At 47.3% G+C, this 70,105-nt stretch overlaps 10 protein-coding genes across 10 annotated transcripts; 6 read left to right on the top strand and 4 right to left on the bottom strand.

Annotated features, from left to right (window-relative positions):
* Nucleotides 1-20,630: 20,630 nt before the first annotated feature.
* Nucleotides 20,631-21,496, bottom strand: PtA15_18A215 (uncharacterized protein; the record flags this gene model as incomplete). The annotated part of the gene is made up of 5 exons (XM_053164732.1): nt 20,631-20,664; nt 20,787-20,983; nt 21,051-21,101; nt 21,188-21,315; nt 21,412-21,496. The coding sequence occupies 5 exons, from the start codon at nt 21,494-21,496 to the stop codon at nt 20,631-20,633; spliced, it is 495 nt and encodes a 164-aa protein (XP_053028712.1).
* A 1,716-nt stretch (nt 21,497-23,212) lies between these two features.
* On the top strand, nt 23,213-24,317 carry PtA15_18A214 (uncharacterized protein; the record flags this gene model as incomplete). The annotated part of the gene is made up of 6 exons (XM_053164731.1): nt 23,213-23,279; nt 23,354-23,490; nt 23,567-23,617; nt 23,689-23,894; nt 23,982-24,057; nt 24,132-24,317. 6 exons carry the CDS (start codon nt 23,213-23,215, stop codon nt 24,315-24,317), a joined length of 723 nt encoding a protein of 240 aa, XP_053028711.1.
* A 2,726-nt stretch (nt 24,318-27,043) lies between these two features.
* Nucleotides 27,044-28,373, top strand: PtA15_18A213 (uncharacterized protein; the record flags this gene model as incomplete). The annotated part of the gene is made up of 5 exons (XM_053164730.1): nt 27,044-27,122; nt 27,241-27,331; nt 27,438-27,501; nt 27,590-27,852; nt 27,938-28,373. The coding sequence occupies 5 exons, from the start codon at nt 27,044-27,046 to the stop codon at nt 28,371-28,373; spliced, it is 933 nt and encodes a 310-aa protein (XP_053028710.1).
* Nucleotides 28,374-29,689: 1,316 nt separating this feature from the next.
* Nucleotides 29,690-32,925, bottom strand: PtA15_18A212 (uncharacterized protein; the record flags this gene model as incomplete). Its single annotated transcript, XM_053164729.1, has 9 exons — nt 29,690-29,828; nt 29,902-29,997; nt 30,074-30,195; nt 30,283-30,667; nt 30,734-31,869; nt 31,939-32,009; nt 32,090-32,193; nt 32,295-32,487; nt 32,625-32,925. The coding sequence occupies 9 exons, from the start codon at nt 32,923-32,925 to the stop codon at nt 29,690-29,692; spliced, it is 2,547 nt and encodes an 848-aa protein (XP_053028709.1).
* Nucleotides 32,926-37,516: 4,591 nt separating this feature from the next.
* Nucleotides 37,517-38,620, bottom strand: PtA15_18A211 (uncharacterized protein; the record flags this gene model as incomplete). Its single annotated transcript, XM_053164728.1, has 2 exons — nt 37,517-38,107; nt 38,186-38,620. The coding sequence occupies 2 exons, from the start codon at nt 38,618-38,620 to the stop codon at nt 37,517-37,519; spliced, it is 1,026 nt and encodes a 341-aa protein (XP_053028708.1).
* A 1,290-nt stretch (nt 38,621-39,910) lies between these two features.
* PtA15_18A210 (uncharacterized protein) lies at nt 39,911-42,581 on the top strand (the record flags this gene model as incomplete). Its single annotated transcript, XM_053164727.1, has 9 exons — nt 39,911-40,512; nt 40,699-41,095; nt 41,167-41,358; nt 41,420-41,486; nt 41,555-41,658; nt 41,725-41,886; nt 41,953-42,082; nt 42,154-42,401; nt 42,471-42,581. The coding sequence occupies 9 exons, from the start codon at nt 39,911-39,913 to the stop codon at nt 42,579-42,581; spliced, it is 2,013 nt and encodes a 670-aa protein (XP_053028707.1).
* Nucleotides 42,582-43,036: 455 nt separating this feature from the next.
* On the top strand, nt 43,037-46,514 carry PtA15_18A209 (uncharacterized protein; the record flags this gene model as incomplete). The annotated part of the gene is made up of 10 exons (XM_053164725.1): nt 43,037-43,067; nt 43,577-43,941; nt 44,065-44,172; nt 44,240-44,372; nt 44,435-44,470; nt 44,556-45,063; nt 45,149-45,395; nt 45,995-46,240; nt 46,290-46,440; nt 46,501-46,514. 10 exons carry the CDS (start codon nt 43,037-43,039, stop codon nt 46,512-46,514), a joined length of 1,839 nt encoding a protein of 612 aa, XP_053028706.1.
* Nucleotides 46,515-55,669: 9,155 nt separating this feature from the next.
* Nucleotides 55,670-56,431, top strand: PtA15_18A208 (uncharacterized protein; the record flags this gene model as incomplete). The annotated part of the gene is made up of 3 exons (XM_053164724.1): nt 55,670-55,782; nt 55,850-56,043; nt 56,259-56,431. The coding sequence occupies 3 exons, from the start codon at nt 55,670-55,672 to the stop codon at nt 56,429-56,431; spliced, it is 480 nt and encodes a 159-aa protein (XP_053028705.1).
* Nucleotides 56,432-56,669: 238 nt separating this feature from the next.
* Nucleotides 56,670-58,808, top strand: PtA15_18A207 (uncharacterized protein; the record flags this gene model as incomplete). Its single annotated transcript, XM_053164723.1, has 6 exons — nt 56,670-56,681; nt 56,766-56,878; nt 56,958-58,197; nt 58,271-58,482; nt 58,549-58,688; nt 58,759-58,808. The coding sequence occupies 6 exons, from the start codon at nt 56,670-56,672 to the stop codon at nt 58,806-58,808; spliced, it is 1,767 nt and encodes a 588-aa protein (XP_053028704.1).
* Nucleotides 58,809-59,956: 1,148 nt separating this feature from the next.
* On the bottom strand, nt 59,957-60,500 carry PtA15_18A206 (uncharacterized protein; the record flags this gene model as incomplete). The annotated part of the gene is made up of 3 exons (XM_053164722.1): nt 59,957-60,028; nt 60,111-60,208; nt 60,299-60,500. 3 exons carry the CDS (start codon nt 60,498-60,500, stop codon nt 59,957-59,959), a joined length of 372 nt encoding a protein of 123 aa, XP_053028703.1.
* Nucleotides 60,501-70,105: the final 9,605 nt, after the last annotated feature.

Below are 70,105 nucleotides of genomic sequence, written 5' to 3'. Positions count from 1 at the left end.
CTCATGAGACCTAGTTACCAGGAACAATAACTTCTTGACCACTTTCGCCACCTCCACGGTCTCTGCCTCCGCTATCCCGTCTACTTCACAAGTAAACCCGCCCATTGTGCGGATTTTTATGTGAGTCTTCCGCAGCACCAAATCCGCCGGGAGAATGTTGATCATAGACCCTATGTCAATCGTAGCCCATTTCGTGACGTTTCCTACCCTCATACTCACGTATCCCAGTGGGCAGGACATGGCTGTAGATGGTAGAACGGGAATTGAATCCAGCGAGTGTCCGAACTCCGCACACTTAACTTCTGCAGTTTCTGCGTTAGTGGTGACAGCCGTCGCCGCTGGCTTCCTTTCACCTGACGCCTCTTTCAACACGCTGATCATCTCATCCGCCATCACCGGGGAAATTGCCGCCAGCTCCCTCAAGGTAAGGGCTACCGTGGTTTCCGCGCCCATTGCTCGCCGTGCAACTTCTGCCGCCTTTTTCTTGCTGCCCCCCGCCATCGGAGCTACCGGAAGCTGCTTGACCGGCTCCGGTCTGGCTTTAGGAGCGGGAATGGGATCCAAATCCATCTTCTCCAAATGCTCCCCCAAGAAGACTTCCCCTGTTTGCACGCACTTCACACTGCTGGCCACTGCCGGCGGCTTCCACACCATGCCCTTGACCATCCCAATATTCACTTTCCCTTTCGCCAAAGGTTGTCTGGCCCGCACCACGTCCCTCGGAATTGGGCCATCCACTGGTGTTTGATCCGGCCAGAAGAAAGCGCACCCCCACAAGGAAACTTTTCCCGCAGCCCGATCCGTTTCGAAGTACTCGCACTGATTCCGCATATGGCCAGTTTCCTTGCAGTAGTCACACACCGGAGGTCCTCGCCTCCATGGCGGCATTCCGCCAGCCTGCGGAGCGCCGTCCGCCTGAGGAGCCGCAGGAGCGGCTGCTGGAGCCACGGCCGCCTGTTGTTCCTTTGGTTGCTTGTGCGCCGCTTTCTGCATGAACAGCTTCAGTTCTTTCAGCGTATCCGCCAGGTCACTCACGTCTTTGACCGTCACCAGCGCCTGCGGAGCCGGTTCCGCCCTCACAACCGCATCTCCTTGGCTGTTGTTCATGAGCTCCAACACTTCGAGTTCTGCCTTGACAGCGGACCGCAACTCCTTCATGCTAGGCAACAATTTTGGTCCGCCAAGTCGTGGTTTAACCATCAGTCCCCGCTCGTTAATTCCTCGAAGCACCTTCTCAGTGAAGGTCCGGTCAAATCCCTTCAAGAAAATCCGCTTCGTCGTACCCATATTGGCCGTCACGATCTCATTCCGCTCCAGATACCGCAGAACCTGGTCGAAACTGGTAATGTAGGACACATACTCCACTTGTGTCCGAACACCACCCTTTTCCGCACACTCAAAAGCCACTTTCTCCAGGTCGCTCTCCCGATACCTGGGTCCACGGTCTTCCCACCTCTTGAGTATCTCCTCCTTGAGCTTGGTCCAGTCCTTACTCTCGAACCCTTTCATGTCCTCCACTTCCCGCAAGTCCTCGCCTTCCGGGAAGAAGTTGACCACCTGGTACGCTTTATCCGCATCCGTCAGACCTTCTTGCAGAGCCGCTCTTTCGAACCGGTCGATAAAACGCTCCACCTCCACCTCTTAAAACTTAAGGTGCGGATAATCCCTGGGCCGTATCTTCGCTCTGCTCGGCGCAGGAGCAGCAGGTTGTTTTCCACCTAGCGCTTCTTCCATGGTTTCGTCTTCTGTCTCCTCTGGTCAAACGCCGTAAGTTCCGCTTGTCGTTCCTCCCGTTGGCACCGCTGGTCGATCTTTTAGAGTGCTCCGCTGATACAACTGTCGCCTCCTCGCCGCGAGTGACTGATTAGGTGAAAACTGGTTCCGCACCGACGAAAAAGATGCCTGTCCTAGTCTCGGTCCTCCTGCTAATCCCAACCACAATTGTGTTTTGGCTGGTCTTGACAAAGAACCTTCTCCGTTTTCCGCAATTACTGTGTCTCCGCTGTCCGAGCCGCCTGATCCGATCTGATCTTCTTCGTCGCCTGGAGTAAAGAATTCACCTTCCAAAGGGTTCATTCAACGTTTCCGTGCAAGTCTAGTTCCCGAGTATCCGATAACGACACAAAGTTGGGTTCCCGGCCAGACCCCCACTTGTGAGAATGAAAGCTGGTTGCTCGGTGGAGAATGTCCGCTAACCGCCTCCTTCAAGAATATTGATGTCCGGGCTGTGTGATTGTCAGTAACTCGGCTCCGCACTGCTACTTTCCGCTAGCCTTCAGCGCTCCTCTACTGAGCCTGATCTATAGCGTAATAATCTGCAGGTGAATAAAGCTCCGCACTTTGTAGCACAAAATCCGCAAGTAACTCTCTAATAAGGATATGAACACCAATAATCTTCTTAATAACTGTAGTACGTCCGTTGTTGTAAGTACAAATGATGAGTAGTCCCTAAGATGATAGGATCATAGGATAAGATACCAGATGAAGAAAGTCCCTCCCCCTCTTGTCCTTCCCTCTGCGCACATCGCCGTTCCCACCCGATCCCGCACATCTGACACTTTCCCGCACTAGTCCGCCTGCTCTGCCCGCTATCCCGCTCGTCACTTTCCCAGACTCCGCTCCTCTCCGACGCTTGCCCTCCCACCATCCTCTGTCTAGCCCCCGTCAGTCGTTCTCTCGCCCCCGCCTTCACCCCGGTTCCACCCGCTGGTGGATCGCGCTCGGGCTGTCATGGCTCACCCGCTGACGCGCCGCTGCTACCAGTCCACGTGTGTAGTCCCGCCGTAGTCCAGCCCTGTCTTTTCTGCTCCAATCCAAATACCCGATCCGCAATCCGCGCGTGACTTTCCGTAAGCTTTCTTAGCGTGCTTTCCTGACCTCATCCTCAGTGCTTATGTCACCGGAATGCACTCTGCCTGAGCGGCTTTGTGCATTCCCCGCCCGCGCTATCCCCGCGTGGACATTCTACCGCGCTTGCCTATATAAATCACCACACCGCACCCGCACCTGGTACCCGTGGGCGGGTACCAGCCCACAGGTGCCGGGTACCTGCCGACAGGTACCCAGTGACATCTCTATAACACCATAAAATCATGAAATTCTGAGGTGAAAAAAAGTATATACACCCAAACACTCAAATTAGAGCAACATTTCTAAAATGGTACATATAAAATTATCATTTAAAAGGTTTATCACTGCAAAAAAAACTGTGTCAACTGTGAGCAGTTGACATGTGGTAACTCTGAGGAAGCTTGTGGTGTTACACCAGCCTTACCCAAGGTTTGACTCAACCAAAGCTTCAATGCACAGTCACTGTGCACCTTGCACAGTGACTGTGCCAACAAAGGCACTTGTGCATTCAGGTGGAGTTACAATGGTAGCTTGGCTTGAGTATCCTGCATGTCAACTGCAAGCAGTTGACCAAGTTTTTTTTGCAGTGTATGATTTTATGATTTTATGTAATGAAGATTTTATGATTTCATATTTGAACACCTTAAATGACACATGCCCCATGCCACAAAGCTGCAAAACCCAGAGTTTTCTTATTATTTTACAATTTTTATTTTTCCCAGATGAAACTCAGTTAAGAGGAGAATAGAAATAGAATCTGCTTGTCCTACTAATTCCAAAACCACAGCTCCCAATTTACACATGCAATAAGGATGCAAAATTTAAAGCTTCATCCAAGCATGGATGACTTCATGAAGTCCAACTTTTGAGTCAAAATTTCAATTAAGGAAAGAGTCACCACCAACACACACATCCACACAGCAGGCAACTGCTTGAACTCAACTAAGTACCTGTCCTGCCAGCAGTTGGCTGGAATAGACTTACAATGCAAGTACATTATAAAAGGGTGAGCTGTGAGCTCAAAACCAACCATCTTCATGGTTATGTTTTAGATAGCCTCACACCAAAATCTTCCTTCTAGCTGTAAAACTTATTAGACGGTATTCCATATTCATAGTCCAGTCCACATGTCATATTGCATATTCTATGATAGTTGCAGTACTTTTGTCCCGCGTTTCTTTTGAGTGGTAAACCTAGTTGATTAGTTTTTAGAACCGCTACTGTATTCTTTGTAACGGTTCTCTAACCAAATCAACATCTTCTCACCTCTCACTTCGCTAAGCTGATCACGTTCAACTACCATCTAGGTCTGTTTCCGTTTCCATCTTTTCTCTCCAATGTTTTCTTAGTCTCATCTCTACTGCTCACTCTCCAGGTTTGTCTTGTGCCTTTTCCACCGCTGTCCGCTTGTGTCTAACAGCACCCTCAAACCTCTTCAAAGGTGTCCTAGTAATCAACCAAATCAACATCTGCTCAACTCTCACTTCGCTAAGCTGATCACGTTCGACTACCGTCTAGGTTTGTCTTGTGCCGTTTCCACCGCTGTCTGCTTGTGTCTAACAGCACCCTCAAACCTCTTCAAAGGTTTGTCTTGTGCCGTTTCCACCGCTGTCCGCTTGTGTCTAACAGCACCCTCAAACCTCTTCAAAGAATTTTGTCTTATAAAACTTGTTTGCACCTACACGTCTCATGGTGCTCACAGGCTTTGAAAAGCTTGGCAACTGCTTGGACCGGCCAGAAGACTCCTCATACTGGGGAGTCAACTGTATGGACCAACCAGAAGACTGCTTGGTCATGGCAGGCAGCTGCTCAGACCAGCCAGCAGCTGCAAGGAGCAGGCAGGAAACTGCTTGAACCGACCAGAAGCTGAACAGATAGGGCAGGCAAACCCTGGGATTGGCCAGAAGACTGCTTGGACGGGGAAGACAACTGCTCTGCCCGACTTATGGGACCTGGCAGGCAATTGCTTGGGACACCCTCGGAACAGCCAGCAAGGAGTCTGCTTGCAACATCTCAGTCTCAGACCAGTGATTTAATCACTTGGGATAATGATGGGTCAAGGCTTGGAGGGTGGAGGTAGGCAAGCAAGATCTATGGGACCCCAAGGAGTAGGCTAGTCAGAGCGAAGAGAATATCGATTGGCGACGAGTCGCATTAGATGACGTTGGTTGATGGGTGCCAAAAAAAACCTTACCAGCTAACAGCAACTCAAACAATCGTGCGCGACAGTTTGGGATTTCCAACATCTTGCAGGGATTCTCAGTCCATGACTGGGCTCGCGTGCACGCGCGAGCTAACACTGGCTGGTTGGAGGTTACACAAGTCCCTCGCTGCTGCGGGCGTCTGGTCTTGCAAAGCAAGCCTCCGATAGCCCTTGGCAGGAGGGACTTGCGCGCTATCACCCCCTTTCGCAGCGAACTTAGCTAAGTCCCTCGATCGGAGGCGCGCGAGGCGACCCTCTGAAGGAGGGACTTATGCCCTACCTCGCAAAACAGTAGGCAGCAGAAATCACATTTGGCTGGGTAAAATTTTCAAAATTTTCAACTCTTTATATCTTGACTCAAGTAAAAGCCATTGAAAATCTGAGTAGACAGTATTTGTTGGGCCCCTTTTGGGGCCTAGCCTCTGACTCACTAGACACAAGTACTTAGCCCTCACACGGGCTGGTTTGCTCCTCTGCAATCAACATTGTCTCAAACCATCACAGGTTATGACCCCTTTTTCTCGCTTCATCAAAAAATCCACCCAGCGTAGGGTCTCAATTGTGATTATCTGATTCCTTTTCTTCTTCTTATCGTCTTCTATCCCAGCGTAGGGATCACTCTTTATCTTCTTTATCTTCTTAATTACCCAGCGTAGGGTTCCTATCTTCTACATCCGATATCATTGACCAAACGCTGAGCTTGAAAATAGCCGTTGTGAACTAAACTAGAGTCTAGCTATCTCGCACCCAATACCTTGGTACCTAGGGGGTTGAGATTTATAACGGTGAAGATAGAGCAAGGCGGGAGGCCAAACGGATCTTCATCCTCTGTGCTGTTCTATCCGAATCTCTACTCTGCTCAATACTCAAAGTTTTTCTCTCTCTATCTCGCCCTACACCATATTTTTTTTACTCTCTTCCTTCGAATCTACAATCTTCCTTTCTTTCTGATATCTCTCCGACTACACACAAAAAAAAAAAAAAAAAAACTCTTGTATTTTTTTTCTTTCTCTTCATCCTTCTCTCCTCCTCAAATCCTACTTCCGATCCCCATCCCTTTCTCTTTCCTTGAGGTCATGTCATACTCCCCTCGAAACACTCACTCACCTCCCTCGGCTAACAATCCTTGGCTTCCACCTGATCTAGGAGGCATTCGACCAGACGCCTTTGCAACAACCAATTGGCCAGCTTCCACGAATCACCACCGGTCCCGCAGTAGACACGCCTCAACTCCTTGGAATATCGGACCAGACATGCCTGGACTTGAAGATCAAGATGCTCATGGACCAGGCGACGCCGGTCCCGCAATATACAGGGAGGCTGATGTCGCCAGATTTCTTCAGCAGGCCCAGCAGAGCAGCAGGACGGTTGGTCAAAATGTTCGGGACACTATCGCTCGGTTGACTGATGCGGAGAAGCTGAAGGCGGACGGGTCAAACTTCACCATGTGGGACCTGTTCCTTTGTGAGCGTGCGCGGGAGCTTTTCGCGGACAGTCTATAGTTCACCAAGGCGAATCCACACTTGGCCAACGAACAATTGGGTCGATCTCTTCTCCTGGCGACTGTCAACACTGCACTTGTTTGGTTACTATTGAAGCAAAGCTCCGTTTATGGCATGTATGATCATCTCCGTTCCCGCTTCAATAACGTCACTTGAGCTGAACAACTACTCTGTTGGGAGAAACTAAAAAACTTCAAGATGTCGGACCATGGCAGCAGCTCGGAGGCGATGAGCTATCTGTTGGAATTGTTGGACGACTTCGGCACGCTCAACCTTGAGCTCACTCGCGAAACCGTTGGTGGACTTGCTATCCAGTCTTCACTTGAAGCGGGATCGGATCATCGACAGGAAGTGGATCGCCGGGTTGAACAAGACTTGGCGGGGGTTAGCAGGACTTTGGCGAAGAAGGCAGTCACAGCGGACCACATCTTGAAGCATATCAACGTTGTCAAACAACAGCTTGACATGAATCCCCAATCATCTTCTACGTTTGCGGCAGGTGTGCCGGACGTACACCCTGATCTTGTTTCTGATCCTTATGCGCAGTCGATGGAGCTCTACCACCCGGATTTCTGGCCGGGGCTCCCGCAACAAGTCGAAGGCCTTGCGATTCAGGGCTTTCAGTGTTGGAACTGCCGTTCTCCAGATCATCTTCTCAGTAAATGCCCGATTCCAAGGCGCTCCAATTTTGATCGACCACCGCTTAATCCACGTTTCACTCCACGACTGCAATTGGTTGGCGGTTTGCGACCCTTCATGGCGCCCGGAAACTTTCAAGCGTGGTATCCCATTGTCACACCGCCTGGGTTTGTCCCACAAACATTCCAACAGAACGGAGCGCTCCCGTCTCAATTCAACAACCAGTATGTCCCAACTGGTCAGGCCCAACGGGCAGACTCCTATCGACCGGACAATCGCCACCAACCACCATCGACCTCGCAACCCAGAGTTCAACCCAGACCGGCTGCTAATTTGACCACGGCGGCAAATGGCTCGCTCCCAAAATTTGATCCTTGCCAATTCCCTTTGAATCTACCATCTCAATACGGTTTGCCGGCTCCGCAAACTCATCAATCCGACGGATATCACCCTCCTGCCCAATTGGTACCGGCTGACCCTGTACACCCTCAGTCGGTGGCCAGAGTGCTTGAGATTGGCAACTTGGACCAAGAGTTGGAGGGAGGGCTCGAACCACGCTTCAGTCAGTTGTCCGTTGGGGGCGTTGATGACCCGGTGATTGACACGGGTGCAACACACCACTTGACTGGCAATCGGTATGTGCTGAGATCCTTTCGCAAATTTTCCTCCCCCATACCTCTTCGAGTAGCCACTAAGAGTGGTGGGTCCTTTATCACAGGGGCTGGGGACCTCTTGTTTCGGACCCAAACTGGGCAAACCGCAACTCTTAAGGGAGTGCTTTTCTGTGAGCATGCGACATCAACCCTCATATCCCTCGCAGCTCTCAGGAAAGCTGATTCTAGATTCCTATATGACCATGTGAAGGATGCCTTCGACATCTTTTCTTCCAACTGGCAGTTATTGTTCTCTTGTCCATTCAGGCGAGAGGCAAACAAATGGTGTTTCCCGCGGCCTATTCCTGTCGATTGCATTCCTTTAGATCCTCCATCTTCTGTTTCTTCTGTTTCTCTCAAGTCCGACGTGTCTTCCAGTGCTCTCATTTCTTTCCCTCTTCAAAAACCTGTCTCTTCTTTAAATAATCAATCCAACAAAGCTTATGATACGTTGAATGGCAATGATAAAACTGATCCTGTTTCTATCAGTCCACCTGATGAGTCTAAATCTTTAGCTTCTAAGTTATTTCCGGGGGACATTTTTGAATCACCTTTGGAGGTTTGCCCCAGTTTCACTTGGCGACCCAAAGATCTTACAAAGGATGAATCTAATCTGCTGTTTTGGCATTGAATTTTCGGACATGCAAGTTTGCGGGTGATTCGTCGGCTGATTCAGCAGAAGGGGGCCTTTGGACTCCCTGAGAAGATGCCAGCGGGACAGATTTGATGTCCAGTTTGTGCAACACACAAGAGCACCAGGACTAACTCTTTGGCGCGGTCAAATCGGTCAGTTTCACCAATGGAGATTCTCAATGTGGACTTGATGGGCCCCTTCCCAGTTGAGACGTACAACAAGGGCAAGTATGTGTTATGTATTAAAGATCTTGGGTCCGGCTACAATGAGATCAAGATAATGGCTAACAAGTCTGAAGCTAACAAACACATCATTGATACAGTTATACGCCTAGAGAGGCAAACGGAAAAGAAACTGAAAGTTCTGAGGAGTGACAACGGGGGCGAATTTGCTAACAAAGTTTTGGTTGATTTTCTGAAGGCCAGGGGCATTAGAGCAGAGCGCAGTCTACCCTACCGTCACTATCAGAACGGAGTTGTGGAACGGTTCAACAGAACAATTTCGGAGATGGGCAGGAGCGTTTTGGGTGACAGCCGACTTCCCCCGCGTTTTTGGGGCTTTGCGTTTGAGTGGGCATCTTGGATACTGAATAGGTTACCGAACAAGACCAGCGGACAACGGACTCCTTATGAAGTCCTCTTTGGCGACAAGCCGCAATTGGATTGGGCGCGGATCTTTGGCAGTGTGGCATATGTTCTTACACCCCCAGAAAAGAGGCACAAGCTGGCTGATCGAGCCTTTCGGGCTCATGTCATAGCTCATCTTGGCGAGAGCAAAGGTTGGATGTTTTGGGTCCCAGAAACTGACAAGTTAGTTTCATCAGCTTGGGCCACCTTCGAAGACTCATTGGGTTCGAGGATGGTTCAACCAGGACATTTAGACTCTAAAATTGAAGCTCCCTTGACAATTCATCCCACTACTAACGCTGTTTCTCTAGGAGATTTTTTGCATGAATTGGCGTTTGAGCAGGAGGAACGCATGGTTGACGAAATCATAGAAACTTGTGGTTTCTACATGGCAGGGATACCGCGGACATTTAAACAAGCTCAAAAATCGGCCGACTGGGAACAATGGAAGAAAGCTGTGGAAGAGGAACTAAGCAATCTTGATCGGAAGCATGTGTGGGAAGTCTGTGTCATGGACTCTCCCAAACATGAATTGGACGTTTGGTGGGTTTTTGCGATCAAGAAAGCAGCGGACGGAAGCGTCACTCGGTACAAGGCACACTATGTCGCGCGGGGGTTTGCGCAGGTTGAAGGAAAAGACTTCAAAAAGACCTTTGCGCCGACGGCAACATTTGCGTCGATGCGGATTGTGCTGACGCTGGCCATTGCCAATAAATGGCCGGTAAACTCTTTTGATTTTGTAGCTGCCTATCTGAATTCAGACATAGACAAAGAAATCTGGATCAAACCGCCGGAGGGAATGACAGTCAAGCCTGGTGAAGGCCTTCGTCTCAAGAAAGCTCTGTACGGGACGAGGCAGGCGGCGCGGTGCTGGTGGTTGCACCTGCGGGACATTCTCAAGGGTCTTGGATACACGGCGAGTCAATATGACACAAGTCTTTACGTGCTTCAAGACCCGGGCAAGACAGGAATCATTTGGGTCCATGTTGATGACGGCATCGTGACGGGCGATTCTGTCGACTCTTTGAAGGCATTAGAGAAAGCGCTGGCTGGGAAACTGGAAATCAAATGGGAAGCGGATCTGACTTCAATAGTTGGGGTTGATATTGTACGTACCAATGATTCCTTTGTCCTAAGTCAGCGTAAGCTGGTGAATGAGATCCTGGACGAGCATTGGGATGGAGTAACAACAGCAAAAACTCCTTTGCCGGCTAATGTTGACATTACTTTGGAACAAGGGGGTGATCCTGCCTCTTCGCGAGCTTACCTTTCTGTTGTGATGTCGCTTAGTTATGTGGCTGTCGGCACTAGACCAGATATCTCTTTTGCAGTGAATTTCTTAGCAAGGTTCTCCGCGGCTCCGGGTCCGTCGCATTGGAAAGGTGTCCGGCACCTGGTGAACTACTTGGCGCATTCGAGGGATCAGGTGTTGACTTTACGCCCTTCCACCCAAGGGCCGGTGTTATGTTGTTTTTGCGACGCATCTTGGGGTGGAGAACACTCCAAATCAACCTATGGAATTTTTCTGACATTCATGGGCTGCCCCATCATTTGGGCGTCGCGTAGGTTGGCGACTGTGGCGGCTTCGATGTGTGAAGCAGAATATATGGCACTTGGAATTGCAACAAGACAGGTCTTATGGATCAGGCATTTGCTGAAAGACATAGTACGTAAAGACTTCATAGGACACTTGTTTTGTGACAACCAATCCGCGGTTAAGATAAGCACAGAGGACTCATCCAAAAAAAGAGCAAGGCACACAGACAGGGAATTTCACATTACTAACCAAGCTCTCTACCTTAAGCAAACAGCTCTCACGTGGGTTCCAACGGGTGACCAATTGGCTGATATTCTCACTAAATCCTTGACGCGAGAACCTTTTGAGCGGCTGCGTAAACATTTGTTGGGATCTTAACTGTCACTCTTTATGTTTTCTTTATGCGCATTTGTTTTCTATATTTTTTTTCTTTTTCTACTGTTTTGTTTTCTAGTTTGGTGGCATGTATTTAGAGCGGAGGCGGGTCTCGTGTCTAGGTGAGGGGGGGGTGTTGGGCCCATTTTGGGGCCTAGCCTCTGACTCACTAGACACAAGTACTTAGCTCTCACACGGGCTGGTTTGCTCCTCTGCAATCAACATCGTCTCAAACCATCACAGTATTGTCCGCCTACATCTGCCCTTCCACTTGCCACCTTCCTGAGGTTGGATCCCTCCAAGAACTCTCTTGAATCCCAAATGAAACAAAAAGTAGTTCATGGGTTTTGGGAGGGCATTGTTCAAACAGGCCTCAGTCAAAGCCATACTTTTGACACCTGTCAAAACTTAGCAGCTCTTACATTTTTTTTAAAAAAAATCAAGTTCAAGTGTTACAGATAAAAGAAAAATACCAGCAGAGAGCCATGCTTCTTGGCTACCTCTTGGAGCAGTTGACTTGGCCCCAGCTGTCCTTGCGTAGCTTCTATGGAGGGACAAGCAAAAAAGGCTGAAAACAGACATCTGCTGCCTGCTGTTTTGCGAGGTAGGGCGTAAGTCCCTCCTTTGGAGGGTTGCTTTGCGACAGCGCTCGCGCGCCTCCAATTGAGGGACTTAGCTAAGTTTGCTTTTGCAGAGCCTAGAAACTCCATTTGGCTGGGTGGTTTTTTCAAACCATCACAGTTTCTTGCATTCATAACATTAAACCTTAATTATTTGCTTGGCCCAGAGCCTTGCTTCTTGCCTGTCATCTGATACAATCTTAGGCTCTGTTTGGAGCCGATATAATTGCGCGATATAATCTGGAATTTTGTGACATCTGATCCAGTTTTGGCGGACCTGATTAGATGTCACATAGGATGTCAGGCAAAAAAACTCATATATTGCCCGGATTATATTGGCTCCAAACGGGGCCTTAGTTATTTTACAAAACTCCTTTGAATAGATATAAATTTTCAAAGTTGACCAAACCTTGGAATTTACTGAAGTCAAGTAACAGAAGAGATCTGTGCTCAATGAAATATACATATTGTTTTTTTTTTTTTGACTTACAGTCCAGCCTCTGAGCCCTTGATCGCCAGCACAGACCCGCCATTGAGACCGTATAGCCCTCTGGATGACCGGTAAAGACCGGCCATCAAGGGGATATATACAACGCCCTGGATGACCGGTACAGACCGGTCATCAAAGGGATATGTACAACCTCTTGATGACCAGGATGTTCCGGTCATCAAGGGTATACAACCCTCTTGATGACCAGTCTGTGCCGGTCATCAAGGGGACTTGACACTTCTGATGACCGGTATCAACCGGTCATTGGGAGGACTCAACCCTCTCAATGACCGGTACTGTGCCGTTCATCAAGAGGGCTTTATCCTCTCGATGACCGGAACATACCAGTCATTGAGAGGGTTGAGTCCCCTTGATGACCGGTGTTGGAATATATGCTTCAAGCTCCATTTGAGGGGCCAAGCTATATGATCTCATATCCAAATATCACCAGTAAGACCAACTGTGTGTCACTGCGGGCATCTCGCTGTCGCTGCGGCCCGCAGCGACATCATGACGCTGCATATCAGAATGCAGCGTCAGCTGCAGCAACATCTGGCCGGCTGATTTGCCTTTGGACAGCCGGCCACCAATACATACATAACCTCTCGATGACCGGTCCTTGTGCCGGCCATTGAGAGGATTACACACTCCTCTCACTCCTCTTGGTGACCAGCTCATGGACCGGTCATCGGGAGGAGTTCACACTCCTCTTGATGCCAGCAAACACCGGCGTCAAGAGGAGTACAGACACCTCTCGATGGCCGGCACAACGACCGGTCACCGAGAGGAGTACGCACTCCTCTCAATGGCTGGCCCAAGGCCCGGTCATCGGGAGGAGTACATACACACTTCCCTCGATGGACGGCACAGACCGGGCATCAAGGTGCATGTACTCCGGCACAGACCGGGCATCGAGGTGCATGTACTCCTCTCGAAGCCGGCCTGTGTTGGCATTGAGAGGAGTATGGATTCCTCCTCTCAATGACCGGTCCTTGTGCTGGTCATCGAGAGGAGTGTGGACTCCTCCTCCCAATGACCAGTCGTTATGCTGGTCATCGAGAGGAGTCTGGACAACTCTCAACGGCCGGCACAAGGACTCCTCCTGATGGCCGGTCCTCGGGCCAGCCATCGAGAGGAGTGCGTACTCCTCTTGGTGACCGGTCGTTGTGCCGGCCATCGAGAGGTGCGTTGTGTGTACATACCCCGGTGGCCGGCTGATGGACAGCCGGCCAAGTGTTGCTGCAATACTTGCCGCGCGGGGTTCAAATCCCCACTGAATCGTCAGATGTCGCTGCGGACCGCAGCGACATCGAGATGCCCGCAGTGTGTTTAGCTCAGTGGTATAAGAGCAGCTCTCATGAATGTAGAAGGTTGTGGGTTCAAATCCCACAACACACAATTCTTTTCACCTGAGTAATTTCAACACATTATCAGTACGGATGCTCTCAGTGAATTGAATTAAAGTTGGCTAAACCCTGTGAATACTTGATATTCATGCTTCCATATGCATATGCAATATTCAATTTCCTAATTGTTATGCATTAATCATTATCTATGATGCATGACAAACATACATGATTTGCATATGCAATATTCATAGTTCGTTCATGGTGCATGAAGCAAGGGGGTGTGTTGGAATATATGCTTCAAGCTCCATTTGAGGGGCCAAGCTATATGATCTCATATCCAAATATCACCAGTTCGCTTCATCAGAGTTGAATCAAAAACTGTCTGTACTAGCCGTAACGTGACTTTTGATGAGTCAGTGTTTCCGTCTCTAGCGAACAAGAGTTTGGACAAATCCAGCTACTTCTTTAATCCTTTTGAGGTCATAGCGGATACAGACGACATTGACGTTGATCATTTTCAACCCTTTCCTCACCAAGAAATTCCGCAAGATTTTGTTGCCGCTGAACCAACACCTGATCGCGCTGCAAATGAAATTATTGGTGACGTATCTGCTGAGAACATATTGTCTCATCGTCGGAGGGGGGTACCAGAATCTTTCAATGCTTCAGCTTCTTCCGACGATAATACACTCTCGTATGATCAAGTCATGATGCGCGCCGATAAAGAAAAATGGACGTTGGCTCTCTACAAAGAGAAAACTAACATGGAGAGCTACGATGTCTGGGACATCATTGATAAGAGTCGAGATGACAAGCCCCTGAACTGCACCTGGGTCTTCAAGATTAAACCTGAATCTTCTAATCAGGCTGAAGAATACAAGGCCCGATTATGCGTTCAAGGATTCAAGGAAATTTTCGGCAAAGACTACCGTTTCACGTTTGCGCCAACCGGCAAACTAGTTTCTCTTCGGCTACTCATCACGTTTGCGCTACAAAATAATCTTCAATTTCATCAGATCGATGTCAAATGTGCATTCTTAAACGCGCCGATAAGAGAACGTATCACCTTGAATCCTCCGCCTGGTTTTGATGTGCCATCGGGCAAAGTTCTTCTCCTCAAAAAGGCACTCTATGGTCTTAAACAAGCACCAAAGGAGTGGCATTTGACTCTCTCCTCCTGGTTGCTGTCGGTCGGGTTTAATCGTAGCTACGCCGAACCGTGCGTTTTCTGGTCATCGAACACCTGGTTGTATGTTCATGTCGACGACATTGCTATCTTCAGCAAGGAACCAGAAGTGTTTAAAAACCTGATCCGAAAGCGGTTTAAGATTAAAGATCTAGGCAGCGCTATGCATCTTCTTGGGATGAAGGTTTCTCAATCCCCTGAGTCTGTACACCTAACACAGACCCACTACATCAAAGAAACCTTGATCAAATATAACTGCGATTCTCTAGTGCCGCTTGCTACTCCAATGAAGCCTGATTCACATCTCGTCAAAGCATCCCAACGCGAAATTGAAGAACTCAACAAGCTTAATGTTCGCTATTGAGGTCTAGTTGGAGCTCTTAACTACCTTAGCGTGACAACCAGACCCGACATTACATTCACCGTTGGATGTCTGTCCCAATTTCTAAAGAATCCAGGTATTCTTCACTGGAATGCTGCAGTACATTGTCTTCGATATCTTAAAGGCTCTAAGGATTTCAGCATTACTCTTCGAAAAACTCCAATTGATCAATCCGAATTCATTTCTTACGTCGATGCCAGTTGGGCAAGTTGCCCTATCACCAGTAAATCTACGACAGGATATTTAGTCCTCTGGAATGAAAACTTAATTTCCTGGCGCTCCAAGAAACAGTCCACCATTTCGCTATCATCGACAGAAGCAGAATACATAGCAATTACTGAAGTCACTAAGGAACTCCTCTGGCTGAAGATGGTCGTCAACTCTGCTCTAAAAATTCAAATTGATCTTCCATTCAAGATTTTTGAAGATAATCAGGGCGCCATTATGCTAGCAAATAATGAGTTGAATCACTCAGCATTCAAGACAAAACACATGAACTTACGTTTCCACTTCGTGCGAGCTGAAATAATAGCTGATACAATTTCACCAGTTTTCAAGAGGACGCATCTCATGCTGGCGGATTTTCTTACCAAGTCCATCGGAAGATCTTCAATATTCAAGGTCCTTCGAGTCTTACGAGCTGGTATGCCCCCTCCCTGACGGGCTTGGTGCACGGGGGCGTGTTGGATTCTAGTCTCTTCCTGCTGTCCTTTACGGTTTACGGTCACGGTGCGCCCGGGTGCGATGCGCAACAAGTGCGCAATGACGTCAAGAGAGCCGCGCGTGCTCATACTCCATTTTTAGAGCAGTTGACCGTCCTCTTAGGACCCTGTTGACCGTCCGGCAATCTTTCCCTTCCTCATCTCGACCATCACTCTTCAACCGCGACAACTCAACTTTTTCCATCGTCGTGTCCGCGGTCTGTTCGTCGAGGTCCTCAGTCTAGGCCAGCTGTTTACAGGTTCTTATTTCTTTATCTTTTCCATTTCTCTCTTGACCGTTGTATTCCAGAATCCTGATCACCTCTATTTTATTATTAGCCTGAAAGTCCTAGTTTATATTGTTGGTTCTGGTGTCTATTGTTCTCATCCTTGATCTTAGTTCCTGTTTTTATTAGGTAAAACCATTTCTATTGTATTTCTTTATTTCTTATTGTTTTTACTAAAAATAAAAAAAAATTATTAGCCAAATCTTCTCACATTATAAGACCAACTGTGTGTTTAGCTCAGTGGTATAAGAGCAGCTCTCATGAATGTAGAAGGTCGTGGGTTCAAATCCCACAACACACAATTCTTTTCACCTGAGTAATTTCAACAACCGGTTGATCCTGCTCATCCTCAAGCTAGCTGGGTGTCAAACAGGATATGTATTTACCAGAGAGTCCGTGCTCTCATTTCATAATTACTTTCTGCAAAGTTGGGCTATAGAGTTGGTAGCGGTCTTGAGGTTTATTTGCTGTGTGTAATTTCTAAGGACATACATGTATCAGTACATAAAAAAAATAGAAGCCTCAGCAGTAGCATGTTGAGCTGATCTGGAGCAAGAAAAAAAAAGTTTATCACAGAATGAGAGAGGTACAAGGGGAAAAGTGAAAAGTGGGGTAAAAATTGTATTCTCCGTGCGCCAGAAAGGGGAGGTGCGGTATAAGTCCCGCCCGCCAAGGGCTGTCAGAGGCTTGCTTTGCAAGTCACACGCCCGCAACAGCGAGGGACTTTGTTAAGTTCAATCAAAGTCCGCTGCCAACCAAGCCGTAGGTGCAGGGGGGGCTTATGACTAACAACAAGATTCTCATGTGAGACCGGGCTTATGACTAACAACAATATTCTCACGTGAGACCGGTTTTATGACTAACAACAAGATTCTTGTGTGAGAGAATCTCAAAAATACCCGTAGCATTTCATCTTTGTCACTTATAAAATATTCAAGCCACTTTCCGCAGTCCTTACTTTATCTCAGCTGAGCGCTAGCATCTTAGCTCCAACCCTACATAGGTGGCTTCCCCCAAGTTTTCTCATTTTTTTTCTGTCTCTTTTTGAAAATAGTGACTTCTTGAAGACTTGTGCAACTTTTACAGTTTTATCTCTCACTTAAATTAAATCTTTCTTAAAGCCACAACTCCCTTTCCCATGAGCAGCAAAGCATCTCAACTTTGGATATATTTTGGGGCGCAAGGGCAATTAATTCCCAAAATTCTGAATAAACAGTTTGTTTCAGAACAATAGAAGCTTCAAACCATCAAGACAAACAAACTATTCAAAAATTGAGTTCTGCAGGTGGTGATGACATTTTCTGCCACCAAACTTTTCAGATTCTCTCAGGCCAAATTTCCTGATTAGTCCCAAGTCCTCTTCCTGTGGGAGAGATCTCAATGCTATGTATCTCATTTTCAACCAGGCTGAATGGGTGCCCCCTTGGCCACAGCAAGGACAAGGAATTTGGTACATTTAGAACTTTGTGTGTATTGAATTTAACACAAGTCCTGTAGCATTGAGATCTCTCCCTGCGGGAGAGATCTCAGTGCTATGCATCACTCCCAGGCCAAATGGGTGCCCCCTGGCCGCTTCAGGGACGAGGGCTTAGATACATTTGAGCAGAAATAGGCTCGGCAAGGAGGAGCCCGAAACCTTATACACTTTGTGTCTCAGTCCGTGCTGTTAATTTAGCTGTGTTCAAAGTTCAACCAACAACAAATTCCAACAATGATTCAAAGGTTTCATTATTCTGAGTGGGAGTTGATTGTAAGGTGTTTTAAGGAAGTTGGATTGGTGGTTGTCCAAGGTCAAAACTTGCAGGGATGATATCTCTTTGCAACGGTTGAATTGTCGACTCACTCTACGTCGCTGGACTTGATGATATATATATTGAAAAAATTGAAAGCCTCTCTCCTTTTTCTTCCCTTGCCCTTCCAGGATTAATTGCTGATGATGACAAGTTGGAGGAACTTAGAAAAGCCGCTGATGCAGTCAAGCAGCGCACCCGGAACCAGCAATGGCCCTACAAGTTGAGCTCTGCCACGTGGCTTCTAAAGAACATGCATTAAAATCATTGACTTGACCAAATGATCATGAGACTGACCTGCAGTGTTGCGTTTGTCTTACTTTTCTAGAAGCACCGTGGGCAAACAGTTTCCCCCTTGGAATGATGAGCTTGCTCCATCTTATGCCTCTCAAATGACTTTTTGGAAGCTTCAGAAACCTTAGTGATGAAACTATGTAGTCCCAGGCACCTCTGTTTGAAATGAAAGGAGACAAGGACTAATTATCACACAGAAGATACCCATGGATGACTTCCCGTGTGTGAGCCTAAGTCTCTTTAGTGACAGCAGGACACAAGAAAAGGGGGGGCAATATTTGGATTTCCTTGGATAAAGAAAATACAGATATAAGAGAGAGAGAAACTAAGCAGATTCAAGATAAGCAGATATTCAAGGTTATTCTGGTGGGTACTAACTTCCACTGGCAATGCTACCTCCTTAAGGGAGTGCTGCCAAGCTGTGCTAGAGAGTGCTACAGCCTCCTCTCACCAAAGAAACATGGAGGGCTTCTGGATTAGAAAAGTTTAATCCAGCCACAATTTTTTAGCTTCCTTCTGGATAGTCAAGGTTCTTTAAAGGGAAACCTATGTGGTTTGTTTCTTACAAAAACCACAGAAAAAGAAGGATATAAAGCAGCAGAATCCTTTGGTTGATGATATCAAAACAGGTGCAGACCTGTGATCAAAGATGGGGCAAAGGCCAGCAAAAGAAGAGCAATCAAGTAGAAACATAGCTGTACCTTTGAGATAAACAAGGTTCAGTGAAAAAGGTTACTCTGTCAATATGGAAGGAGTAGAGCTGCAAAGAAATGGTAAGTTGTAACTAGGGTTAAAATTGCATGAGGAAACAGAATATGAATTCAAAACAAGGTTATCTCTTAAGATGAAAAAGATATGAAGCAATTTATTGTCAGAGCGGGTCTCTAGAGTGACACCGCCGTGAATATAAACCTTAGGGATAACTAAGGTTTGGCTGATCTCAGCTGTCACAGCTATCTAGCTGGAGCTCAACTTCGCCGCGTAGGCGCAAGGAGGGAAGCCGCACCTTCTTCAGAAGGGGCTGGTTGAGCGGATACAACCTGAGTTCAAGAACTCGTGGAGATGTCCTATCTAGGATGAGAGAGATAAAAGAAGAAGATCTGACTTACTGAGTCGGAGCGCGGGGAGTTGAAGAGGAAGTTGGATAGAAGAAAAGGTGGATCAGAAAAGCCCCAATTGTTGTAAGTCGGCGTTGAGAGTCAAATACAACAACAAAGGTGGGCTTGGTAACGGATCTGGGGGCTATTCCTGGTAGGAACAGTCCCTGATACTTATACCCCAGCTATGCTGGGTTAACTTGTGGTTTGATGTGCATCAGCACTCTACAATCTATCCACCTGGGAATCTTATTAGAAGATGCCCAGGTATTGCTCACTCACTTACTTGAGGTCGGTGAGCCTAATGTCATGCTTCACTTGGGCTGGCCTGCCCACTCGGGGGCGACACCTGAGTGCGCTCCCTAGTTGGAGGGGTTGCTTGGGTGCAGGCCGCTCTCACTCGCAGCGGCCCGTAATCTGTCGCCGTCTGCGCTGTCTTGACTAGAAGACTGCTGACATTTATTCATAATAAAGTAGAAAAGGGGCAGACTTTAGGCCAGCTGCGCTGGCTCTAAGGCTGAAACCGTGGGCTAAAAAGCCAGATCTGTCAGGCCAGGTTAAACCTTACTGGCTGGTGAGAACTTGATCTCAATCACTTATCACCAGCCAGTAAGGTTTAGATCTGTGAAATTTTAGTCTGTAAGGGGGGCGTAGATCCTACGGGAAGTCTTCCAATGTACTCATCTCCAATCTCAAGGTGATTTCTCTGGTCCATGAATGGCAGCTATTTTCAGGCTCATTACTCCATCAGATAAGCATGTCCACTTTGAGATTATTTGTATTCAGAATCAAGAGGTTTGTTGTGCAATTAAAAATATCAAAAAAAACACATCCAACATTCAATGAAGGTAAATAGGTACAGAAAAATGTATATATAAGTTACAGGAATACATCACTAGTTAAGTCAACTGGATAACTAAAGATTCAGATATCATCCCCCATGATGAGAGGCTATAGATAGAGCACTGTGAATTTTGAACTTCAGAAAAAACAAAATGCATGTAGTGGTAGCACAAATAATGAATATTTCAAAACTACAGAAAGGCTCAACTTGATGTCTGAGGAATTATTGAGAGCAGGGTTTGATGTGATGTATTTCTTTTGCTTTTCTGGGGAAGCTACATCTACTGGGACTTTATTAGAGCCTCCCCCCTTGCTCAGCACATTAATGCATTCTTCTTCAGATTTACACTTGAGTCCTGGTAGGTTCTGGAGAAATTTGTCTGTGTTGATTCCGCTCTGTGAAGCTAGGGCAATCATGTTATAGCTATCTTTAACATCACATTGAAAACACTTCTTGAGAGCCTAAATCCTTGCGTGAATTCCAAGATTTCAAGGGATCAATTTCCTATTGAATTTGAGAAGATTATGGCAAAGCTCAAGGAAGGATTGACCCACATTTGCCAAAGAAGCTTCTATTGCTGGAGCATCTGACTCCAGGCGATGAATCTGAAGGTTCACAAATGATGTGACACTTTATCAGAATAAATCATGGCAAAACAGGGGGAAAAGCGTAAGAATCCGCAATCTTCTCTATAGTATCTCACAAATGGGAAAAGGAACATGCTTACGTTTCCAATTCTCTGATCGCTCGATTATGTTTCCTTGTGTCATCACTCCGTAAACCCATCCACACGGAGTCGTAAAGTTGTCTTGAGGTTTTAAGAAATGCCAATTTGTCTGGCCCGTCTGCTCTTGATGCCTTGAATCTTTTGAACGCAAACCCTGACGGCGAGTTTTGTCTATCCTTGGTAAAATCTATAGACGACTTCTCAGAGTCAACCCCAATTCAACAAAAAATTTGACCTTAGTAATATGTGCCGAATTTGACTTACATATTTAATGCCTTCAAAGAATAAGTCCGGAATAGGTGGAATAGACTTGGACTGAGGTGCCATTGCGGGTATAGTGAAAAACAGTCAGCCTTCTCGCAACATTTTGAGCTAGTCCATAGATTTGATTAGAATCTTACGCCATCTTGAATGCAAGCAATATTTGGGTTTGCTCTCAATTGTTTTGGAAGTTTCAACGGGTCCACAAGGAAGCATGCTTTTTGGTTGGGTGGTTTGGTTACATTTTGTCCAGGATTCCTGCCCGGCTCTGTTGATTGGTAGTTTGTTCGCAGACAGTTAGAGATATGCCGCATATAATTTCTTTATCCAGTCCAAAAATATTTTTTAAAGCACATGGAAATACCTTGTCCAAAACACCCTAAAACTACAAGCCCCACCACCGAAAGGCCCAACAGCCATTTCAGTGTTTGAGTGCACCGCGTGGCCATTGCTTTCAGGTCTTGGACAGCAAATGTTAAAGTAATCCGAGGCGGCTGTGAAACATGGAGAACTAGAGGATAAGAGTGGAATAATGCCCTACAGCCCATGAAGACGTTCGCGAAAGCATGTCGTTGGTTTATGACTTGCAACCTGATTCATAGAACCTTCAGCATGAATGTATATGGCAATGGGCCAACGTTCATAAAATGTTGATATAAACGCTTGTATAGAGAATTAAAATTCAATCTTTCATCCTGAGGTTACCAAACGGTGTCGGTATGAATAAAAATGAAATGGACAATAAACGCTCATGGCAACAAAGTTTGTATGTATTTGCCCACAGTTTACACATCCTTGGACCCGCGGCGCATCGCATACTGTGAGGGAGAGCTACAATTCAGTCATTCAGGCCATGAAATCCTTGTCCAGGGTTATTGCAATGAAACACCATGCCCGATCCCAGTTGTATGCACTCAGAATTTTGCTTCAGGAAATTCACGCCTAACCTATAGCTCGCTCTTCTGCGAGCTCATCAGAACTTGGCACACGCACGCAGTGGCATATGTTTCGAACCATGAGAGCACAACAAAAAATCCAACTCCCAGTACTAGGGACTCGGCGCTGTGGTATAATACCATTTGGTTTATCGTAGCGAGCGGAGCATTCAAAAACATGAATGAATGAATGAAAAAGGTAAAGAGAGCAACTTGAATTAAATCGGATACGTTAGGTACAGTGATTTCCGTACCGAGAAATAAAATAAGAGAATGTCGAAAGGTAAGTGGAGAAGCAACCCGGGCCATGACAACTGAAACCAAACGCTTTCTCCTTGGATCCCGGATAAGATTAATGTAAATAATCGTGTTCAGTTTAGGCACGGTGCAAACATCGAGAATGTAAACAGCGTTGCACCTGTATCCATTATATCTGCCAACATATAAGCGTCGGATATGTACATCCCAGTTAATCTGGGATGCGCTCAACTGATTCAAAATTGGTTGCGCGCACCCAATCTGCATCCGAGCTGAACTCGGGGGACAACAACCCGAGGGCTTCGTCACCCGAGTCAAAGTTGGTGAATTTGATACTCAGTTGCATCGGTTCCCAACCACCGATGATCTGAAAACTCGGTTGATGCGGCCACCGAGCTGTCATTAATCGGTCGTTGGACACCGATTTTGCATCGGTCAGCCTCTACCCGAAAGAAGAAAGGCTCGGGGGGTCAACTGCCAATGTTACCTCGGATGCGCGCAACCAATTTTAAATCGGTTGCGTGCCTCCCAGATTAACTGGGATCGACACATCTGAGGCTTATATGTATGTTGGCAGTGTGCATGCATTGTGAACCATTGAGTGATGGCACCAACGCATTCCTTGGAAGCGTTTTTAAAACCAGTCTCTGGATCCCTGCACGGCGACAATTCAAATTTTGGATGTAATTCAGAAAGGAACGCAAGACGACCTTGTTGTGAGCGCAGCCTACTCTCCACGCTGATGAAATCTTGGGCACTATATCTTTCCAACTTACATTATTGGGCTTACAGCTAAGCAGTAATCCTACTTCGTTCTTCTTCGGCGTGCTCTTAATGGTTTAATCCTTCAGTCAACAACTCAGATAATTTACAAAGCAACTTGGGCCGCTGGGTGAGAAAATAAATCAAGCTACAAACTCGTTTGCTTTTTGCATCTTCCCTGCTAACTTCTTTACCATTGGATAGAACAGGATGATTTTACATTACACCACACTTTCTCTGAGCCTATTTACTATAGTCTTCGCCATACCATCCCCGGGTGAGTATGTTTCACCTCACAAGAAAAACAGTCAGGTGCTAATGAGAGTCTACAACCAACTGAATTCCAAATAGCACCGAACCCAACCCCTAGCATTCAAGTGGCCGAATCCGACGACCTATCAATTTTCAACGCCAAGCCATGTTTTATTTTGGGATCAGGCAAAGTTCCATTCAAACCAAATCTTGAAGTAGCTTGCATGGACGATGGGGTAAGGTGGTTTTCTCAAAATTTAAACTCAAAAAGTACAACAGTCTTACATCCTTCAATTTTATTCCTCTATTCAGATAAGGATGATCCCTCCCATACCAGAGTTATCATACAAGGGCATCAAATACGTGGGCGCAATGCAATATCACATTTTTCCACGTATCAGTGCTAATATACCTGTTGCTGATTGGTTATATAGTCGGCCGTACATTATCGACCAAACATTGTCACAACCCCAGTGATGTCTGCTTTTGAGATCTTTACTATTGACAGTCAAAAAAGAGTTCCCGAGCAAATCACTTTCTTGACCAACGCTCGAGAGCTGTATATCGCCATGGACATTGCGATAAGGAGCCTAGGGAACACATTACCACATGCAGGAGGTCACACGCGGAACTGCAGAGCGTTTGTTCAAATTTTCCCTACGCAGAATTGCTTCAAAATGAAGTCTATTGAACCCCCCTCCCGTTGGATTCTTTGTCATTATAACAGGGTAGTCAAAGTTCTTGACTTCCAGATTGCAAGGCTGGAAGCGCGGATCCCGGCGATTGAAAAGGCCCTAGAAACCGTGAATTCACTCGATCTAAAAACTCGCACTATCAGGTTGAAGGAATTACTGACATTTCCTATCAAAACCGCCAGATGTTGAAATATTGCGCCAATTGCAGTGTGAAAGAACGATTTGATATTATCATGCTAGCTAGTCAAAGCGGGATCATTGTCGACCGATTTCTGGATGGTCTTGATAAGATCGGATGCCTCACAAAAGCGCAATGTGATGAAGAGAAGAAACAGCTCCAGAGTGTCAAAAAGCCGGCCGCACGTTAAAATGTGGGATCAAATAAGTGGTAGTTGATTCCTACCACAACTTTGTACTCACTAATTAATAGCTTTTTTTTCTTGTGCACTACGAATCATAATATTTATCCATATCTTTTTGTTGCCCTGGTCATGGTAAAATGCGTTCATCAATAATTCAATCCTACTCTTCCAGAAAATAAAACTGAAAGTACAATCACTGTTGAGACAGTTCTCCTATATAGAATGGAGTGACATGATAGGCCGCAGGCAGAGTGATTTTTATTTGACCGCTGAAAAACTCACTCGTCAAAAAACCAGTGGCTTGGAAGTGGACTAGGAATATATTGTCAAAAAGATAAATACATAAATTATCTTGCCAAAAGAGCTACAAATTAGTCTGAAAATTAACAAAAGGGCATAAGATGTGCAAGAGTTTTAATATTTTATTTGACCATTTCAATTTGTATTCAAAGGGTGGGAATTAATTCTAAATTACCAAATCCATTCTGTCTCAACCCAGAAAAAAGCTCAAGCTCTTCTGCTTTTTCCCCAACATCATCAATGTGCTCAAGGGCTTTGTTAACCACAGAGATAATACCATCAATATTTTTGAGGATGCGGTCTGCGCAATGAATAGCCTTGTCCACGCGACCAAATGCTTTGACTGCGTGGACCTTGTTGGCCGCTGAACGCCAGTGCTTTTTGGCATTCATTCGGTCTGGTGATTTGGGAGATTCTGAGATAGCGTGTGGTGCTATACTTGGATTGTGCAGTGACTTGGATAAATTTCCATCAGAATCATTGGCTGATGTGAAGGGTATTGCATCCAAATTGTTGGCCTCAGCAGATGTGCTGGCTTGATCCTCTGATGGCCCCTGAACCAACTTCATTTTTCCCTTGGAGGACTTGTTTGAGATTGGATCCCCCGATACTTTTAGTTGCTTGAAACTCTTGGTCATCCTCCACCAAAACATGAGGATTTGGTCTGGTAGAGGTATCAAGGTTTCTTCTCTTGACGAAGCTTCTTCCGACAAAAGCTTTATTTTATGCCGGTTCCAATACAACTTCTGCCAAAGAATCCCTGGAGGTGTGGAGTTTTCTTTTTTTGATGAAGCGCTGGTCCCTAGCAATTTGACTTTGTTCAAGTTGGAATATAGTGTCTCCCAACGGCTTCCTGGCGTCTTGCTATTACTTCCATCCACCATCATCATATTGGGAGAAGCTGCGACGTGATTGACATGCGCCTGCTCTTCTTGCTTTTCCTGAGATGAGGCACCTGTTTGAGATGACGCCTTGGGAGCCTGCAGGCAGTAATTACTCTCTGGAAGCTCTTCAGGATCTGAAATCCTTGTACGAGGTCTCTTTGTAGGCCTAGCCTGCGTTGGGTTTTCATCTCCCGTAGATTCGTGCTTGAAACAATTTGGAAGATCAATCTGTGGTAATTTATAATCCTGGCGAAGCTGAGGAGAGATCAAGTTTCAATCTTCGAAGCTCAAATTGATTAATATTTTGGTACCACCAGAGGAGAATTACCTGGGGGGCTGACTGATGAGGCTGATCAGCACAAACATCGATCCAATTGCTGAACCCACCACTGGCGGAAGTTGACGAAGCAGAGCTGTTTGATGTGGTAGATCCATGTACGGATTGAAGCAATCAGTCTGATTTTCTTTGTGATCAAGGCATGTCCTTTCACTCACAGATAATCTTTACTTGGCAAGTTCCATGACGAGTAGGTGTGTAAACTGGCCGGTGCTCCCATGAATTGATTGCCATGAAATGTTTGCTCTGGGTGACTGGATTCAGTATAAGGCCGGAGTATGGCTGGCCTGGCCTGAACAGAAGACAAAAAGAGCTGTATGGCCAGAGACCATTGAAGCATAAGTACTCCTAGATTGCGAAGTCTGGAAGATGCTGAGTGCATGTCAAAATGATACTCTGGGTAGGTATATTAAGGATTACGGATAGTAATGGCCGGGTTTTATGGCTTGGAGAGGGATGGAAGCAGCCGAAGATATGATGAATGTTTTCTGTATCCAAGTCAATGGCACATGCAAACCAATTTGTCCTTTGTCGCAGAATATATCTCTACACCAGCAGGTTCTTGTCACTGAGGGTGAAAGAACAGCCTCCTTTAGCCTTACGCTCAACGTTAGAAGTTTCCAACTTTATACAATAAGCTCAGTACGGCCACACTTCCTTCGTGGCCATTGGCGATGTTTCCGTCTGAGGCTTCTTGCACTAGCACAATGCGAGGTATGTCGCAGAGAGAAAACAAGTAAGATCCAACCTTAAAACGCTGGGTGAGAGCATGGAGGATGAATGTTTGCGCGAGTGTGGCGGTTTCTGCTGGTCTCCATCGTCAAACCAGTCTGGGCATGGGGCTTCGAGGGTGAAAACTAGGCGGAGATGTCGTCGCTGGACTCTGCTCTTGGGTCTCACCGGGGGCTTGCTCGGCAGGTGCCAAGGAAGTGAAAGAAAGTCCGCGGATCGCCTTACCTAAACGAACTTGTGGATTTCACATGCCCGAAGATGTGTATGCGTACTGTGCTTGCTACCTCCTCAGCTGATGCTGTCGGGTTATGAGTCATGTACACATCTGACCTCATCGGACCGTCGGCCGTCTTTCTTCTGTTTACCGCAGCGAGCAGAAATAGGCTCTGCAAGGAGGAGCCCGAAACCTTGTACACTTGTCTCAGTCCGTGCTGTTAATTTAGCCGTCTTCGAAGTTCAACCAACGACGAATTCCAACGATGATTCAAAGGTTTCATTATTCTGAGTGGGAGTCGATCGTAAGGTGTTTTAAGGAAGTCGGATTGGTGGTTGTCCAAGGTCAGAACTTGCAGGGATGATATCTCTTTGCATTGTCGACTCACTCTGTGTCGCTGGACTTGATGATGTATTAAAAAAATTGAAAGCCTCTCTCCTTTTTCGTCCCTTGCCCTTCCAGGATTAATTGCTGATGATGACCAGTTGGAGGAACTTAGAAAAGCCGCTGATGCAGTCGAGCAGCGCACCCGGAACCAGCAGTGGCCCTACAAGTTGAGCTCTGCCACGTGACTTCTAAAGAACATGCATTAAAATCATTGACTTGACCAAATGATCATGAGACTGACCTGCAGTGTTGCGTTTGTCTTACTTTTCTAGACGCACCGTGGGCAAACAGTTTCCCCCTTGGAATGATGAGTCCTCAGACGTATGGGGTGTTCAAGTGCGAATTTCCTCAACCGAGTTAACCAGCTATCCAGCCCTTTCAGCCGGGTGCTGAACAGCTTGTTTCCGCCTTTCATCCATCACAGCATATCATGCATCCCACACTTGAACAGCCCGCCTTCGCGGCGTTTTACTTCTCCCATTCAATGCTTGAACTTACCGGTCATTTGACTGACATGTCACCCGGCGAGCACACCATTGCTGGTCTCCACAACTTGCTCGTTGAGCCTCGCGACCACCATTTTGCGCTGAACTGGCATAGGGACACGATCAAGTCGAGCGTTGACGAGGAGGAAGAACGTCGGAGGCTGTCCTCCAAAGCCAAGTATGGCGGCGTTCAATGGAATGTGTATGTAAATTATTGTTGCTTGGCCTATTCGCTTGATTCAACGTTCCCACTGAGACGCGGTTTCTCTGCATCCTCACCTACACAGGGCTTTGTACCATGACGAGTGTTTATTTGTAGTTCCCGGCTCTCACTTGCGCACCCGAACGCCCATAGAGCGCCGAATTACTACTCAGGCCACGCCGGGTGATGTGGGCAAGATGCCGAACGAGGTTTGTGCCGCGCTGGCGCCCGGCGAGGCTGTCTTCTACGACCCTGAAATTCTCCATCGAGGGACGTACAATCCCACGTCGAAGCGACGCACGCTTCATGGGGCCCACCTTGACGGCCGAGCAGACATCAGCCGGGCCGGAGGCTTCCTCCAACACTTTAAGCCTTGTGGAATGTACTATGCCGACCCAATGTTTCTAAGCACTCTTCCTGTCGACAGCCCTTGCGCAAAGCAGATGGTCATTCAAAGCCTTGAATGGGCTGCTCGTGCTGCTGACTCAGGTTACAACAAATGTGTTCAGGAAGATATTTGATCAGCTTCCCGCTCTTGGACAGCCATAATTCTAGAAAATATATCGACCCAGTTGCTCGGCTGTCTCGCTTTTTGCCTGGTCGCGGTAATCCATCAACCGAACTGGTTTGCCTGCAATCCTATGATGTGCTAGTGCCAATCTTCAAATTACTTCTCAGATACACTGGTCTTACCCATGAGTGGGCAACATCACCAACAATGTGTCAAGGTAAAATGCATAATGGCAACAAAAATCTTCGTTACCCAATGTGGAGTAATGAATTTTCTGAGGTGCACTACACTCGCCTCCAACATGCCCTCCAGCAATTCGCCCGACCGCCGACAAAGAACCGTCCCCGGTGAGTAGGACTGAGGTGTTCTGCAAGGATAAACCTTCCCGGAAGCAAGTATAACTTGTACCTGCTGATTGGGGAAGAGCGGGTACAAGGTTGGCCCGGGCGCCGGCAGGCGACCCGCTTGCTCGCGATGTCTTCTTCAGTGAGAAGGGTCCAGTTTGTTGTGACCTCTGGCCATTCTCGCCGGAAGGAATAGGTACATAGTGGGTTAAGTTGGTAACGGCTAAATAAGGATTGACCTGTTTATGCACTTCGAATTGTTGCGAATTTCGGCTACGGGCACAAAGACTCATGTACACTCGCCAAACGGGGTTTTATGTGCATCCCGTCCCAGGCGAGTCGGGAGAAGCAGAGGAGAAACACACAGGCTGCATCCCGAGGACCATGATCAAAAGACGCCTCAGATTTCGATGGTGCAGCGATTCTGAGGGCGAAGTACATAAGTGTCATCTAGAGTACTCACCGGCAATGATCCAAGACATCTATTCTTATTGATTACAAATTGTTCAAGAGCACAAGTCGCAGACAGCGCAAATCAACCTGATGGATACCAACAGCCCCCACCACCGTAGAAGATAGTACATATCCCGAAAAGTCTTGCGATGTGTTTGGTCTCACAATGAGTTCTTGAATAATCATTCATCACAGTGGATGGTGGATCATAATATGTATGTACAGAGACGACCGAAGCTACGTAAGCGATAGCAAAGCCGACATCCCTCCGGATTGGAGATAGAAGTGCTGAGACTTTCTTCTTTTTTTCAGTCTGTATCCTGTGAGGATGGAATTTTGTAGGTATATATGATAATCATCACCTGCGATCGACTGGCGTATTAAAAAGAAAATCCTGAGCGTATATTCAACCCAAAATGGCATCCAAAATGAAAGTAAAATTTCAAGGAAACAGAAAAAAGACGAGGACTTCCTGGACAAAGCGCGCACAAACAAGATGAACGAGTATCACAAATTTGATTGATAATGATCATTGTGAAGGTTCTAGATCTAAGTCAACAATTCGGACCACCTCATCTTCACCCCCACTTGCTAGTCGGAATTTTCCAGCCTTCAACATCTGAGGCGAGAATGAGAGTATGTTGACAGGCCCCGCATGATGAATTGACCTGATCAAACCAATAGAAAACATGCTCTAAGTTCTTTGCGAACAACAAAAAACTCATTAAAATAACAACATACGTGAGTTCGACACCTCCAATGCGCTCCCATCCATTAGCTTTTATGCTGGTATACAGTGATATGACTCCATCTTCTAGACCAATCGCCAGTAACATCCTGAGCCCGTCACAAAGTAGTTAGCTGAGTCGGACAAATTATAAGAATCGATAAGCTATCCTCCAAAAGCTCTTACTTGTTTTGCTGTGAAAGATGAGGGGAAATAGCACAAGATTTGACGGGCTGGTCGCATTTGATTACGTCAGCTACATCCCATGAAGAATCATTGTTCTGGTCTGTCTGAGTCCAAGTTTTCACCTGAAGGTAAAGTCACGAGTGGGATGGGTTTTAACACATGAGCATTATAGATGATGGATGCTCAAGCTTTTCACAATCTTGACGTACTGATTTATCCCTGGACCCTGTGACGAACATGTTGCTAGGTGAGGTTGCCCAACATGCATCCCAAATGACACGCGCGTGCGCTTTCTCCATGCGCTGATTGATTACAAAGCCATCGGACGAGGGAACCCTACTCCAAATCGTCCAGGATCTATCTCTGCTCACACTTAGCAGTTTAGAGGCGTCAGTATTGAATGCCAATCGTGTGACAGTCAATTGGTGCCCTTCCAGCACGCCAGGTTGGATAGGGCTGAAGTCATCAGCTGAATTCAGCCGTATGCTGGCAGTCTGGGATGAGTTGGCGTGACAGGCAGACGCGATGATTCGACCGCAGTAGGATGTTGTGATGGCGGAGAGTTCGGAAGGATGGCCGTAGATCTTGTCGATCCTATTGTAGAAGAAAGTAAGTCAATGCGCGGTATTCTCAATCTCTTCCTTTTCTCATATGGCTTACTCTGGCCACAGCGTATGAGATAATAATTGATCTTCAAATGGGGGACATGATTGTTGACCACCAGCGTCCTGTTGTTCTTGCTCATCTTTTTCGGTATCGTCAACGCGGTTACTCAGCCCCAAAGGAGGAACAGTAGCTCTTTGTGGACGTGTATAAGTCTTCTTCTCGAAGGGTATCTTTGTCGTGCCCAGTTCCTCGGTCAATCTTAAAAAGTCACTAGTCATGTCAAAGACTCGGATAACCTTCTCTTCCGAAATGCTGACGAATCTGCTTCGGCGATCACCCATGAAGCTCACTCCAAAGAGGTTATGTCCGTGCGCTTGGGGGCGGCATATCTCATGCCAGCTAGGATTGGTTGGTGTTTCAACTTGAGAATTCCTCCAAAAGCCCCACAATCGTGTGGTTTGATCGTCAGAGCAGCTTGCTAGATATTCACCTTCTTTTTCCCAATCCAGCCCGGTCACGGCAGAGTAATGGCCTGTGGGCGCCACCTGAGGTTCCCATACGGCTTTATCTACTTTGCACCAGCGGTGCCACGATCGAGTCCATCCTGAAGCCAATACAGTCTCCGTTTGATCATCGGGACTGACGAAGTAGTGGGCACCAAAAAGTCCTAGATTTGTTGAAGTTGCTAATTCACCAAAGCGCTCAACGTTGAGCCAAATATTATCAAATTCTTCAGAGGGTCGCCACATGATCATGGAGCGGTCTGATGACGTCGAGAGGAGCTGCAACAAGCCAGACTGATTAATGCACCAATGAACATTGGTGACCCAGCTTTCATGACCGTAAAGAATTGCGTCAGAAACAAAGTTCCAAGGCGTGTTTTTGATCGGGTATCGTTTCATTTCAACCGTTTGGCGCTTCGTATCATGAGCGGTTATTTGACCTTCTTCTTTGAGCGTCTGTGTTAAGTCGTCTAGAGTTTGAAAGGGATCATCTGTTGTTGGATTGCTGACTGGATTTAGGGGCCGCTGGGCGATTGGTTGATCCTGCTGATCGCACCTCCAAATCCGAATGAAATTGTCTTGTGATCCGGAGACCAAAAGCAAAGTGCTGGGTTGTTTTGGGTCCAGTGTGAAGTCGAGGCATCTAACCCAGTCGGTATGACCTGGCAAACGGAGGCAAAAAGAAAACTGAAGCAGCCTTGCATCAGAGGCGCTCAATTCTGCTATGTAGCATCCAGTGCATAATCGTGTACTTACCAACAGGGATGGTAGAGCAAGTGAGTAAACGGCCACCTTGTTATCAGTACCCGCCAAAGCCAATAACAGGTCTGTGAGATGATAACATTGATGGCGCACAATTATGTAGTCAGGAGTCAGATCTCGAAGGCTTTTTTGAATTATTACTTACGGGTCGATTGATCAGGTAGAAAAGCTAAAGCCGCATCTAGCGCTATTTGGTTTCCCAGCTGAATGGTCTGAAGGGCTTCGACCGGCTCTGTTGCACCAATCGGACTAATTCAAAAACAACGATCCAGATTTTCTGAGTTGGATCCTCACAAGATTTTACACGGAGAAGATTGAGGTAAAGTTGTGGAAAAAGCAATGACACACACCTACCAATTGGGGAAGTGATCGAGATCTTCCAGCTAGTAAAGCATCCGTCAGAAGCACCTGCAACGATCAGATACTCTTCTGCTGAGGCTGAACAGCGTTGTTGCTCATTGCGATCAGGTAGCCGGATGCATGATAGACATGAAATTGATTGTTTGTGGCCCGCGAGATGTGCTACGGTTTGCCACTGGCCTTCTAGCAAATTTCAAGCGACATGGATCAATGATAAATTTGGGTACAAGAGCACATCATCAACATTAAATCAAAACAACAGCGGCATCTACGCTGAAGCGGAGACCGACATTGGAGATCGACAGACCAAAACCACTTACCGCCATCAGGCGCCCATACTAAAATTGTACCATTCAAATCCCCACTGACAAATCCCGACGAATGTTCTCCCAAGTTCTTGATAGCTGTTACGCATGTTTTGTGTCCTTTTAAAAGTTTCAAGGGTGGGTATCGATGTCGATTTGCACAATTCCATATCGCTATTTGTTGGCCCGTCCCAAAGACGACCTCGGCTGATTGCTTTGATCTGACCAGGGTGGAACAGGATGAGAATCGGTTGGCTGGTGCGGCGCAAAGTAACGAGTTCACCTCGATGGCTGTCTTGGTACCATCTCTCGACATGGTAGGCTCGAAGTATCTTGAGTTTACGGCTGTTCTCCACAAGCCGGCGAAGACCACGCGCCCGTGCTATCCACTTCAACAGTCTTGTGCGGGATATCCGGCAGCCAATCCGAAATATCTGGTGAAGGGCCACGGATCACACCACATATCCGAGATCCGATGCGGCCACACCTGCAGATATGGACGGATATCTCGATATCCGCGGCCCAACATTCTTACAACTTTGGCACATCTTTTGTTGACAATATTTATATGCACTCACCACCCAAAAAAAGAAGGCAATGAGTGCACATTGCCATGCTGAAATATATATATAACAACATTTGTAAACACAGCAAATCCTTCTGAAACTTTTGTTGTATATTTTTCTTATATATTCTCAACTTTGAACCTAAAAAGATCATATATGCTTTTTTCTACCTTCTACCTTGAAGAATCCCAAAGGTGTGCAGTTTCTAATAAGATATGTAATTATTTATGGACCTAAATTAAAAACTCAGTTGAATTAGGATTCTGGCTCCCAGGAGGTTGCTTACACCACCTTGGCCATTTTGAATGTGGGTCTTGCAGCTTCTTGTGAGTCAGAAATACAATCCCCCTCTTGGAAGGGAAGTTGGAATAGAGTTCTAACTCTCTTTTTCTCTTTTCTTTTTTCTTTTGGGTCATGCTAAATGCACACCAAATTTTTCCTACGTGCGCGCCAAAAAGCCATACACAGGTGTGTATGCCATTGGGTTTTGGCGTGCAGGGAAAAGTACGCCAAGACACCCCGGCAAGCTGGTAAAATTCCAGCTCGCCAAGAGAAATTTATATCTCTATGTGAGATGAATTTGTACCAGCTCTCTGGGAGGAATACATACCTCCCGGCGAGGTGAATTTGTAAACCAGCTTGCCAAGGGTATTCTTCCCGGCGAGCTTGCCAAAGCCCAGCTCGCCAAGAGCAATGTATTCTTCTTGGTAAGATGGTACAAATCCATCTTGCCGAGCGTTTTGTATTCCTCTCGGCGAGCCAGTCAAATTCCATCTCTCCAAGAGGTATGTATTCCTCTTGGCGAGCTGGTCGAAGTCCATCTCGCCGAGAGGTATGTATTCCTCTCGGCGAGCTGAAGTTTGGGGAATTGGTGTCCCCAGTCCCGTACGCCAATTATGCAGGCTTACGGGACTGAGGACCGGGTTTCTTGGCGTACGTGTCTCTGCCCGCCAAACATGATGGCGTACACACTTGTCTACGCCCTTTATGGCGTGCGCGTAGTAAAAACTTGAATGTGAGTGCAACATCCGATGAACAGAGGTTGTACTTCCAACCAATGGGTGTACAACCTCCATTTGATGAGGGTACAGCCTCTATCTGATGGGGGTACAACCTCCATTTGATGGAGGTCCAAATGGAGGTCATACCTCTTTTTGAATCAAAATGTAGTTTGCACTTCATCAGCGAGGCCAAATAAAGGCCGAGTGAATTTGGACGATCGTCCAAAGTCGCTTTTAGCATAGAGGTGCACCTAGGCTAGAACTCGCGGGGTACCCGGCCGTTTTAGGGTTGTCCCGTGACCCAAACCCAGCGGGAATGGACATGATATACCTGTGAAGCCCTGGTCCATGTTCCAGGGTTACAGCGCGCCCGGAAGTGTAAACAAGGCGTCCGGCACCCCATAACCTCCTGGACCCTCCTGGACCGGACAGGGTAATACCCGCTGGGATCAGGTAGGGGTTACAGCGCTGCAACCTCCACCCAAAGGATCTTACTTGGATGAGTTTCCAAAGTCACCTGGCCTGTTTCAGCCATTTTTTACACAAAAGCATTTATCTAATTTCAAAGAGGAAATGAATTTATGATAGAAAAACAACAACTAAGCAGTAAAACTGATTTGAGAAAACACATTATCAACAATTTTATTTTCAATACAAGAAGAGTATTATATATATATATATATATATATATATATGAAGTGTGTTATCAAATCTTTTATGGTACCTCCATTTGGATAAAATACAACAACTAAATGGGGATTTCAGAATGATAAACCCTGAAGATAGGTTCCTACATATGGGGCTAATGCACTTTCCAAGGATTTTAAACCAATGACAGTGTACTCCAGGGCATGAGTTTTAAACCACACCAAAAAATATTTTCATCATAATAATCAGTTAAAATTTCTTCTTGATTTTTTTATTACATGGTTTCAACTTCTGTGACAACTGAATTAAGCTTTTGTAAGAGGGTTAAACTTCTGTAAAAAACTTCTGGAACAACAAGGTTAATAATCTGTAATAACTAGGTTAGCCATGTGAAATGCCTTGGTATTAACAATGTATTGAACATGGCAATGTGTGCACATTGCCTTCCTTTTGGGGGTGGTGACTCTATTTTCAATAAATGTGCATTATACTCTTGGTAAACAGCAAACCCTGATGAAGTTTCTTGCAGTGAGGTGGCAGCTGGGGTTTTACAAAGTTAGTGTTGGGGCAATACCGCTAAAATCTGACCCAAAATGCATGTAGCATTAACAGTGATCTACTCTGCAGAACTAAGATACTACATTTGGCGCAGCTGACCCGGCGTACTGTACTAGCACTGCACCAACACATCTGCTGCACCGCTTTCTGCCAAGACAGCTTATGTGGGTTGAAAAGAATAACTGTTTTTGGCTGGGACATCAGCTGCCACATGATCTCTAAGGTAGATTGGGAGGCGGGCTTTGGCTTTTGGGTTTTTCAAGAGGAATCTCAGCTCCAGTGATTGATGTTTGAGCTTGAGAAGCCTCAAGCTGTGTTTCAGTTGCTGTTGTGGTTCAGTGAACCTTCTGCACAAATTCAAGTATGCTGGAGCTTTCTCATTAGGGGGTTCATGTCATTGTAAGGATGATTTTGAAATCAGCCACCAAAACCTGCAGATGCAGCTTTTGAAAATCCTGAGAAAGCTAAAAAGTTTGGTTGGGTAGCTCCCCTTTGGAAGCAATCTGCCATGCATAAACCTTACTCACAGGTGCATGAGCAGACAAAATCAGCATTCCTTTTTTTGCAACGTGAACCTCCCTATTGATGTCATATGAGCCCCAAATTATATAAGCAAGAATCATGCTGGGGAACAGGATTTTGTTTAGTCACACATGGTCTCCCCTGATTAGGGCATTCAGATTTGTTGGCTAAATTTTCAGGTTAAGGAAGCCTGGGTTTTGTAAAAACCCCAGGGAAGGAAGGAAAGGTACCACGTGACTACACAATTGTAGCGGGCATCAACTCTCCCCCAGAGAGGTATAACACCAGGCCATAACAGGTTTGTGGGCAGGTTAGCTGACCTAGGCTAACTTACCCGGGGAACCACATAGGTTGGGTCCTTTTCAGGCTAACTTACCTGAAAAATTCCCTGGCCTGAGAGCATCTGCATTGTTTCATTTGTGGATTAAGGAGGGATTAGCATGCCATAACTAATCCTCATTGGCAACCACACCACTGGCACCAGTTCCAAGTTAATTGGATTAAATTCCTCCTGAGAGTACAATTTGGACTAAGCAAGATTAATGGCATGTCCCCTTGCAGCTCCTTGCTAATCCTGGGAGTAAGTGCTGCGTGAAATCACTGCTCTCCACCCAAGAGTATGCACCAAACAAAGCTGATATAAGCTTTAGGTGCAAACAGAATTACTACACCACGGCCCATGAATGCAACAAAACATTTTGAAAACCAATTATGTAGATTGGGTTTCAAAACAGTTTTTTTAATTCAGTTTGGACATCCTGAAGAACAAGTTGGACCATCCAGTTTCAGATATTTTTGAATTATTTTTGGAACCACTGGAGGTGGTTTTGAAAATATCTTGAAAATTGAATTGGTTTGGAAACCATTTGGGTTCTCTTTGTCTCAGGGCACAGTCTTTGAAATCTTTTTGCTAACAGAATTGGTGACCAAACCAGATTCCAACCAATTCAGTTCCAGAAACCGCAATGCAACCAAAAAAGTCTTCCAACACACCTTCACAACCTTTAGTGCACTCGTGGTCTGCATTGGAAATTAAATCTTGCCAATTTGGTTTTCAAGCCCGCTAATCCGGAATGACCAATCCAACCAAAGCAGATGCTCTGAAGCTTGATTTCAGGTTTTACTAAATTTAGCAAGCCTAAACCTGAAATCAAGCCTGAGGTTTGCTGACCCGGTGTTAGCCAACATGATTACCGGCCGGGTTAAAGGTCCCAAAAATTGTCAACTTAACCCAACAAATGGGAGTGCTCTTAGGGACTTCGCATGGAGTTATGTAACGGAAAAAAGTGAATTGATAGGAAAGGCATCCAATCTATACACATAAAGCCTGGATTAGTTGTGTGTGATACTTGAGGCTGAAATGACTACTGCTGATGTTTGAAAGCTTTCTATATAAAAAAAACTACTGATAAAAGGTGATAAAAGTAGTGTTCAATGCCCTCAGCGGCTTCCTGATTCATTGGAATCTAAATTTTGCAATCAAGACAGTAGATGGTCAAATAGAGATAATTAGTCCGTCGAATAGCATGTGTCTCGGCGTTTTCCAGTCGAAAGGTCGGCAGCGTTTGTAAAGAGATGTGAACGATGTGATTTGGGTTGGCTTTTCGTACGGCTACAACTGGAACTGGGCAGCATGTCTGACGAGCGCTCCGTTCACCACAAAGTCTGATCCGTGTGAGATCGATTTTGCCACACACCACATGAACCACAGATCTGCCGCATCAATGATTCCCTCGAGGTCCACATTTTCCAATAACTCGATCAGGAATTCCATGTAGAAATCAGCCCAAGTGGCAGCGCTCTGCACCGCGGGTAAACTTGCTGCTTCGGCTTTCTCCAAAGCTTCCCCCACCTTTTTCATGATTATTTGACGGGGTGTTAGAGCCTGGATCGCCTGGAATTGTACCGCAAGCTTTCGCCACCTGGCTTGGGCGATGCCTTTAAACTCCGCCGAGTTTTTTACAAGAAAATCCCCCATCTGTTTTGCTATACCTTTACGGTCTTTGAAAGCCGACATCGCCTGGACTGTGACCGCAAGATCGCGCCACCTGGACTTGGAGATGACTGGCGCCCCCGTCGAGCTTCCTGCTGTAACGCTTTCAGACCGTATCTTCCCCGAACGACGGCCGCCTGACGATGAAGTATTCGGAAGTTCGTTCCGCAAACTAGCGCAATCAAATACAGATTGATCACTGCTGCTGGACTGAGAATGGATGGAGATGGATTGTTCAACACCCGCTTAACATTTTTCCTATCCATGTGATGTATAAAGCTAACTCACCGGCTGAGGTTCATGCGTGCTGGCGAGTTTCCCCTCGAACCTCTTGTTTGTCAGTTTCCTCGCCCTATCCATCGCTTCAACGTCTTCAATTTCAAAGCCGCGTTTTTTCCTGATCCTGGAGCCAGTTCCCCGCGATAGATGGGATACGGATGTTTTATGATCGATTTTGCTTGCGGATCCATCAGTCCATCCTTTCTGCAAACTTGAGTCGGTGGCAGTTTGCCTCGATGATGGCGGAGGTCGCTGTAGCTTCTCAGACAGATCGGTCGCTAATTCGGCTTGGCCTGGCGCCAGCTGGGTTCCCGCCGTGGAGGATTTGGTTCGGATTGCAGCGCTCTGCGGAGGAAGTTCAGGGTGCAGGGCCAAGCATTGTGCCGTACGGAATGCCCCCAGAACGAAAGTAACGGCAAGGAGCACTTGAACCATTCGCAACATTTCTATAACGGGTAGATTAAGTTAGACGTGGATGGCCTCTGCAGAAGCAAAATGTAGGCAGGATGGAGTGCAACAATGGTACTACTACTGAAGATGGCTTAGCCTACGCTTATATAAGATTCTCGAGGAACTCGTGCCTTTCAACCCCACATGGGCACCTGCAGAAATCCTTACAAAGAAAGAAAGTCAAAGAAGATTTTTTTTCCCCGGACGCAAGTTTCATGACAAAAAATGTTTTAGTGAAGGTATTGGTTAAGATTTTTTCAAACCCTTCGAAACCTGCTTACATATCACCACTGTAATATAACTGAAAGATGGTAGTATGCAGGCTAGTGTGCACTAAATGTGTATGTTGTCCGGATCATAAGGGATGTTCCACCCGACTGCCGTAGAGCCGGCCGACTCCCCGACCGTCCCGTCCCTGTTTCACAGCCGCTGTATCAGCCCTCTTCAAATTATCAATCTCAGGCCCGTTTCCTGATGCTGATGATACAAACCTCGTAAGGATTTCAACTACTCACAAAAGCTTTGGAAACGACTCTAAATTCATGTGTAACATTTCGAGGAAAGTGTTACCCTCAGCATGTACCACTAGTAAAGACAGATGTTGAAGTTGGCGATATGAACTGCCCATTTTACTGTCCATATTCAGCTTGCTCAAACACGGGGCTCCGCCGCCTGAGTTAACCGGAACATAATAGTGTCCGACAAGGCTACCAATCCATCCATCCCGTGTTTGGCCGCCGTACCCATTGCAGGGATATCTAGCCATGTGTCATCTGCTATACATAGGATGGGGGAAGCTGTTTTGATATGTACCTAACCCAGCACGGGAAAACGATGGCAATTGTCTCTTTCAAGCCGAACTGATCAAAGGCATTGTCGTGTGTGTTGCAAGGAAGCTGCAAATGGTGTTCTTGAAGTTTACCAAAGTGCGTTAGATGCACACCCCCATGAGGGGTGATCCCGTCCACGTCTCTCCGTCAGAAGCTGGCGCGCCACTGTGATCAGGTGTTGCTTTTGGCTTGCTGATGGCCTGAAGTGGCATGATGACTGTGAGCAGGCTTCAGTAGGGTGGCTGCAACTGGTGGTGAATTTGTGCGATTCAGCTTCTTTCTCTGGGGCCAAGGTGTATTTGAATCGACTCGGGGTGAGTCCCCGAACCCAGCCTTTACATCCCCAGGGGGTGTTCGGGGAGGAGATACGTGTGTGCATGTATGCGCGCCCTCGTCCTCCTCCTCCATATTTATTTGTTTCTCCAAACGGTTCTCGCGGAAAGGGCCTCGGACGATGGAAGACGACAGCAACAGCACGGCCAATGGACAAGCGACGCCGAGGCCGAGGCCGACGAGCCAGGAACCCCCCGCAGCGCCGAGCGACACCGGAGCAGCAGGCCAAGATGAAAAGCAGCACGACACCTTCGACTCGCTCAACATCCTCTCCGAACTAGCAAGCTCAGCAGTCAGCCAGCAGCAGCACGACCATCCCCAAGAACAAGAACAGCAGCAGCTGAACTCGATCTCAGACAACGCATTCCAAGCCCTCCTCCTCGCATCGCTCTCAGACCAGTTCCCCACCCACGCCTCCTCATCATCCTCAAGCTCATCCCATGCATCCCACAAGCAGCCCGCCCCCTCCACCCAACACACCGCGCCCACCGCGCCCGCCGCCCACGCCCAGCAGCTCATGAGCCAGCACCAGCACGCCCAGGACCTGCTGTCGGCCCTCTCCGCCCTCCAGACGACCGCCGACGCCGGCCAGCTGGACCCCCCCGGACCCCCACACGACATGTATCATCATCATCATCACCAGGAGCTGGACTTCGACGACCCCACCCTCTTCTCGCCGTTCGATGCCGACCAGGAGCAGATGGCCAGCCAGCAGCAGCCCGTGTCCCTCACCGAGCAGATCGACCTCCTCTTCGGCGCCCAGCCCCTCACCCCCCACCCGCCTCCGCCCTCGGCCGCCCCCGCCCCCCGCAAGGTCTTCGCCAACTCGTTCTCCTTCCAGCACCAGCAGAGCCAGCTCCTCCTCGACCAGCAGCAGCAGCAGCAGCAGCAGCAGCAACTGGGCCACAGCCAGCAGCAGCACCAAGACCTGCTCAGCCATCTCGACTCCCAGCTCGACCTCTACAGCCTCCCCGCCCTCGACGACCACGACGCCCACCATCACCAGTTCGACTTCCTGTTCGATAACGACTACCAGGCCCAACAGCAGCAGCAGCAGCAGCAGCAGCCCGAAAACGACCCCTACTATCTCCCCCACCAACCCGTCTACCAGCAGCAGCACGAAGACACCGACGATCTGCTCGCCAGACTCGACGAAGGCATCCGGAACACCCAGCAGGAAATCGCGCTCACCAAGCTCGACGCCGTCGTCGAGCACTCCCTGTCTCTGAACCAGGACTACCTGGAGCAGATCAAGAAGACCCTCGCCAACCTCGCCCTCCTGCACGCCAAAGCCCGCCACTTCCTCGTCCGTGCCCCCACACACATCCATCCCCATCTCTCTCTCTCTCTCTCTGACGTCTGTTTTTTTTTTTATAGACGGTCTCGAAGCAGTGTGTGGACGAGCTCGAGCAGCAGCAGCAGCAGCAGCAGCCGCAGCCGGGCCCGCTCGCGTCGTCGTCGAGGCTCCCCCCGCCGCCCGGATACGACCCGACGGCGGCGAACCTCGCGCTCGTCTCCGACCAGGTCTCGGCCATCTCGCTGCCCTGGTTCAAGCACAAGTTCGGCGTCGTCCGTCCCCCTCCCTCCTCCCACCCCTTGGTGCCAGAGTACTGATCCACGGCCTGTGCAGGACTTGCCCAGCTTCGACGACGCCCGCAAACGGGAGCAGTACAATGGGCTCCTCCACAACCAACCATGTGGATATCCTCTCTCTCTTTCCTCAAGGGATGTTCTGTCCTGACTCGTGTGTGTGTGGTGTTTTTAGGGCAGCCTCCTGAGCGGCGCAAGTTGGATGAGGAGGTGGCGGGGATGCTGCGTGTGCGCGGGGCGGAGAAGGGGACGATCGACTGGGCGCGCGTGGCGCTGAACGTGAGCCCATGGAGTTGAGGGGCCCAGAGGAGAGGGAATTGACGTTTTTGGCGTGTGTGTGTACAGTTCCCGGACCGCAAGCCGATCGAGTGCAAGATCCAGTGGACACAGAAGCAGGACCCGGCGCTCAACAAGGCCAAGTGGACGGCAGGGGAGATCGACCAGCTGTTCGAGATCGTGAAGAAGTTTGAGCACAAGCGCTGGGACCGGATCGCCCAGGAGCTCGGCGTGCGTCCCTCTCTCTGTGCTTATGCTGTGTTGAGTTGTGGGGTTGATGTGGGGGATGTTACGTAGACGGGGCGGACGGCGTCGGAGTGCGTGAAGCAGTTCCGGATCGTCACGCAGGAGAAGCGCGAGTGGACGGAGACGGATGATCTGTTGCTGAAGGAGGGTGTGTCGACGTACGGGCAGAACTGGCAAGCAGGTGCATATAATTTTTTTTGTGGGAGTTAGAGGGAGGGAGAGAGAGATTGACGGCGGGGATGTGTGTTGTAGTGGCGAACCACTGTGGGCGGTCGTCGAACCAGTGCATCAACCGGTGGAGCAAGACGCTGCGGCCGGACATCAAGAAGGGCAAGTGGGACCCTGTGGAGGACGAGGCGCTGAAGAGCGCGGTGGCGGCGTGCGGGATGGTGTGGAAGGACGTGGCGCCGCGGGTGCGGGGGCGGACGGATGCGCAGTGCCGGGAGCGCTGGTGCAACATCCTCGACCCGCGGATCGTCGTGGGCAACTGGAGCGCCGAGGTGAGGATGGCTGTCGATTTTTTTTTTTTGCTTGGGGATGGCCTGCTCAGGGTGTGGTTGGTTGTGCAGGAGGACTCGAAGATCCTGCGGATGCGCGATGTGGAGCGCAAGACGTGGAGCGAGATCAGCAAGAGCTTTGACGGGCGGCGGACGGACAACCACGTGAGTGCGGTCGAGTGATGAGTGTAGAGAGAGATTGCTGAGTGTGAGTGTGTGTGTGTGTGTGTAGTGTATGCGGCGGCATTCTGAGCTGAAGCGTGCGCGGGAGGCTGCGCCGGGCAAGCGCGGTGTTGGCGGGGGTGCGGTGCGGGGTGGTGGTTTAGGTGGTTTAGGTGGTTTAGGTGGTTTAGGTGGTGGGGTGGTGGTGCCGGGGGGGAGTGGGCGGACGCTGGGCCGGGTGCTGCTGGGTGCTGATCCGGCGGGGTGTGTGGGGAGCCGGCGGCATGGGCAGGCGGGGGCCTCTTCGCCGGCTGAGCGGGGGATGAGCAGCCGGCTGCGGGTGGCCGGGAAGCGGGTGAAATACTTGTAGTAGTGTAGCCCGATCGGGAGATTTGAAATTGCAAATAAAAAAAAAAAAAAAAAAACAGAAACACACACACACACCCACTCACCACGGCCAGATCCCACCCGCAACCATGCAGGAGCACGCCACCATCCACAAGAAGGGTCAGTCGCAAACCACCCCCACCCACAAACACACACTGACACCCAAAAACAAACAGCCTCCATCAAAACATTCATCACCAGGATACGCAGAACGAACAGCAAACCACCCCCACCCAACCCAGCAGACTCCCTCCCACCCACACCCACATCCACATCCACAACATCAACCCACCAACATCAACAACAACAACAGACACTCCGCAAGGTACCCACATCCATCCTGCGCGCAAAGAAGATCAGCCCACCCGTCCTCCAGCCCACACAGTCCCTCAGCATCCGCACCGAACACCCGCCGACGGCCGAGCTCGAACAGACCATCCTGCTCAACCAGCTGCCCCTCCAGGCCCTGCCCGCCACCGCAAACACCAGCACCAGCACCAGCACCAGCACCAGCACCAGCACTGCTCGATGGCTGCGTCGGGTCAGCTCGGCGCCCAACACCAAGGCCTGGCTGCTCGCCCGGACCCCGCCCGCCGAGCCCCCGCCCGTCCCGCCCCTCCCGCCCACAGGCTTCGGCCAGAACGCCGACGGCTCCCGGATCCCCCAACGCAGCGCCGCCCGCAAGCCCTCCAACACCCTCTCCGCCTCCCCCGCCGCCTCCCCCGAACACAGCCAGCGCTCGTACAGCGCTAACGCCATCAAGGTCTCCCGCGCAGAGGTCGGCCCTCAGTCCTTCGAGAAGATCCGCCTCCTCGGAAAGGGCGACGTCGGCAAGGTCTACCTCGTCCGCCTCAAACAGAACCCCGCCTCAGCCGCCCCCGACGAGCTCGGCGCCCTGCTCCCGCCCTCCCCCGACAGGCTGTTTGCCATGAAGGTCCTCAACAAGAAGGAGATGATCCAGCGGAACAAGATCAAGCGCGCTCTCGCCGAGCAGGTCGGTCATCTCACTCTCACTCACTCACATCAACATACTCTCACTCACATAAACATACTCTCACTCACATAAACATTTACTCACTCACATAAACATACTCTCACTCACAAACCCACTCTGTAGGGCATCCTCGCCGCATCCAACCATCCGTTCATCGTCACCCTCTACCACTCCTTCCAGTCCGAGGACTACCTCTACTTCTGCATGGAGTACTGCATGGGCGGCGAGTTCGTACGTCTTCCCTCCCCCTCCCCCTCCCCGTCTCCCGAGCGAGAGGCTGACCATATGTCCCCGACAGTTCCGGACGCTGCAGACCCGGCCCGACAAGCGGCTGCCCGAGGCCGACGCCCGGTTCTATGCCGCCGAAGTCATCTCCGCGCTCGAGTATCTCCATCTCCATGGGTACATCTACCGCGACCTCAAGCCCGAGAGTGAGCCCCATCCCTCTCTCCCCACCTTCGCTTGCTCACGCCTGGGTGCTCTTATTTGGCAGACATCCTGCTGCATCAGTCGGGCCATATCATGTTGTGTAAGCGTCCCACACCACCACCAGTCGGCGAAAGAGAGAAGAGAGTTGACGGAGAGTGTGTGTGTGTGTGTGTGTGTGTGTGCAGCGGACTTCGACCTGTCGAAGCAGTCCGAAGAGGGCGGGGCGCCGGCGGGGGTCAAGAGCATCACGCCGGACGGGGTGCCGCTGATAGACACGCGGTCGTGCATTGCGGATTTCCGGACGAACTCGTTTGTGGGCACGGAGGAGTACATTGCGCCGGAGGTGATCCAGGGGAACGGGCATTCGTCGGCCGTCGACTGGTGGACGGTCGGCATCCTGGTGTACGAGATGATCTACGGCTACACGCCTTTTAAAGGCGCCGACCGGCAGACGACCTTCGGGAACGTCCTGCGCCGCGAGGTCGGCTTCCAGGACTCGCCCCCCACATCCGCCCTCGCCAAGGCCGTCATCCGCAGACTGCTCGCCAAGGACGAGCGCACGAGACTCGGCTCGCTCTCCGGCGCCTCCGAGGTCAAGCACCACAAGTGGTTCGCGTCCATCTCCTGGGGGCTGCTGCGCAACTGCAAGCCGCCCATCATCCCGCCGCCCTCGAACGCCATGGACGCCTCCAAGTACCGCCCCCCCTCCTCTTACCCTCCCTCCCGTTCCCTCTACTGACAATGTGTGTGTGTGTGTGCGTAGTTTTCGGAAGATCAGGGAGTCCCACTCGCTCGACCTCGCCGCCCAGGCCCGGCCCCCTCACACCCCCTCCTCGTCGCCCACCACCACCCTGCTCTCCCCGTCCACCTCCACAAGCTCGCGCGCCCGTCCCCCGCCATCCAAGACGCAGACCGTGCGCAGCAAGAAGAGCCTCGCGCCGCGCGACAACAAAAGCCTCCGCCCCCCCGACACCGCCGTCCCGCCCCTCCCCGGCCCCGCCTCGCCCGCCCCCTCCAACACCCCCGTACATCCTCCAGCCCCCGAAGAAGAAGAAGAGGACGCCCTCCCCTCCCCCTCCCCCTCCTCCGTCGCCGCCGAAAACCAAAACACCGAAAACGACGACGAAAACGACGACGACGACGACGACGCCCAAGACGCCGCCGAGCCCGCCCACGCTCTCGCCCCCACCTTTGAACACCCCGACGACCCCTTCTTCCACTTCTCCTCCCTCTCTCTGCACCACGACACCAACTAACCCCTTCCTCCCGCCCGCCCCGCCGCCCTTCCGTGCTCTTGTGGCACGCACGGCTCTTTCTGGGCCCGGTGCAAGGCCGGGCGGGGGCCCCGGCGAGCGCGCGAAGACGGCTTGGACACCCTTCGCTCCTCCGCTCGCCCCCCTCGGCTCCAGCTTCTTCTCCTTCTTCCTCCTCTTCGTTCTCCTTCAGCTTCGTTGTATGTTCCTCCTCGTTCTTCTTCCGCCTTCTTCTTCCGCCTGCTTTTTCCGCCGGCTTTTTCCCCCTCGTTGTTCCCCTCGTTGTTGTTCCCCCTCGTTGTCCCCTTGTTGTTTCCCGGCCTCGTTTCCGGCCCGCTCTCCTCCGTCCTTCCGTTTCCCATCCTCTCCAGCGCCAGCCCGCGCGCGCCCTGTTGTTGTTGCTACTACGTCCGTCTCCGGGGTCCTCTGTCTGCCGCAATGAGCCGTCCCGCGACGCCCACACGCGGCCTTCCCGCCGCGCGCGCCCTTGTCCCTGCCGAGCATCGGGCTTCGTTGGCTGGCCCCGGCCCAGCGAACACGTCATGCGCTCCTGCCTGGCGCGCAGCGCGACGCCCTCGCTTCAGCGGCGCCTGCCTTTGCAAAGCCATCGGCCAGAGGTATGCATCCCTGCGCATGGATGAAACGGGCTGTTCCCTGCCTGAGCAGCGCGCATCTCTGGGGATCCTTGTTCCGCCCCTGCCCAGCTCAAGCTGCACGACTGCGCCGTCGCGTGAAAAGATCAGGCTTCCGTTCCCGCGCCCGCATGCCACGAGGGCCTTCTCTGGGCAACAAAAGCAGATGTGCGGCATGGCCCGCGGTGAGCTGGGGCGTGCATGTCTCTTTGGCTGGGTGCACTCACTCCTTGGACAGCCTGCAGACACGGGCACCTAGGATGTTGGCCCGATTCCTGCCCCGCGGGGCCCTCTGTTCTCAAGCTGAGCCCGTCCTCCGGGGAGCAGAGCAAAGTCCAAGGGAGAGACTGCTGATGGCTTACTTCGTGCCTGAGAGGCGGGGGCTTTGGGGCTTTTTGTGCGCTTTTTTCCTGTCACCCTTGGAGGGTCCAGATGGCCATCAAGGGTTCGTGGCCCGGTCCGCATGATGCGGATCGGGGGCAGGAGCGGGAGGGGCCGAGGCCTGTTGGGGAGCCTGGGCCCTGTGTACTTCGAGCAACCGTTGCTTTCCATGGGGCGACGGCGAGCCCGATGCGCACAGGTCATCCAGCGCAAGGAGCCCTGGAAGCCTTTGAAGGGCCATCGAGAATCGCCGGGCTTCCGGGAACACGTGTAGCGGGAAAAGATAGGGAAGGATCAGACGATTCGCAGGGCGCCCAAACTTGAAACGCACACTCGCCAGCCATACCGCAGTGGAGGATGAGAATCTCCCAGGCCAAACTGTGCTCATGAGTCCCAAGTCCCTCCTTCGGCGGCTGTGCTTTGCGCCAGCCCACAGGCTGTACCAGGGCCCTCCAATGTGGGGGACTTGTGTTAAGTTAGGAGGGGGCACTGGGGAATGGCTGGTTCATACATTTTTGTGCAAAATTGTTAGAATTCTAGTCCACTCACAGTCTCAAATATTTACCTAGTCTTTATTCTTTTTATTATCTTAAAATTATCATGTTAATTAAGAAATGTAGTTCTTACTTCTATTACTCTAGACGTGGAAAATTTCTTGATTTTAAACGTGTAGCTCTAGAACATTTGTCCTGTTACTGAGATGTGTAGTTTCTCAGGTTGTATCTATCTGTCACAGGTGTGGTATTCTAGTCTAGTACTTAGGCCCCGTTTGGAGCCAATATAAAGATAGGTGATATAATCATTTGTAAATTCAATAAAAAATACAGAACTCAACATAAAGAATCCATTTTTTTTGTAGGAAACCTACAGTACTGGTCTCATCAACTATGAAGTCAGATTGAAATGATTCAGCCATCTTCAGCACCCTAATACTATTACATTGCTTTGTTTTGGTCAAAAGCAATATAATGGTACTACAGTACTGAATATGGCTGAATCAGTTGAATCTGACTTCATAATTGAAGAGACCAGTATTGTAGGTTGCCTAGAAAAAATATTTGGAGGCTTTATGTTGAATTTTGTAGTTTTCATTAAATTAACCAATGATTATATCACCTCTATTTATATTGGCTCCAAACAAAGCCTTAGTCTTCTCTGACGTCATTATAATTGAAGCATTGGGTCAGAGCAATTTTCTCTGTTGACCACCATCTTTGGTCATTTATCAGAACTCCTTGGTCAAAATTTCCTCCTCATCTTCTCATCCCAACAACAACACTGATAGTCTAACAAAACCAAAAAAACCCAATGACAAGCGGGGTTCTGCAGGTTTTCAGTCAATTTAACTGAATTTCAGTGCAAATTCATACATTTATGGCATTTTTGGTGCATACCCTTTTGGGGTTCAAACCCCATTCATACCAATTTGGTGCCTAACATTTTGTGATAAAAGAAAATGTAAAAATTCATACATTTAGGTTACCCACCTCTGTTGGGGGTCTCCAGGGTCCCTTGAATGCTTGTTGTTGTAACCTAACCAATTAGGTTACATTTAGTAACACTTGCCTACCCTTGAGACCAAGTTTAGGCAGAGAGTGCAAGCTGCAGAGCTTGTATTCTCCATCCACTACTATATCATACGTTTCATTTACCACACTTGGCAGGGGGGCATAGCAGCCACAGATTCTGCATACAGCTGCTCAGACAATGCAAACCACACACATGAATAATAGGGGGTTTCAAACATGGTGCAGGTCCTATTTCAGGAACCCCCAATTCACAAAATCAGGGCACCTGCAACATACCCGCCCAATTTTACCCAAAAAACATGCAGAAGTAATTTGAAAATTCATTTTGCAGGAACTTTGTTCTCCTGAATTGGGGTTCCTGAACTGGTACCTGCACCATGTTTGAAACCCCCTAATGCACGTCCCCTGGCCATCTGTCCAGCAAGTGCAGAAAAACAAAGAACCATCTGACCGTTGCTGGGTCTGCCCGTTCCTTGGCTAAACGGCTTTCCTTCTCCAGGAAGTTGGGGGGTGATTGTTACCCAGCCCAAAGCAGGTCAGCTTGGGGACATCCCAAGTCCCAAGCCCAATGGCTTTTGGAGGCTCACACCTTGGATGAAGGAAATGTTGTGCCAGCCCAGACTGTGCTTGAGTAGAGTCCTTGAGATAGAGGATCTGAGTATCCAATACTCTTGAAGTCAACAGTGGGCCTTTACTATACAGACATTGGTATAGTACCATTATTGTATTTTTTTTGGTCCAATAACTGTACTGTTATTTCCATTTTCCGTAATGGATTTTTAATACAATATCCATTTACATGAAGAATTTTTTTTTTGGAAAATACTATATCTAAATGAAGAAAGGAACAAAAAAATCTCAATACTATCTGGGCCAGATGTGGACAGTACCAATACTTATTAGGGATTAAAATCTATATATTTCTTGGGCTTGGGAATCAGAGCAGTCCTTTCCAGCCTCAGCAGATTCCCCTGAGAGGGGAGCATCCTCACAAAGCCACATGAGGCTGCTGATGGATTTTAAAATAGCCAAAAGGAGCAAACAACCACGGCTGGAGCTACACACATCTGCAGCCGCAGAGAAAAATATCTCAACAGAAAAAGAGCTACCTGGTGTTCCCAAATAAGCCCTTTCTGATTAGTAGCAATTAGCATAGCCACAATTATCTTTGTTGCTGGCAATGGAGGGTTTTATCTGTGGCTCAGAAGCCATTTTGGTTGGTGGGGGATGTTCAGCAGTGCCAGAACATGTTCAAGAATGATATTGGGTGCTTAAAATTGGCACCCACAGGAGCCCACAGGTCATTGCATTATGTTTACCCCTGGTTAAATGTGTTATCATAATAACCAGGGGCAAAAAATGTTACTATAACTGTCTTTTTTTTGTTTCAGAAAAAAAAAAAAAACTATACGGTTCACTTGCAGCAAGGGCCAATACTAGTACAGTTATTAGTATAGGGTGGTACACCCAGCCCTGTAGAATAAAAAAACACAGCTTGGTCACCAGGGGAGATATGTTCCCACTCCCCAGGGAGTGCCAGAGCTGAATTTGATGTGAGTTTTGGTCAGATGTGAGCCTGATGTGCATCAGTAACTCATCCCTAAATGAATTGAAGAGGATGCAGAAGTGATTCAAAAGTCAGTTGGAATTGATTTGGGAGTCAACACAATGTTGCGTAGAATTCTTTTGTTTTCTAGGTACAACTAGAGGAAAAAATATGATTAAATGATATTTCACCCAAGTCCAACTCATCAATTGCTCCTGTTTGATGATGTCAAAGGATAGGAAAGCAAAATTGCCATTCTTGAATGTAATTCCTGTAAAAAAAATGAGTTTCTTGTAATTCACATTATATGCCCTCATGTACAAAATTAAAGTAACATTCAACTTGGTATTATTGGGTTTAGAATTTTGGAATGTGGTAATGTTGCAGTAAAATTAGTGAAACCCATTTTCTTGGAAATGCTGTAATTAATTTGAATTTGGCTAAAAAAATGGTGATAAACTATTGTATTGGGGTGAAAGTCTGAGGTAAGTCAAGGTTGGATTGCAGTGCCACCCCAGTTTGGCCACATATCCTGGCCTCTTCACAAAAATGATTGTGATTTTTTTTTTTTTTTTTTGCTTTTCAAAATCCACATGGGCACATGCAAGTGAACCTTTTTGCACTTTGCTAATAGTCACCCTAATGTACGCGCGTACATTGAGGTGGAAATATCACAGGATGGGCCTTTCACAGCCACATGAAAAGTAACAACTTTGTGTTGAGACACCAATTGTCCCCCTGATGTACGCGAGTACATGAGGGGGACAATATGACATACTGCGCCTTTCACATCCCCATGAAAAGGACACACTGGTCATGGAGCCAAGAAAGGCCTATATTTTGGATGAGTTCTGGATGAATTCCAGATGAGTTTGGGATTATTCCTTGGCAAGTTATGGTTTATTTCAGGATGATTTCCAACTGATTTCAAGCTGACTTCCAGTCTTGTTCATACCTATTCAATATTTCTTTACCAAAGGCCTCCAGCACAGTTATGGAAAAAAGTTACGGTAAGGCACTCCCTGGGGAGTGGGAACATATCTCCCCTGGGGAGTTATTGTACAGTGTAGTATAGCCTTAGGCCCATTGTTGTTGAATACACAAATTTATTATACCAATGCATCTGAATTTTATAACAAGTACAATTCAGAGAGTAAACCAATTTCAGTTTGTGTATCTGAGATTTGGATCCAAATCTCAGAGACACGAGTAAGGAGAAATTAACATGATTAAAAAATTTCATGTGAATCCTACCTTACGGTTTCCTTTCCTATGTTAATAAGAGTTAAACTTTTGCTAGGCTGCAAGAGTACAACAGTGCAAATGTGCCTGATACTAGAGGACTTCCCGTCGAGTCTGGGAGCCTCCCAGATCTCAATTTACACACCCAAATTCTTAATTTTTGACAAAAAGAGAAGTGTTTTCCCAACCCTACAGTTTATTGATTTCATGTGCACTGGTTGATTTTTTGATAGGTGTCTTAATTTAGGATTTAGAGGGGCATCTAGAGCTCTCTAAATGACGACGGGAAGTCATCCACTACATAGATTTGACTTGATGGAATGGTTTTCACATGAGGGGAATTTTTCTAAGATTTCTTGGGGGGGGGGAAGAAGTGTGCTCTCTGCCCTTAACCATTCTTAGGATTTTCTTGTCTCTTGGGCTCTTGTTGAGTTTGACCTGTTAGTTCACATTGCACTTGCTTATAAGTTTTGATTGTAAATTTAGGGCCTTTATTATTTCATTTTTTTTATTTTAAATTTTGGTCAGACACACAGGAGTAGGTGATGCTGATAAATCAGTGCAACCTAGGGGTGTAAACAAGTTGGGCTTGGGTTGAAAAATGGTGCCTAAACGGTAACCCAACTCAAATGGAACACTGGGTCAGGTTGGGTTGGGTTGGGACAAAAGTGCAAATACACTGCCCAAACCCAAACCTATTTACAAGTAGTTGGTGTTGGGTCTTGGGTCAACCCAAGCCTTTTTGCTGAGGAGAGCTCAGAAATGAGACTGTACATTTTGATATTAAAAGAAAATAAAATAAAATTGTATTTCTGTAGAATTGAGAAAGAAAAATGAAACATGGGATTCAAGACTTGATCAGATTTGTTACTGGTATCACAAGCTTCCTTTTCAGTTGGTTTCCTCTGGGATGTTCCTGGAGTAGCTGCTTCATTCTGAGTGTTGGATGCAGATTGAGTAAATTTGATTTCAGTAGATTCAATTTCCGTTGATGATGATGATGATGATGAAACAAATTTGGGTTGATTTTTTGAGTGCATCATTTGTGATTGAGTATGGATTATTGTTGCTGGGATGGCAGTGGCGGCAGATTTGCTCTGGGTCACCTGTTGGTGTCTCAAAAGAATCAGTGCCTCATGGTGCTGGTGGTGGGTGGTGATAGTGGTGATGGTGGTCTGTGGTGGCAGTTTGTTGGTGTGGATTTGCAGTAGTCTGCATGCCTGTAGGCCCCCCAGGGCTCCCCCAACCACAGCACTTTCCTGATGCAGAAAAGTATCTCCTCTGCAACAACATTTGCAATTTGCACTACTAGTAACTTCCCCACTTGGGTCTTAATTGGGTTCATGGGCCAACCCAAATGAAAAAAAACCCTGCCCAAACACAACCTGGCTATCTTCTTGGGTCTCAATAGGTTGGGTTGGTTTTTTAAAGGGACACCTGAAAGGCTGCCCAAAAACAATCCAGAACCCATTGCATTGCGGGTCATTTCAGGTTGACCCCACCCACTCACGCCCCTAGTGCAACCTGTCATTTTGTTTCAAAAAAATGTTCATAAACACCTTAAAATGTATCCCAAATTTTTGAAAATTTCAATTATGAACCCCTAATTTCACTAGGGTTAGGGATGGCACTTCACACCCAGTTATATGTGGCAGGTGCGGGTACCTGCCCAACACTCTAATAAAAGCAGACACCCGCACACGCACCCAGCAGTGGGCACCCATAGACGGGTACCTACAATGGCAACCCGCCTAAAGGCATGGGGACCTCACAATTGATACCCAGCAACATCCCTACCCTGTAAGGATGGCACTTTGAACCCAGGTACCTGTGGTGGGTGTGGGTACCTGAAGGAAATTTCATTCAGACACCCACAGTACCGGTGAGGGCTGGAAGGTGCCCTGGGTGCCAGGTGCCAAGTGCCAAACCTAAGTCTAGGTTTGAGACCCCTGACTCCATGCCTGCCAAGGCCCCAAACACAGTGGTTCTTTTAACTTATTCAAGGGGAGTGGACCAATTGGAAAGGTGTATTGTGATTCAGGAATCAGGTATCTTGAGATTCATTGGCTTCAACAGCTGGAGCTGGGTGAGCCAGGTGTGCTGCTGCATGCAACGGTGAAACAGATACTATACAATACAGTATCTTCAGATACTTGTGTATTGTATCTGTTGAAAAATGCAAAATGGAGGACTTCCCGTCAACTTTGAATAAATCTGGAATTCCAGATTTCGCAGGGGAATCTGGAACTCTGGAACTCTGGATCCCTTTGGGGAGCTTTGGGGACCAAGATTTCCCTGTGAAATCTGAAATCTGGCGGCTCAGATCTGGATTTCCAGATTGACGGGAAGTCCTCCAATTGCAAATACAAATGTATTGTATCTGCCTGAAGATACAATACCATAGTATTGTATCAATAAATTATTAAAACTTGATTTTCTTGTTTTTGGCCACTGTGGACTGTATACAGAAAAACTATCAAAAAACATAAAAATACAGTATCTTGTATTGGGCTGTATTTGCAACAAGATACCAAAGTTTGAATACATTTGTATAGTATTGGTCTTTCAATACAATACAAATAAATAGTATTGGGTGCAAAACAGATACAAATACAGGCAGATACAGATACATGTATTGTATCTGTTTCACCATTGCTGCATGCCCTGGGCGTGGGTGAGTTGGGTAAAAAAGGGGGGAAAGCCAGTTTCCGGTCACTCTCAACAGTCATTGAGAAAATTTTGCATGTCTCTGAGATTCATTCATGTTTCCAAACCCAAAAACCCAGGTGAGTTTTGACATTGGATGACTTCCCGTGGGCTAAAAATTCAGATCTGTTAGGCCAGGTTAAACCTTACTGGCTGGTGAGAACTTGATCTCAATCACTTTTCACCAGCAAGTAAGGTTTAGATCTGTGAAATTTTAGTCTGTACGGGGGGCGTAGATCCTACGGGAAGTCTTCCATTGTTGAAAAACATGGTTTAAGACCACAAAGGGGAGAGATGAAAACAAGCCTCACAATAAACTTTTGGCCCCTTTACAAGAAGCAAGATCCAATATGTAGACTTGACCAGAAATGTGAATAAGCAACTAATAAATAGCATAGCAAACATTTTGGTTCAACATGAACCCCCCTAATCCAAGTGAGCAACTGTTCGGAGACCATGGTGGGTGATGATTTTCAAATTGTAGAGATTTCTGCTCGAGATGTCCTAGTTCACTTTGGCTGCTGATTTTCATCTAACCGAAGCAATCTCTAATCTGCCATACACCTGCGGGTATTTACAAGTCCAGCGGTGCAAAGCTTGAAGTTGAAAGCCTCAACCCACAATTGAACAAGGAAACGAGAGCCCATGAAGGTGGAAAGACGTACGTGACATGGGGTAACAGGTGGTCATGAGAGGCAATACACTGCAATGCATACAGACAATTCAGTTTGGTCAAAGAGATGATGTATCGACCCATCGTGACTAGACAAACAAAATCCTGTATGAACCAACCATACCACTCCAGGCTCCAGCCCATTTATTTTTAGAAGGGACCTCTTTCTGTTTGTGCTTCCTCTGGCGGGTGGTCTCCGCTCAGCCCCGCTCGAATACTAGGCTTCCGAGCTTGTAAGGGCGACATCTGTAGCTGGTGCTAGCAGTATCTGATCTCTACAATTCTGCCGAGCCGAGAGCTCAACAAGGCTCAACACCACTCTCATCGCTAGTACAAAATGAATATGTAATACTATGCGTACCGCCATCCACGATCGCCAACTTTCTCAAGTCCATTGACAAATACACGCTCGAGTTCAATCGCGGTCGACAGGATGACTGCCAGCTAATATTGGCCAATTGAAATCATCAGTTCCCACGACTAACACGAGATGTGCCTGTACCGTAGCTTGTTCAGCCGAAGAGCGTTCCAGCTGTTTTTTCGTTTTCAAATCTATGGGGTTACATACAAACCTGTTAACCTTTGATTTGATCTCCCGTTCAAAATTACATCACTCCCTCATACTAAAGGGAAGCTTAACGCTTTGCCGCTCCCTGATGATTGGTTGATTCGTGATGGTTTGCAGAGGTGCTGCTTCGACACGTTCCGACGCTCTTCAACCCATAATCTGATTCTTCTCTCGCGAAGGGGGATCGAGATAGCTTAGGTTATATATAACAAGCCATCTCACCTCCCGAACGGATTTATAAGCCCTTTACGAGTTCACATTTCTAGCCCCCCCCCCCCCCCCCCCAGAAGACCGACACCAGTATACACAACATCCCAGGGAAAGGTCCATATCCTAGCTATCCTCAGTCACACTGTCATAAACTTCTCGAGGTGGTTTCCCGCCGCACGTACTTAATCCTCCACTCCAAAGGCTTGAAATTGAAGTTCACCAACAGCCTGGAGCAGCGCATACGCCGCGATAAATCATAAATAGTCTGCTGTCTGCTATTGGAGGAGGACCGTTGACAAGTTGGGCTTGATACGGATTTTTGTCTTCCCTATCGTCCCCTTACGCTCGCTTTTCTCTTTGACTCATTATCTAGGCTCAAATCACGCTCCCTCAGGCTCCACCACCGCCACTGAGCCCTAGTTGTATCTTGTCTATTGACTCCATTTGTTTGCTCTATTTGTATACGCTTCTACGCCCAGTCTACCACTGGTAAATAGCCTTGTATCCACTAGTTCCGTGTACAAGCAGGAACTAATTTTCCTCAGGACCTAAACTCTCAATGGCATCTTCCTTTATTCCACCCAAGTCTCGCCCCCATCATTACCAACCTATCCTTCCGTCAAGATATCCTTCATCCCACTTCAATTCCAAACAGCCCGACCAACCTTCTGTGTGAGTCCCTTGTCGATTCTATCCCCAATGCACATCACCAACTCATCATTTCTTGTCCCCTCAACAGAGACAATCCTCGCCATTTCTCCGCATCTCTGGTCACCAGACTCATGTCGCCTCCCGCGCAACCACCTGGTCCATTCAATGGTCCCGGCTCCTTTCAAGATCGGCTTGCCAAGCTGGAAGGCTCGTTGCCTGCTATGCATGACGCGTATCAGCGGGAAATATCTTCTTTGCGGAACGAAGTGGAGTCCCTCAAGAGTTTGCTCGCCTCCAAGCCTTCCCTCAACAAAAACGCTACGCCATTCGTCCCCGGGCCGCCCCCTATGACTCCACCCACGCCGGTCAACTTCAAGAGGCCCTCGCCCCTCGTCCTGGTGGCTCCAGATTCAGATATCCCATCGACCATCACTCCACCCGGCTTAACAGCTTTCGACATTCTGCCTCATCATGAGCAGATTCATTCCTTGTCGCAGCAAGTCAATGTACTTTCGACCACCATGTCTCAGCTCCTCACTACTCTCCTGGCCACCCCCAATGGACCGGTCACGGCAAACATTCCCATGCCGCTCATCAATTCTCGCATCGCTCCTCCATGTGGACCCAACGGTACTCCGCCGTCTCCTCCGGCATCACTCTACCCTGGTAGTTCAGCTCCTGTATCGCACGGTAACAAAGCTAACGCTCCGCAGGCACCTCTCGGGCGAGCCGGCCAGCGCCATCCCGGAAACTTGACCATCCCCGCTTCATTACCCTCTCCGATTCCTCCGAGCAACAATCCGACTGAGCCGCAACTAGGCGCCCCCCATTCGCGTCCTAATCCTCATCTCCGCCTGAGGCTATTTTCCCCCGTTGCCTGTGCAACTCCGGTGTCTGCGTCCGGTCCCATGAGCCCTCTCGTGAGTATGTTTCCTTCGACTAGGATCTCTAGATATCGCGCCCTAACGATGTCCTGCATTCTTCGTCATGTTTGAATTCCCCAGCCTCACGATCCGTCATTGGGTACCTGTCCAGCGTCTCCGGTGAACTCCCTAGCGGGAAAATGGGAACAGTTGGGTGTCGGTGGTGATGTGCTTCGCGCAATTGTAAGATTCGGGTAAGCTGTTTTCTGCTCTTCTTTCCAAAAAACAAAAAACAAAAGTACATTAACTGATCTCGTACCGTTCCGCTATCAGAGTCGGCCCCCCTTCGAAAACCCAACAGAAATCGATCCCTAATATGTTGCTCGGGAAGGACCTTATATCGCAATCAAATCCTATTCAAGAGCGAATCCAATCTTACATAATTCCAGCTCTCCAACTCATCTCCAACGAAATAAACGGATCTGTGAACGTGTCAAACGGCCCACCGTCCTTGAAAGCCTCATCCGCCGCTCCGAGCAAATGTAACACTAGCGTCAAAGTCTTGGTAATCACTGCCACTCTTGACGAGGCCGCACAAGCTCACCGCCTGGCCCGTGGTATTGCTGCTCTTCTTCCTCATCCTCCCAAGATTGTACATTGCGGCGCTACGCAGCCGACCGCGGACCTCACGGAACCCTTGGGCGCGGCTCAACACGCGGAACCTCATCTTCTTATCGGTACACCATCAAAACTTTTGGATCCCGTCAATGGACTTCGCGGTTACACCTTCGATGCCTCGTTCATTTGCGTCATCCTCGATGAGATGGATCAACTGCTTGCGCGAAACCTCTCCGATATGGTGACAAGCTTAATGGCTTTCTTGCCTTCCAACTCTCCTGTCGCACCTCATCCCTTTGATATCGGACAACCAACTCCTCCATCGATGTCAACTAAATCTGATACAGAGATCAGTAGCTCTCCGCCTACTTCGAATGGCGCATCCGAAGAGTGGCCTTCTACTCAACTCCGCCAGTCCCCTCAAAACTCGGCGGCCTCTTCAATCTGCAGCAGCGACGGTAGGATGGCCGTCTCTGGTCGCCAAACCTGTATTTTCAGCTGTACGGTGCCTCAAGATGTTCTCGCCTACGCCCGATCGCTGAACTTACGTGTCAAGGTAATCGTCCGCCGTGAAGAAAGTAATAACTCGGCTTCTTGCAATACTCCTTCTGCCTTGACACCGATGACTTCCAATTTCGATCTTGGCGATCCACGAACTCCCCATCTCACTACATTCCCATGGACCAATCAATCTGGAAACGGAAATAGCACAAGCACTCACCAACTTCTCCGACATCTTTCCCAATTTTATTATCGTGTCGACCCTCCTTCATTCACTTCGCCCAATCTGCGGGAGTGCAAACTTCGGTCTTTGATCGGCTTGCTCTACGATCAAGAGGTTAGCTCGTTGAGAGCCGGTAGAGGACAGCTTGTGATTGTCTATTGCAACAGTGTCGACTCGGTGGATGTAGTCAGCTGCACATTAGCTCAGAGTAACATTGATGTCATCGCCTTAGTAAGTCTAGCTCATCAACCTGCAAATGCGAGACTTCTCTTCGATACAGTTAGTCTGACGGACTGCATTTTAGCACCAAGACATGGGTCCAGCGACCCGTCATTCTTTGCTCGCCAAGTTTGGTAAAGCGGCGCGCGAGTCGTCCGATGACTCCAGGGTCCAGTCTATGAAGGTTCTGGTCGTTTACGATGTACTCGCCAAAACATTAGCCGACATTTCGAAAGATCAACCTAGCATTGTGATCAACTTCGAACTACCCAGAGCTGTCGAGGATTACATTCACAGGTAATTTCTCATTCTGCTTGTTCGACATTCATGTAGGCGTCATCTCATCACTTTTCTTCTTTGCAGGGCTGGCTGTATAATCAGCGTCATGAGTAGCTCTCAAAATCGCAGGCCCAGTGTATCCGGTAGTGCCCAAGACGCTGCCTTGATCAACCTTGTACATGCGGGTAGTGAGATAGACACTATCAAATCCATCGAGAGCTTTTGTAAGTTTCTCGCTTTTCCCCCCTTTCATTACCTGAGCTAACCTCGCGTGGTCGCGGCTCTTCCCATCAGATCGATGCAAAATCCAAGAGCTTCGCGGCTCTTCCAACAATTCTTCCTAGCTTGTCAAAGCGAAGAAGCACTATCAAAAGGCTTCGAATGGAAGCGAAGTGCGAAACACCGGTTTCGTTTCTTGATTTATGTTTATCATTCTTTTTATTTCTATTATTATCATAGACTCGCCGACCATTGTATCATTGGTTTTAAGCTAGATTGGAGCTTGGCTACGTCACTCTGCTATCCTTGCCCACCTCCATAAAACCCATTTCATCAATCAAGTTTCTGTCATCGATTGATTGTAAAAAGAACCCGTTCTACTTATTCTTGATCCGCTTCCGTTTCTTTCTTTGTTGCTTTGTGTCCGGATTGAACGGCAAAAGTATCGCGTAGTTGTTTGATTGTATCCTTGTCTCAATCTTGATTGCCTGCTGAAAATGTAATCAGTTCTCATAAATTAAATCAGATCAAAACCACCAACCATCAAAGTGACCATGTACTTATTCTCACCGCAATCGCCAATGGGGAGGCATTAAGGTTTATATCTGCTGAGTGTTCTCTATTTCGCTGTTCCTTACAGACAATTCACTATAATTTCAAAGTGAAGAAAACCCATATATTGCATATATTTAATATTAATACGTAGAATACTTGACTGAACCTCAAAACAACTTCATGAGGTTCTTCCTCTTTCCTATCAAGTCAAGCGCGCTAGCCACGCATCATGTGATACATGTCAAGGTCTCGTCTGTTCTCTTAACGCTATGCTGACGCAAAGAACCACTGTAGGTTAAATTCAATGCAGTGAAATTGTCAAGTCCAAATAGAAATTCCTACGTGAGCTTTGGGAGTCTTCCTGGCCCACTCAAAAAACATGTCTGAAAATTTCACTTGGGCAATGAAATTCCTGCTAAGCAGACCACATTCAATACAGAATCATAGCAGATTTTTTTCCATTTACGTAAATCCACGTTTCTTCAAAAAAAAAAAAAAAAAAAAAAAACAGGAACAATATTTCAAGATGGAAGTAGGAATTATGTCAGATCTTTCTTTCCACTGTGTTGATTTCGTTCATTTTGAGATCAGGTAGTTTGCGCAGTGGCAAGGTAAAATTTCTATTGGGTAAGAAATGCGCACGGTGTTAATTGTTGAAATTATAGCAAACAATCTCTGGAAGTCAACCCGGCAAGCCATGTCTTTGCCATTGCCTCAATCAGTCTTTAATGTCCACAAGCTTCTTGCAATTTTGTGTTACCTTTTCGGCTGATGGTGGAGTATCAGAAGTCTGGTGACCAACAGCAAACAAGATGCAATTAGATTCATAAGCTACGTACAAAATTGAAAATGAAAGATTTCTTTCTGCTCACCTCTCCCATTTTATTGGGTATACAGCAATACTTTTCCAGCTTGAACCGGTCGCGAGGAATACACACATAGTGATCCGCAATCGGAGTTGCCAGCATGACTTTTGCAACAGCAGAAAAATAGAATGAATTTGCGTCCGGTCAATAGGAGTGAGCTGCGGGTTTTCTTTGGGTTGAATCAAGGAACATACAACTAGTAAATGAGGTTGGTGTTTGAAGGTTGTTCATATCACCATATTCCGGACTGCCGCAGAAGGCCACGGTCGCGGGTTGATTTTTGACGGTTTCCTTGGAGCACTTGAAGCCGTCTTCGGATGGGGGTTTTAACACGTCGGTAGATACGACACCAAGAACTACGACCAAGCATACGGAGATGAGATGGAGCACTTGCATGGTGATTTGAAAGCACTAGGGAGACGACTGGGATGGAAAATCACAGAATGTTATAATGGGGCGGCGAGCTTTGATAGAAGATGGGAAACTGTGGGTACATACATAACGTTTCCTAGAGTGTCTGGCTGATTATGAACAAAATGGATTTGCAGTCTCAAAATACCAAGTTGACTGGCCTGCGACGTTCTGGCATGAGGAGGACCGTCGCCCGCTATGTACGAAAACAACTGGGTTTCACCGGAAGGAGGCAGGGCGGCGGCACGGCGGTGCGCCATGCAGCAACTCGTGCCGCCCTGCCCTGTAGACTCTTGTAACTGACACAGTCTTGATGGCCAGAGGGCCCAACCTATCAGGTGAGCCATATTTTGTCTCAGAGGTCTAGGGGCCGACTATGTGCGAGGGAAAACGGCTTTGGGCAACATCTAGGTGAGGCTCATCCTCACTGTTGACAATCAAACCTTTCCCGGAGCAGAGACAGAACCTAGCTGCTAGGGGAGTGGGCATTGAGGCGCTAAGCCCACTGCTCTTGCTTGCTCGCAGAGTAGTGCCGGATGGCCACCAAATACGGTGGGTAGGCTTCGAAAGACCATTGACATGAATCGCCGTTGCAAAGGAATCGGGAGCACCAAGTTGTAGACAAAATGAAAGCCTTGATCTACATGCAACAGCTTCGTAAGTAACCATTGAAGGGTTGGGGGCTCAGAAATAAATAGCGATCGCCAGAGTGAAGAGGGGGGTCATGCACTACTACCGACTCGATCTCGAAAGGACAAGTATGCACCTCATAGAATCAAATCCGACCCTCAATGCTGGTCACTGAGGATGGCAGTGGATGTTTCCATGGTGCATTCAATCAATTCATGCTGAAGTACCAAGCAACCGGCGCCAAGCGGTGCGATGAAGCAACTCCGTTGAGCCTGTCTCGTACGGCTTTGCACTTGGTAACAAGTCAACCCTTTTAGAGATAAAAGCTTGGTCCGGGTGGGTAGTTAGTGGCGTTCTCTCTGCCACAAAATCATTCAAGAAGTTGATAAGATCAAATTTATTGCTACAGTACAACAGATTTCTTCATAAGCAGCATCACAAGAATTACAAGATAGACAAAGAAGCTTTGATTCAAAACATAAATAGGAGTACATAAAATGTTATCATCCCGTTTGACAATCATGTTGCTCGCAACCTTAATAGTTATTGGCATTCCCCCCGCAAATTCACTTATCTATGATGGTCCTTATAACAAGAACCCAAAGCAGCATGGGCGAGTGGACCCAGGGCCCCACTGTATAAAGCCACATTATCCATGTCCTGCTAAAAGTAAGTCAACCTGTTTTTTGGATTTGCATACACACAAGGGCCTGAGGTTAATTTGTAACTTATCACTTCTGCTTTTAGTGGGACCTTCTTATCGGAACCAGTGTTGTGGTTGAATGGAATATTGCAGCGGCACAATCAAGTTTTCATTTCAATCCAGAAGGAATTGGAAGGACTGAAAAGATCTTATCAGGGATCATGAAATTTGCTTACAATGCATTATGTAACACTTAAATACCTTGAAATTGCTGTCTCTTCTGATGAAAATCCAAACTCTGGGGAATCCTGGTACAGCGTATGGTATTGGCTGAATAGTTGAACCAGTGTTTCTCTTCAAAACACAAACAATTTTGTGTCTTTTGTAAATATCTAGTTTGTTCTTCTTGTAAATATCAGGTTTGTTTGTTCTTCTCTTTGTAGATTTATATATTTCTTTGAGCTTGAATCCTGAATTGTTCTTGATCATGGAAAATTAAAAATACTTACTGTGAGATCAAGATGCATTGATAGTGTATGAGTTTTCTGGTAAGCAGTAGGTTGGTGAGCCATTTGGAGACACATATTTTTTTAAGGGCTTATGGATTTGATGTTGCAAAGTTTGACTATGGTGTAAGCCTACAGTGAGACTGTAATTCTCTAGGTCTATGTGATTTTCTTTGAATGCCCCAATTTTGAACAGATGGGGTGGGTTGGGCCAATTCTAGTTTTCACCAGGGGAGATATGTTCCCACTCTCCAGGGAGTGCCCTACGTGAATTTTTTTCCATAACTGTGCTGGAGGCCTTTAGTAAATATAGCTTAAGCAGTGATGTATATAGTGAGGAAGATCATCCATAAGTGGTCTGGAACTCATCCCAAAAGTCTTCTTGTCACAGGGGAAAATTATTCAGAACTGATGCACAGCTCACCCTGAACTCTTCCAGACAGTATCAATAAGTAATTCATAACTGAATTCAAACTAATTTGGGAATCATCCATAACTCATCTTGAAATATAACCCAGAACTCAAATTCAAATCAGTTGTAAATGAACTGGAACATATCAAAGCAGTTTCCTGTAAGTATAATTGAATTATTTGTGGCCATTTGTTTATTGCACCAGCGGGAAGTGACAAATGTTTCTGAAAAGGATATGTTGTTTCTTGCAGTTGAGCACAAACAAACCATTCAACTTGCACCTAGAAATAATAGTTAATGCTAATGCTTAGTGGCTTTGATGTACAACTAAATAACCTTATCTTGCTGAAGTACTAAATTTCAATGATGCCAGCTGTTGTTCATGGCATGTTGAATTGATCCAATTTTTGATAATTCCATTTTCACGTTGTTACACAGTCATTCTTGCATAGAATTATCCATGGATTAACTACAGTGAAACAAGTGCTAAAAACACCTTGTCTAAATTGATTACAGCTCTGAATGGCTTAAATAAAGCCCAATTAATCTCCACAAAGATTTATTGTTTATCAGATTACAATTGCAGTATAAAGCCAAGGGATTGAGGGAGTTGTTGGAATGGTTTGTGATATATGATTTCATCCTCAAATACAAAATGCAGTGAGAAATGCTTGTGATGTTTCAAATTGTCCAAAGGAAAGAAAGTGACAAAACTCATACATAAATGCACATATGTTTGGTCAATTTGAACCAGAAATCTTAATCTCAGTTACTTTCACAAATGTTTAAGCACACCGCATGAGCACTTTGACTATTTTCAGCGTGGTATATTGATTCTGTTGAGAAAGAAACTTGACCGGTTCTTCATCAAAAACTTAATATTCCACATTCATCCAAACCATTCATTCGTCAGAAATTGACTTTCACAACTGATGAGATACATTGTCACAAATTGATGTGGATCAAAGCACTGTTTGGGACATTTGAGAAGGAAACTTGAATTGGATTGAAGACAGATCACTTCAAGACATGGGTTGGATGAAGAGTTTGGAAATTAAGGAACATAAAAAAAAGAGGAAATCATGACATTTCATTTAAAACTAATTGTAAAAAGATTTGGAAAACAACTATTTATTTCTTTTCTTTGGAGGAGCGTTTGCATTGTCAATTTGATTCTGCAAGCCACCAATGTCTAAATCTTTTTTATATAAGCCATTGATATAAGCGGTAATAGCATTAGCCATTCTCCTGTTTATCTGACAAGAAAATCCAATTCTGGTATACATTCCAGAAGGGGAACAGCCAGGCAGAGTTTGATGGCGGTAGTCTTGAGATCTGAATACGCACAGTGTAACACCAAGGGTTTTGTTCAAGTCTAGACAGACTTGAAAATCACGAAAGGAGAACTGACCCCCCTCCATGTCAAACATTTCATCGGCCAAGATCTGAGGATTATCCGAGTTTTTTGGGTTGAAGATCGGAATCCAACCAACAAGCGTCCAGTCGTTCACATCGTTATCGGTGTGCGGATGATTGTAAAAGTTGTACATGGTAAAGGTCAGGAAAGAGGAGAAGTCGGCCGATGTATAGGGTTCGCCATACTCCGTGTGATTCATCGAAGGGTACTGATTAGTGATGAGCAGCTTTTGATTCGAGTCGTGGACGCCAGGCGCAAAGGTTCTCAATTTGTCAAAGATCCACTGTCCAGCTTCAAGGAGTCGGGCTTTCTGGTCCTCTGGGTCAAATTTCAGGAGCTTCATCTGTTTCCGCAAAAACTCCACGGAGCAAAACCGTCCAAAGTGTTCAGTGTTCTTTGAACATTTCTGCCAGCCATCACCCCATAAAGATCCACGAATTTGGGGCCCGTTGGTGTTGATTTTGGAAACATAGTCGATTCGGCTAAGGAGGTGAAGGACAAATTTTTCCCAACCTTTTTTCTCGCTGGCCGCCATTGTTTCGAATGGATACCAAGCTGCCATGCAGAACGGAGGAAGGTTGTTTGGCGCAACGATGCAAACGCCATGCGTCAGGGATACGTAATGTTCTCTGATTGTTCAGTTGTAATGACTTCATCAGGGCACGGATCGTGTTGACGAGAAGGTGGCACGGTACGGTGGTGTATGTTGTCGTGCTGGCCGGGGATACAAACAGGTGCTTCTCTTTTTGCCTTTTCTCGCACAAATTGCTTAGTGTCCTTGCCCATTCGTGAGCGTTTGCCTGGGCTGAATAAACAAATGAAGAGTTTATATCAGCCAAAAAAACATTACACAATTCACTACAAGAAGGGAGATACGACGAGAATAGCCGGTCCAAATAATCTTGAGCACCGCTTGGTGGTAATGCAGAAGAGGTGTGGTGTACATAGGAGTAGCCGTGGCACGGTTGATGTGCACGCCGACCGCACTACTCGTACATAACACCAGAACCTCCCTGGTCCAACGGCTTCCCCAAGAATCAGTGCCTTGTAGAATTAGCCGTGGCACGGATGATATGCACGCCTACTGCACTAACTCTACAAAACACCAATTCTTGGGGAGCCATGAGGATTGAGGGAATCTATCAGAGGAAAACTCACGGTAGATTGTTTGTCGGGTACAGTTCATGTGGCAGCGCCACAACAGTTTCGCAGACATCCCCGAATACTAGCTGGAAATCCCGGGATGGTGTGGATGATGAAGTTATTTTCGAGCAGTCAAGCGTGTGGTAGAGCGAATGACGAAGGGGCAGGCCGGCAGTGGTAGTGTTGCTACCCAATAAGTAAATTGTTTCATCCCACGCCGCTGTGAGTTGGCCGATAGTCATCATTTCTGCACCTCCTTCGCAAGCGACCTCATACCAAGCATAACCTACATATGACAAAGAAGCTCGTGTTCAGGTGCAGGGCAAGCAAGGCACAATTGGACCAATAAGCAGAAGAGATACTCACTCAGGAGGTCCAAGGCCCACATGTCGCACAGTTTCGAAGTTTGGCCATCTACTCCGCCAAAAACGAACATTTTCTCGCCAAGTCGAAGTGCTGAGTGCTGTTGGCGTGGAGAGGGAAGAGATCCCAAACAAGCTACAGATGTCCACTCCTTTTTACCAAAATCAAACGTCCATATATCGTTGAAAACGTTTTCGCCGTTCGAACCACCAAAAACGATCCATGAGCGAGCATATACAATGGCCGAATGGCCTGTTTACGCTGCTGGGCTACGGGGGTATGAAACATTCTCCCATAGCGAGTTGGAGGTCACTGGAGAGATATACATTGAAATAGAAGACGCTCTCAGCTTTGAGATCATGTAGAGGCCAGAAAGAGAGACAAGCTTGCAATGGTCGATGTCAATTCGCCAAAGGCGATCGTGAGCCAATCCATTCATGTCAGTCCCGGCGTAAACATAAAAGAATCCTTCAAATATCGTTGTTGTTGATCCAAACGTCGCAGCTGGAAAGGGTCCTGAGACTGTGTATTGACTCCAGGAACTAGTCGATAGCGAGAGGGAATAGATGCGTGTATCTTGCTCGGCACGACCTGGTTCTTCTGTCATGCCACCCCAGAGGAACAGATGACCATCTGCTGCAGCTAAAAGTGGTTCAGATCGAGGAGTTGGGGCGGGACCTCGCGTGGCGACAAGTTTTGCGGTTAAGTTTGGTGTTGAGACGGCAGGATCAATGCTGAATGAGTATAGATTGCCTTGTAAGGCACCATCGAACGATCCGCCAAAGGAAAAGATGGTTGGGGGATCGATGAGGGGGAAGTACACCGTTGAGCCGCTTCTCGTCCGAGGAAATGGGGGCTGTAGGGGAAAGGAAGTCGACATGATTCTCTGGCGGGTGGGATAGGAGTACACAAGGGGATGATGTGACCACCAATCGGTAAAGTGGACTAAGAGAGGAGCTGGGGCATCGATTGCACCTGTTACAGATTGGCAGGCCGAAATAAGTGGAATCGGGCAATGGGGTTGATCCCGAAGTGCAAAAGCTCCAGGAAACCGAGGTGGGCTTGCAGGGGAACTGTCCTGTTCAAGAGCCAAATTGTTCTCCTGGAGCAAACAATCAGAATGGGTCATTTAAGAGGATATCAGTGCTGTTATCAAATCAACGCTGTAGGATAGATGAAGGGAAAGGTGTTCTTACGCCCGCTCCTGATTGATCTTTTCTGAAACCAATATCCGTTAGCTCCATGGATGATACAGGATACTCCTGGGTTGATGGGTGGATGAGCGCTTGCGCAATGAAACGATTGAGGTGGGGGTTGAACAACAGATGCAGACGAGTGATCAGGGTTGATAGGCAAGTTGTAGAGGTTCTGAAAACTGCAGGCAGGGGTTGTTGAGCGATTCCAGGAGAAGATTACAGAAGAATGAGGTCTTTGCTCTAGAGAGCAACACTCACATTCAAAAACGAGGTTCAGATCGTTCGTTAGCTGAGGTACAAACAGGTGCGAGGCACTCACCGGAAGGAGCAGCGGGTCTAGATCAAGCATTTGAAATGAGGGGCGCGCGGTGGGAGAGTGATGCTGTAAGCAACGAATTCAAAGAGCGAGCGAGCAGACAAGAAGATCAAAAAACCCTACCAATTGAAAATAAAACAGCACATCAGACTGGAAATACATATATGTAGTACTCAACGGTCCTCAATGATAAAATGACAAAACAAGCCCTTGCCTCATGAATATTTCGCAACAGTTCATCAGAAAGATGCCAGTGGGAGATCAGGGAGATGTGGTCCAGTTGAGTAGAAATTTCGGAATCTAGATGGTTAGGATCCTCATATGAGGCTTTGTACATCTAAATGACATGAAAAGCCTTTGAATGAACGAATGGGAAGTGGGAACTGGATGACGTTATGAATATCAGGCAGCATGTTGAGTAATCAACTGTGATTTGCTATTTGGGTACACGTCAATTTGAGCAGGGGATATGATGGTGAGGTCCGATCTGGACCCAAACAGACCCAGACAAAATCATGTTGAGAACTTAAACATGTGAGGTGATTTTTTGACATCTCTCTCACGAGGAACATGCAAATACAAAATTTGCCTGATGTGACGAATCTTGGAAAGTATAGTGTATCAATTGTTCAGAGTTTGCTGGCTATGAAATCACGCTGAAAGGATCACAAAGTTAGAATTCACTTGAATAGACTACATACATATCTATGAAATGAAATGTTTATATAACAGATTCAATAGCAGGGAGGCACATGCAAGGAAACAATTTGCTCAGTACATTGTCATGTACGGGCAAGCAAAGGCAGAAATGAAATCTGTATTCAAGTGAGTTGTACAAAATTCTATTTCCCCTCTGGAACTGAGGTTGTATCATGTGGGCATATGTATTCCCATGATTCAGTCTGCGCATGCATGATTCTTTACATAACTGGAGATAGAGGAAACAAGAAGCATCCCCATCATGTACGTGCGTACATGATGGTGGACATCGAAAGATGCACTGGCAGGGAAGTCAAGTTTGTATGGAGATTCAAACAAGATCCAACTCTGAATGATCTTCTGATCTAATTATGTGTGATGATTAAACGGGCAGCAATCATAGGGGCGGAGAATGGTAGGATTAAGCTCCGGCGGTGGGATATCTTCAAGTGGTAAAACAGAATAATGACTCCAAAGATGACTCAGGTGTAATATCAGCTATTTCTGCTGCCAAGATAAATTTGATGTACTACCCAAAAACTGGAAGGCCCTGATGTATATCACCATGCCAGAACAACCATAAAAGGAATTTCTTGCCAGCCAGTCCTTTGTTTCCTGATATTCACCTACAACAAATTATACACACAATGATGAAAATTTTTGCAAATTGCTTCTTAGACACAAATACCCCACGAAGCAGTCATGGTGATATGATTAGTTTTAATAGTGTCATCTTCTCACGTAACTCCCAAGCTAGAATTTACCCACAACAAATGAGACGTTATAATATAAATCTCTGTAATACACCCAGACCAGAAGTTATTCTGCCATCCACCACACAAATTCTGCTTTCAGGAACTCTGATCCTTACACAAAATATACCATTCCCAACTATTACATCCGACAACGGCAATTGGATTCCGCATTCTGGATTGCTATGTATCCACCTGGGGGAACCGGATGCAACGGAGAGAATGCATGTGGGGGGCAGAGTGGCAATCACAAGTGACTTTTCGCCCGGTGGGAACGAATCAGATCATGGATTTCTGATTGCTGTAGATGCCAGCGAATTGAATGTTTGTCATTTCCCTACTCTAAGCTATGTGTGCGGGAAACCAACTGTTGATCCTTTTGCATATTTCATGGCCAATCAGCCCACGCCAATGCGTCTGGTAGGTGATCCACAACTGAATAACCTTAACCTGGCCAGGTTCAGGGTGGGAGATCAGATCGAGATGAAGGGATCAATTGTTCCAGGGGATTGTACCAGCTTATTAACTATCCAGGTGTGTGTAAAATTTAAGGCTAGCTGAGCGGGAATCATGAGAGATTTTGATTGAGCCCTCTGGAAACTGACTGCAGTAATATTCCAACAGGTCTTTGATATAAACGAACTACCCAGGAATACAGGGCATAATCACAACCTCCGGGAGAGACCAAATCGGCGTTTTAGATTAGACTCACACAACCGCTACTAAGAAGATTCAATTTGTGCTGGTTGCCATTGGTTGTTATGCAGATGTTACTCAATTACAAGTTTTCTTGTCTTGCCTGGTATGCTGGGGAATTTTTTATCTGCAAACATTTTCTCATTTGAGGACAATTGGATTACAAGCAGTAAGTTACCATTTACAATGTTGTCCAGTTTTCCTTGCCAGAAAACATGCTTTACACAAGAGGAATGAAGTCCTCGTCAGAAAATGAGGCAGATTTCTATGATGGAACTTCCAAATTGAGGATTCCCTTGTGAGGTTCCAAGAAAGAGTTTTCTTGTTACGTTAGCCTTTGGGTAATTGGGTGGAGAAGACCTTGGGGGCATGGGTGGTGGTATTGTTGTTTTTATGTATTACACATTGTAGAAATAGACTTTGCAGTCCGTCGTGCACATGGATATTTTGGTGGTGGAAGGGATTTCGTGAAATGGGTCACAATCATGTACGCGCGTACATGGCAGTCAACACTGCATTGTACGTATGCAAGAAACTATCACAAAGGTTAATCACACAAATATGTTATGTATTATCCAAATAAAACGGTTAACAGGAAGGCCTGACAAAGGATATCTTACACATAAAGACAAACAAATCCAAACCAAAATGCCTGCCGTGGAGAACACACTTTGTAGCAATTTTCAAATTGCACCAATTAACACAGTAGAACAAAGAGGCACATTGACTTGTACATTTCAAAATTGATACATAAAATCCTTTATTCCTGAGATGAGATAATGCAGGGAAGGAAAGGGAACAAGTCATTTGCCTTTGT

The sequence above is a fragment of the Puccinia triticina genome, chromosome 18A (assembly GCF_026914185.1).
Source record: "Puccinia triticina chromosome 18A, complete sequence".
NCBI classification, from domain to species: Eukaryota; Fungi; Basidiomycota; class Pucciniomycetes; order Pucciniales; family Pucciniaceae; genus Puccinia; species Puccinia triticina.
The sequence above is the reverse complement of the archived record's forward strand: the minus strand, read 5'-3'. Positions and strand labels throughout refer to the sequence as shown.